General features: G+C 32.6%; 2 protein-coding genes, 2 long non-coding RNA genes and 1 pseudogene across 11 annotated transcripts; 1 reads left to right on the top strand and 4 right to left on the bottom strand.

The window, feature by feature from the left end:
* Window positions 1–25,252: 25,252 nt before the first annotated feature.
* Window positions 25,253–26,479, bottom strand: LOC136227663 (F-box/kelch-repeat protein At3g06240-like). Its single transcript, XM_066016388.1, has one exon. It carries the CDS (start codon window positions 26,438–26,440, stop codon window positions 25,442–25,444), a length of 999 nt encoding a protein of 332 aa, XP_065872460.1. The 5' UTR covers window positions 26,441–26,479; the 3' UTR covers window positions 25,253–25,441.
* Window positions 26,480–30,492: 4,013 nt separating this feature from the next.
* LOC136226158 (uncharacterized) lies at window positions 30,493–31,145 on the bottom strand. Its single transcript, XR_010687620.1, has 3 exons — window positions 31,059–31,145; window positions 30,644–30,739; window positions 30,493–30,555 (listed from the first exon to the last, which is right to left on the bottom strand). It is a non-coding gene; the product is annotated as an uncharacterized lncRNA (long non-coding RNA).
* Window positions 31,146–50,761: 19,616 nt separating this feature from the next.
* On the top strand, window positions 50,762–53,206 carry LOC136227710 (F-box/kelch-repeat protein At3g06240-like). Of its 4 annotated transcripts, XM_066016453.1 has the most exons (3): window positions 50,762–51,344; window positions 51,450–51,940; window positions 52,858–53,206. In XM_066016453.1, the coding sequence occupies exons 1-3, from the start codon at window positions 50,839–50,841 to the stop codon at window positions 52,956–52,958; spliced, it is 1,098 nt and encodes a 365-aa protein (XP_065872525.1). In that variant the 5' UTR covers window positions 50,762–50,838; the 3' UTR covers window positions 52,959–53,206. The 4 variants fall into 4 exon arrangements, with proteins under 4 accessions (XP_065872525.1, XP_065872522.1, XP_065872524.1 ...); XM_066016450.1 differs by having other exon boundaries at window positions 50,770–51,940; XM_066016452.1 differs by having other exon boundaries at window positions 50,773–51,940; window positions 52,863–53,206.
* A 113-nt stretch (window positions 53,207–53,319) lies between these two features.
* LOC136227711 (F-box/kelch-repeat protein At3g06240-like) lies at window positions 53,320–57,106 on the bottom strand (annotated as a pseudogene).
* A 2,425-nt stretch (window positions 57,107–59,531) lies between these two features.
* Window positions 59,532–71,582, bottom strand: LOC136227709 (uncharacterized). Of its 5 annotated transcripts, none has more exons than XR_010688193.1 (5): window positions 71,438–71,582; window positions 69,687–69,782; window positions 68,321–68,389; window positions 61,947–61,976; window positions 60,609–61,627 (listed from the first exon to the last, which is right to left on the bottom strand). It is a non-coding gene; the product is annotated as an uncharacterized lncRNA (long non-coding RNA). The 5 variants fall into 5 exon arrangements; XR_010688192.1 differs by having other exon boundaries at window positions 60,609–61,624; XR_010688190.1 differs by lacking the exons at window positions 60,609–61,627; window positions 61,947–61,976 and adding an exon at window positions 59,532–60,135.
* Between the last annotated feature and the right edge of the window lie 507 nt (window positions 71,583–72,089).

Genomic DNA, 72,089 nt, shown 5'->3' with positions numbered 1-72,089 from the left:
TTCAATTAAGCAAAAATTTAACGACCTTGAATTAGAGCAAATGGTTTCATGTGGACAGATAAGAATCCTAACGCTTGATGCATTAGACCGTCTTTCTTAACAGTCTACAAAAGTCTATAAAAAGGTAATATTTAATATTATTTTCTTTTAATAAAGTTCTAGTTAGACACTAAATTGTTAGTCTCAATTTTATATATATTGATAATTAAAAATAAATTAGTATTAAGAAGAGTCCTAGTAGTGTCACGAGTCTAACTGAAACTTCGGTCGTAGTTAACGATATCAGTTTAGTTTACACGTCACAATTTCGGTGAAAAACGAGAATAGTCGGATAAAAGTGCTTGGTGTAAATTTTAGTTTTAAGTTGTTCGGTTATTATTTAAGTGACTTTAAGTTGTGGAGGTAAATAAGTTATAAATTAGAAGGATTAATGCCGATATTTGTGAAATAAAGTCTAATCATTTGAATATAAAATTAGTAGGATAAATTTTAATATAAAGTTAGGATGGATATACTCTTAATAGTTTAACGTGGTTTAACGAGTCTAATAGTAATTCGGTTTACAATTTTTGTTTCAGTGACCGGAATTAGTCCGATAAGAATATTTACTTTTAAATGATATAATATTTTGAGCTATTTAACTCTTGAAGTTGGATTAAATTATGAATCGGTTATTTTATACGAGTTTTTAATAATTTTATTTATATTAAAAGAATATTTAATTTTAAAGGATTTTGGTATTTTGTTTATAAACTATTTTGAATAATTGTGATTGTTTGCGAATGCAAATGATTTGGTTTTGTAGTTATGGAATTATTTGGAAATTTGATTTTGAAAAGAGATTTGAGGACATCATGATCTTATGAGTTCTATATATCCATCTAGAGTAATCCGGACGGTTGGTTTTGATATTTGAAGACCATGTTCAGTGAGGAACATGGCCTGTGTACACAGTGTAAAGACCTAGTCGGGTATTGGCAGCGAAGTGTTGGGTAAGACCAATACGGGATTAGGCAAGGTTAAAGAGACGTCTCGACTATATGTGATTTATGAGATTTATGGGTTGATACTTAAGGGGAGAAACTCTAGAATGGATATAAGGTTTTATGTTTTCGGATATGAGTTGATTTTAAGGGTTTTACGTTTAATTGATTACGAGTTGATTTTGATAAAAGGTTTGTTTGGCTGCGGATTGGTTTGATAAAACGTTTGTTTAGTTATGAATTGGTTTGGTAAAACGTTGGTTTGATAAAATGTTTATTCGATTTGACTCATTTTGATAAAATGATATATATAAATATATATGATTATATAGTAATAAAGTGAATTATATAATTAAATCATTAGCGTGTCAATCAACGAGTTGATAAGTTAATCGAACTATTCAAAAACTGGTAGAACTACGTGGCTTTGATTCCCGATTTAAAGATTAAAGACGTTCGGGATACGTAGGAAGCTCGATAGAATTATCGAGTTCAAGCCAAATAATTAAATAAATTTTAGGTAGTACTAATAAATTTTTATCTGTTAGAAAATTTAAATTAAGAATTTAACGAGTTAAAACTGATGAGTCGAATTCGAAGATCGTTATCTTATTTTTCCTTCATACCCGATGCCGTTTTGGGTCGGGTGTGACAAGGCGTATCTTAGAAGAATATCAAGGGCGAGTCCTGAAGCTTACTTCCTCACCAAGGGTTAAAGTTTTACTTCCTTGTGAAGGAAGCGAGCCTGGAACCTGACAGTCCTTTTCTGTGTCGTTGAATACTATTTGTCTATATATATTATATATATTACCCTTTATGTTTTTTGTTTATTTGTAACCCTAGTAAGAGCAATTATGTCCACTAGCTTTCTTTAGGGGAAGTATTTAAACCCTCATCTTTGTAAGAATGAACAACTTTTGTCAATCAACCAAAATTTCGCTTTGAGGGTAAGGTTTTCATACATATATATTGGGATTAACTCCTTATAGTTTAGCTAGAAAAGAAACTCTTTGCTGATTTACGATTAAAATCAGCAGGTTCGTCTTTAATCTATATCCATTTTTAAGAAAAACAATTTTTCATTTACCAATTTTTTTCTAGATAAAAAATTAGAAAAGCTGCTTTTAGGTCCGAAAAAATAACGCAAACTCATCTTAAGAACATTTCCAATTAAATATAATATAACACTCATTATACTCTCTGTCATGAAACCCGATTTAACCAAAAGCTCAAGCTGATAGTTAAGGCTCAATCATAGATCTTATATTAATCTCTCACACTCCTCGTTATACTGTCAAACCCGACCTAAAATAAGATCAGATAAGACGGTGAGACATTACCACTGACTTATTATAAAAATCAGTAGCAGCGTCTCTCAAATAAATAGAAAAATTAAACCAAAGGGAATTCAAGAATATAAACAACTAAATTATGGTTTATAGCTAAAATGACCAACATATGTTGTTTATAACCTAACTTCTTCATACGGAGTCCGATTAAGGCGATTCAAAAACCCCTAGAAACATAAGGCAAAAATAAATAACTTTCATTTGAGACTCCATAACAGATTCTCCCTATATCTGGTCGAAAAATGCATCACAAGGTTCAGATACGAATCTGAATTTTTTCCGCAGCACCTATATACACAATTCTCTATTATCTCTAGCTCAAAGTTATGACTTACTTATATCCCATATCACACTATTCCATAAGTTCTCAACTTCAGTTAATTATATATATATATATATATATATATATATATATATATATATATATATATATATATATAATACACACCAAATAACGTATCAAGGTTACAACAAGATTACTCCAACACAAAAGGCACTTAGAAGTGCATTCCTTAGCATTCTTTCTATACACTAATCACCAAACAAAATGACACCACAAAAAACAAGTTATATAAGTGTGTCCTTAAACATATACTATCAACATATATGTACATGAACAAGATGGATGCAATACCCTAGAGACGACTTGAATCTCGTAGCCGTAACCGAACCTCGCCCTAGGATCGAGTACCTTGCACTTCTTCGCCTAAAAAAATGTTAAAAACATTTGGAAAAAATGAGACAAACATCTCAATAAGAAACTATCAACTATAGAAACCAATTTTACTTAACATAGCTACATATATATACATTTATAAAAGATTTAATCAAAATCTTATAAAATATACTCAAACCTTAAGTTCATAATATAATCAAGGTACTAAACCAAAAACCAAAAAAAGCTTAAAATCTTGTATCCATTCTTGAGTTCATCCCTTTATATTTCAATCATAATTCACAACATACACGAGACGTCTCTTTAACATTGCCTATCCCATATGGTCTTATCTGATACTTCATTGCCATACCTGATAAGTCTTCAGATTGTGTACACATGAGAAATATGGTCTTTAGATTCGAAACCACCCAATCGGAGTACTCTTAATGGATGTTGCTGTTGGGGTTTGAACCCTAGCCTCCTCACTTACACTCCATACTCCTTACCATTGAGCCATTTGCTTTTCTTGTGTATTATGTTGTGCACTGCTTAATATATCAATGCCCCTGTAGTTTCTATTGTTTAATATTTGATGCATGCACTTATTAATGTTGATTAAATTTGCATAATAATAAATTATTAATAGAAAAAAAAAAGAAATTTGCATAATAATGAATTATTAATAGAAAGAAAATGTCCATAATAATGAATTATTAATAGAAAAAAATCCAAAAACATGCTCAAATTTCTTATTTATTTAATTCCTTTATATTTTTGTAATTTATGTTATATAGGAAAATATATTTTTTAAAACATACGTTAGAACATATATTTTAACTTTTAAAACACGAACTATGAAGTTTAGAACGTACGACATATTTTTTAGAACATACGTTATGTTTTTTAGAACATGTGTTATGTTTTTTCGAACATGAATTATAAATTATATTATAGAACAAATGAAAAACGATCCAGATATCTACTGATTTTTTAGAACATTATACTTAATTTTTAGAACACAAACTATATATTTTTTTAAAACATACGTTATAACATATATTTTAACTTTTAAAACACGAACTATGAAGTTAGAACGTACGACATATTTTTTAGAACATACGTTATGTTTTTTAGAACACGTGTTATGTTTTTTCGAACATGAGTTATAAATTATATTATAGAACAAGTGAAAAAACGATCCAGATATCTACTGCTTTTTTTAGAAAATTATACTTAATTTTTGGAACACAAACTATAAACTTTAGAAAATATGTTATGTTTTTTAGAACATACGTTATGTTATTTAGAATGTGAGTTTTTTTTTGAACAAAAAAATGGCCCATATATTTACTATTTTTTTAAAACATTATCTTAATTTTTAGAACACAAATTATAAAGTTTAGAACATATTTAATAATATTTAGAACATCGTCCTTAACAATTTAAAACATAAATTACAAAAATATAGAGGAATTAAATAAATAAGAAATTAGAGCATGTTCTTGGTTTTTTTTCTATTAATAATTAATTATTATGCACATTTGTTTTTTTCTAATAATTATATTATGTGAATTTAATCAATATTAATAAGTGCATGCATCAAATATTAAACAATAGAAGCTACAAGGGCATTTGTATATTAGTCAGCGCGCAGCAGAATACACAAAAGAAACAAATGGCTTAGTGGTAAGCAGTGTGGAGTGTAAGTGAGGAGGCCAGGGTTTGAACCCTAGCAGCAACATTATAGCGTTTTTTAATTAATTTTTACACTCAAAACTACGTAGTTTTGAGTGGTTCTCACCTAAAGAGTGTTCTCATCTAAGGGAGGGTTCTCACTTTATCCCTCCCCTATATATGGAAATCAAAAACATATATGTATATATGTATATACTTCACTTGTTCATAATCAAGCTCACAATTTTTCCATTCTCCAAAATATCAATCCTTTATACCATCAATTAATAAAAATTCCCAAGTTAATAAACCAAACAAAACCTCAAATCAAAGTAAAATCTGAAATTCACATATAAGCATAGTCAATAGCTTCATTTGAACTATAATTTCACAATAAAAAGCAAGATTGTGAAAAACCCAAATTTTACAAAATTCCTGTATAAACCCTAAGATATCAATTTCTAAAAATTCTTTGATTATACATATATCTATATACATAAAACTCAAAATATAGTTGATAGTTACTTACATTCGTCACTAATTGAAGAAAACACACCCAAACACCTTCGATTCTCCTCTAAATTATGTCTACGACGTTTTCCCTCCAAACACTTCCGAAACACAAAAACTCTTCGGTTAGAACGTAGTTCTATGAGTAAGGATGCTATGGTTTAAATTTTGAGTAATTCGGTTGGGCGAAACTCCGTAAACCGAAGAAACGGTGGAGATGCGGTTAAGAGAAGATGAAGGTGCAGAAGAAAAAGAAAAGAAAAGAAAAGCAAGAAGATGGATCGCACCTCCGGGAAGATTTGGGAATTTATATCCCAAATTTGGAAAATATCCAGTTTGGTCCTCCATCTTTATATAATCTTTTAAAAATTATCCTAAACTTTTAATTTACACATAAAACCATAAAATTAACCCTAAACTTTTCCTATAGCACCAAATAAATATTACACACCCAATAATTATAATATATACTAATATCAAGATATAAATTCTAGAAATTTAGACATGGATGTTACATATACTCTTCCATTAAAGAGAGAATGCATGTATTAATCTTCTGATATACGTTAAATTATATAATTTGTCTCTCTTTTTGGTGCGATTTGCATATTTTACCGCAAATGGAGCAAAAATTTAATATTTACTTTAAAAAAATAAATTAAAGTAATGTATTGTTGAATAGTATAGTACAATAAGTATTTTTTTTTAAGAATTAATTATTTTGATATATAAATAGTTTTAGCATGTTTTTCAAAAAAATTACATTCATTTGAGTGGTATTATTGATGTTGAAAATATATATTATTATAAAATTAATAAAAATATATGATTCAATACTGGTTCTATGTTTGACCGTTTGTAGAGTTTAACTATTGAAAAAACCTATCATTAAAAGTATAATTTTAATGAATGGAAATAAAAACCGGTCATTATTAATTATAAAAAACTTAACTTTACTAAATTTTTTAACATTACGCTCCTTATAAGTGCTAAATATTTTGGGCGGGTTCCCGCCAAAACAAAACCCACTTGACCCTAATAAAGAAATAAAAAATACTTTTTAGTGTTAAAAGAAAAAAGAAAATAAAATATTGCTGTCCATCTCTCTGCTATACGAAACTCTCTCTCTCTCGCCTCTCTCTTTGATTAGTTCCGGAAGGAAATCATTCCCTTACTCGAATTAGCTCTAGAAACCATCTTCGTCCACCTCTATTGTCACACTCTCGTCAATTGGACGAACCCCACAATCGACTGGAACAAGAATTGGTAAGCTCCCTTGTGCATGAGATTGTTGCCCTTTGTACTCTTCTCCTCAAAATCGGAGTTTCTCTAGTTCTCAAATTAAACAAAAGTTGAGCTATTTTATTGTTTATTTGTATAAATGTCATTATTAGATATATACTTATGCCTTTATTTGCAGGTCTACTGGAAAACCTAATTTGTGCGATTGTGTTTTTCTTATGCTTTCTTTCTTTTTTTGTTCGACTTGGTTAGGTTTGTGTTAACAATATGTTTTTTTTAATAATTTTGCAGATATGATCTTTCAATTGCGACTTAGAATTAATTACTTGAACCATGTTATGGAGTCAAAGAGAAACATCGTTATATGGGTGGGTTTCTTTGAAGTCTATTTTACATTGTAAAACTTTCAGGAATTTCAATTATACAGATAGCCATTAGGACTCGATTTCAATCCTCTATGTGTATTGGAATGAGTCTAATGATGAACTGAACTTTCGGAATGATGAGAATTGAAAAGAATTAATAATTTTCCCTGGAATGAATATCAATTCCCTAGATCTGATTGGATATACTTTAATTGATGTAGTGAAATGTATTTTAATTTGGTTCCGAGGAGCAAGATAGTAATTTTAAGCACTTTTGACTCTTGTAACTTGGATTTTATTTAACTCATTATGATAATTCTTAATATTTTTCTAGTCATTGTTTATATTGGATGTATGCGGAAAGTATATTTTTGATGGCTTGGTGATGTTTTGCTTACTTATGCTCTTTCTTTCTCTTTTGTCGATGTGTAATTGCAAAAAGACCATCAATCTTTGACGATTGACTGTTGAAACATATGTGTTAATCACTTTTAGAAAGAATGATATTACGATATTGAGTGGAGGTCTTGTGGATCTGCAAACCCTTCAAAACATGTAAATGGCTGATGGAAATTTCTCTCAGGATAGAGTTGTTCATTCCATTGTTGTCTTTGATGCCTTGAAGGAAAAACTTATGGGAGCTACAAAAGAGCTTCAAGATGTTTTAACTACTAGAACAGAGGTTAGTCTTACAAATAGTTGTCATTACTGTACGTGCTTAGCGTATTATAACTATTTACTGTGGGTCTATATATGGTATGCCTTCAGAATTTAAAGGCTCATCAGAACGGGAACATATATCTTCCTCAAATGCTTCAATGGAGAACCCTTTTGCACTTCAAGCAAAAGCCATAACTGAACCGCCCCCTTGGTCAGGTTCAGGAGATGCATTTGGTCATTCACAGCCATCTGTGTAAGTTAAAGTCCCTGAAAACTTGTATGATAATACTTCTTGTCTATAAGCTGTCAATGAGATGCAGAAGTTAACCTTAATACATCCAAATGTTGGGATGCCTATTTTATATATTTATTTCCATTTTTTTCTTTATGCTCCATGAAACTTGAGTATACATGTCATTTAAATAATAGAGCTCTCAGTTGATTTGATGTAGTTTTCAAGTGGTTCTAAGGAATTTGACTTCTATGCACGTGTAATATTGTGCACAATTATGAGAAGGAGGATCAGTAACCAGATGGTGATGGAACATCAGTGCTCTAGGTCTACAAAGTTATTGCTGCATATGCAGATGAGTTGACAAACTTCCGAGAACATGGCCATGCTGGTGAAATATGGTAACCATTCATTTATTTTTACATTTCAAACAAAGAAATTCTTCATAACATTGCTTATTATAATCTTTCTAAGGAAATTTATCTAGTTGAATAGTCAGAGTATAATTGATTTTGCAAGTTGCTTTTCTATTATGAGTCATATCCTGTATTAGTTGCTTATAGAATCCTATACTGTATTAGTGGCTAATTTCTTCTATACTCATTTAATTGATATTATGTTTTCTTATTGCCCCAACACTCACATATGTAGATTATAAATGGTCGACCTCTTTCTCTTCTCTTTCGCCTATTTCTCTTCGTTCTTTTCTTGACCTTCATCTCCGGCAATCTAAACTCTGATTCACCTCCCTCTCTAACCTCCATTTCTAATGGCATGTTGATAGTTCTGCTCTACCCCTTCTATGATTCTGTTTTCCCAAAGCATTTATCTGAACCCTATCTTCTTATCACCAGAACAGAGCAATCTTCCCGGTGTCCCTCAAAATGTTACTACTTTTGCCGTATTCAGTGCAACTAAAGATTCTGAATTTGTTTTTCTTCCTTGTACAAAAAATAATATTTCCCTGTGCAGTAAGACATGTTGCTGCTACCAATCAAGTCTTGTTCCATGATTATCTTAATTTAATTTGTACATAATATAGACTGGATATCACTATTAGAATGATGATTTCAAAAAAAATCGGTTCATATTTTTGCACTATATATAGCCATAACCCACAAGCTATCTTGTTCAATTAGAATGTGCTAACACAATTTTACTCTTAAACAAAATGAAACTTGAAAACCATTTACTTAAATGTTCTAGCTCTTAAACTATTGTTATGTTTCTGTAATGACCTTTTCACTGATTCAGTTCGCTTCAACTACCATTATGATTCAACCTTTCCTTTTACTTTTGGTATATAGTTCAATATGGTTAAGGTGTTGAGTATCATAAGGAGGTCAATAATGGAAAGTAAAAGAATGTAGTACTTGATGGATAGAAAATTTGAGCTTGAGTTCAATGTTCTTACTTATTGAAGTTCGGATGTGTTGTACATTTGTCGTATGGAACATTTCATGAGTTATACAGTGTGAATTAAATAAACATCTGACAAGTAATTTGTGGTTGTATGATAAGATTGTGATGGGAAGCTTCATGACAAATGGTTACTAAGTTACACAAAAGAAAACAACAACGACAACACAATGTGAAGAATCAAACTCGTGATGGAGATGAATCAAACTCAAAACCAGATGAACAAAAAGTTTTATTGTCTTAGTCTCCATTATTACCACATCAGAACTATGATCAAAGGCCATCTCCAGACCTTAATGTCTCTGTCCTTAATGAAGAAGAAGAGAAGGTACACCAATTGCTTCGGGATAAAACAGGTATGAGACCATTCAGAATCGACATAACTTTGGATATATTAACATTTGAATAGTTCGGAATCAGTTGTTCCTGGGTCATGGAACATCCCACTCTTTTGCGTGATTGAAAAATGGCTTTGTTTTTAGAATTTTTTGTTCTAGTTTGCTTTGCTACTTTCTAATCATCCACTCTCATTGCAAATTTTCAGGAATATCAGATTGGCAGGAAGTAGATGAACTTATTTTAAAATTGTAAAAAGGAGTGTATTTATATTCCTTTTACATATATAACATAAGAGATCCACCTGTTTGTATGATTACAGGATACCTGAAACTGAAGGGAATAGTGTATTGAGTGATGAGGAGCCATCATTGGAGATCAGGAGGTCGTGTCTTGAATGGTGCAGCGAGTACATTGGTGCATGTGGCTCCAATGCTGATTCTAACGAACGTAAGAACTAATATTTGCCTTTACCTTTGATAAACAAGTATTCGATTATTATACATCCTTAATTTATTTCTGAAACTTGATTGGCTTATGAAAAACCACCCAACTAAAATAGATTGCATTGTTTCTCTGTTATGTGGGTGCTTATTAAGTGTCATGAAGAGCAATAAGATTATCTTCTAGTATTTCTATTATGATTCTATCACTAATTATGAACGTAAGACAAACTTTAGATTTTCCAAAAATGTGGACGAACGAACTATAGGTTAAGAATTATATATATTTTGAATCAGCTATATACAAGTAGGAATTAAGCATGACAAGTAACTAGAATCGTGTCGGATTGTTTGCATTTTGAATAATAGATAATCAGGAGAAGAAAGTCACATCTAATTATGTTATTCTAAGTATAATGAAATGCTGTTGTTGACAGGTTTATCAGCATATGGAGATTTACAAGGGAATCTAGCGTCTGCTTGGTTCTCTTTCTTTTTGGTGCTGTAGTTGCTATAATATGGTCTGTAATGTAAGTCATATGATCTCAGAATTAAGGTTCTCTTCTTGATTTTCCCTCAGACTTGTTCTGCTCAGATTTTATTTAGTTGGCCTGTACTTATATGATCTGAGATGTTAAGGTCTTCTGTCTCTATTATTCAATCTAACATTTATTCTGTGGGCTTTAACGGAACAAAATTTCCTTTTTACTGGAGTCTAAGTTCCATAATGGTCTTTACTGAATTCCACTAATTATGTCCCATTCACTTGCTGCTGCAATCCCTACCTTTCTCATATGATGATTTTCATGTTTTTGAACCCTAGTGAGAAACTTGGTGGGAATGAATTGTTTTGGGGAAAAAGACCATTTGCACAGCATTAGAATCTTTCATATTTCTCGAGACAAAAGAACATTGTCAATAAGTAATTAATCATGTCCAATTTTGCATTTCAAATACTTCCTGTTCTTACTTCATCTCCATTTTGTCTTTATGTTTCATATGTTCCTCACATTATTCTTACGACATCAATAAATTTTGTTCAATGTCACTCTTGAATATTCTCTAATTAAGTTTACTTCCTTGTGAATGTTTGAAGTTTGCTGGTGACCTTGCACTTTTCATTGTCTACTGTGTAGTATTATAATTTGTTGTGCTCATCTAAAGTTCATTTTATTATATTTCCACTTTAGTTTGTCGAAATGATCAACTTCTGTTCTACTATCCATTCTGTTTCTGTATGGTCCTCATATTAGTTTCTAATTTCTTGTGCATATGCTAAAAGTTAAGATTGATTATTTGTGTATTCAAAATCTAATGAGCTTAACTTTTTGGTTCAATTGATTTTATATCATTGTAATATTCATACTTAATCGAACATAATATTTCGATCTATATAAAAAACATGATTTGAATTACAGGTTGCAGTATATCTAGGAAATGTCCTGACATTATATATGTCCAAGCCATAGGGCTTCATTTTCAACAGAATTTAGTGCGATTTAAGATATTTTAATTTATTTGAGATTTGAATATATATAATTTAGAGCAGCTCCCTTCAATCCAAACAAATCACTATAAATATTAATAATGAGAGATTTTTAATCATTGTAAATATTTCTAATGAGTGGAGTTTATAATCATTATAAATACTTTTAGTAAGCATATTTGTAATCATTATAAATACTTTTAATGAATGTATTTTTAATCATTATATATGGTTTTTAATAAGGGTAAATATCCACTTATTGTAAGTTAATAATGAGCGGAATTATTCCGCTCATTAATACTTTTAGTAAGAAATGTTTCTTAAAGGGAAAAATTCCGCTCATTAAAGAGCCTTTAATGAGTGGAATTAGACTTTTAATGATGGGATTTCCTATCATTAAATCCTCTTTTTCTTGTAGTGAACGAAATTTGTTGAATAGGTCCCACAATGGTATGTATCATTGATGTGGTATATATATTGAGTCACTACAAAAAAAATAGACCTATACCAACACCTTTTTAGTGACATTTTAAAAAAGTGTTGAATGGGCTATCAACTAAAAAAGCCCATAGATAATATAAATTAAATAATGGGTTGAATTTATACTCTAAAACTCTAAAACTATATCGCACAGCCCATCTTCTCACATAAAAGAATACCTAGAAGCGTAAATGTTTATCTTACTCTTCTTCTCAGCCGTCTCAGCCGTCTCCACCATCTCTTCTTCTTAGCCATCTTGATCTCATCGATTCCACCTTTCCTAAGGTTATTCTTCAATTCTCTCTTACATTTCTATTATCCTTCAGTAACCTTAGATTTCTCTTATTCTTCAATGTCTGAAATAGCGATCGGGATCAAATCCATCTGAGAAACCAATAAAGTTTATAGATCAAATTTTAAAGATGGTGAAGTGAGAAACAACATGGAGTTGCAGAGGAGAAGGCAGGGAATGCATTCTTAGTTTAGATTTGGACTTGTAACAGTAAGTTAAGTTAAGGTTATCTACTCTTCTTATTTATTTAAATTAATCTTAGTTGTTGGACTTTCTTGTCTATAAAATGGATGCTCGTGGATTTTGTTCTTCCTTCTCATTTCCTTAATTAATCAGTCCAAACTTAATTAATTATTGTTAATAGAAATTAAAGATGGGTAGAGATGCCATATTATTAATTATGATATCAGTAATTTTTATTAGGCAATATGATTTCAAATAGATAACTCTAACCTGCATATTGCGTATATATATATTCTGTTTTCATGTCTGTTTTCATGTTTGTTCTTTGTTATTCTTATGGGAACTGGTATGTTGATGTTCTTTACCTCCTAAAGTTACTCATGTAAATGTCTAACAAGGTAAGTTTGGATTTGAAATAGTTAAAAATCATGGATATATTGTGCTTGATTGAACAAGTCTGCTAGTTGATGGCTGTCAGTAAATAAATAACATGGGCTTGTAATTTCTCTCAAACTAAAGACCAATGTAATGTGTTTGGTGCACTTGTTAACCACATGGTTGGGTGTAATGTGCAAGGCAGCTTGTGCAACATGATATATACAAAAATCGTGTAACAGATTAAAAAAATCTCATTAGATTTCACAAACTGAGGTTGTCATGTTGTGTATTCTGCTTATTGCATCAGTGAAGTCTTTAATGTCTGGTTCATTATTAGTTGGGAAAAAGATTCCTCCATAAATCTCAATCTGCATTAGTGACTGATTTTTACATATAAATAATTTGAATTCATGCCTCCTTATCCTAGCCACTATGGATAATTTTAGTAATGCATTAATTGCTATTATAAAACCTCCCAAGTAGAGGGGTAGGATATATATTTTAACTTCTCTAGCTGTTGTTATGTCTTTGAGTGATAGTCAAATCTCTGTTTTCTTCGGGTTTAGTTCTAGTATACTGTATAATACTAATTCAATGTTTTATTTTATTCTAGTTAGAGCCTAATAAGTTTTTTCAAATGCTTTTTTTATAGTTTTGTATTTTTATAGTCCACCAAAAACTTTATATAGTTAATTTCAGGTATACATTAAATAGATGATAGTGAAAATATATAATTAGGCGCCTATCATATTGAAGGTACAAAATCCACTATTTTGGCAGAGACAGAGTGAGTGAGGTCGAAGAAGGAGAAATTGGACAAAAAGAGAAAGGTAGCTACAAAGGTATTTCATCTTACTATTGCCTTGATTTTTAAAATATACCAGTTTTGATCAACATGTTCATTGATATATATTGCTTTGTGGATTGGTGTGATCTGTTCTTTAGATTGTTTGCTTGTAGAATAGTATTTGGCTTCAAAGTATGTAGAGTTGATTGATTGATGATGTGATTTGAGAATTTGGAGGCATTATGAATAGAAATACATGCCTGCATAGGTGTCTGAGTTTTTTTAAAAAGATTGGTCTAATCCAATTGGATCAATAACTAGTTTATTAGCTGATTGTGAGATAACTTGGGTGAATGTCATAGGACCTAGACTATATCATTTCCAATGTTTATAGATGATTGGAATTGCTCTAAAATTCAGAACCAGCGATCTGATATCTACATGTACTGAGGGATGGTGCAGTTCTTTTTTAATAAAATCAATTTAAGCAAAATGAGAGTTGTTTAAGCAATAATTATCATAATCCTAAATTTTAATTTTGGTAAACACAGATAATATTGTAATTAAGAGTATAGAGTAGTTCATGGTAAGTTGAAGAGGTGGAAGTTTGCATAAATTAATTGTGAATACAAACATAATAAATAAATGGGAACTTAATTGCACAACCACCACCACCACCTCTAAAAGTCAACTATCTATTCTACAAGAATTTGTGTTATGTTCTGATCTGTACAATTTGCATAAATTAATTGACAAAAAAATGACAGGGAAAGATTCCTAGATACTGGACCATTTTTATTATTATTATTTATTACAAAAATAAATAAATAGAGATAATGTGTGTGTTTGATTTATTATTAACAAGTGATTATATAATCCACAAGTGGAGTATGAAGTAACGAGATTCGTAATTAGATAAAGTGTTCCGATAATAATAATTAAAAGTTAGCATAACTTTCGAATGTTAGAGATAAAATTGGTTTAACTTAAAAAGATTACGTTATAAGTCTCTTAGTTATAGTGCTAGGGGGATTTTTGTAGTGGTATTATGAAATTGTGGGCAGTGGATTAGCATGATAGAGCTGTGAAGAAGTTAAAAGAAAAACGGTCCCAACCCAAAGGGCAATGAGCATAATATTAAATTTAGAGAGAGCAGATTTCGTGGACCCAAAAAGGAGAGAGGTCCATTCGTTTATGTACATTAAAGAATTATAGGTGTATGTTCGTTTTCAACTTTATTATAATTCTACATATATTTTGATTTTGAGAAAGATTATGATTGTTTTTGCTCATATTCAATTTCATGGTACTCAATTTTATATTTATTTAACAGATTTTGTTTATTGGAGTCGAGAGAGAGGTCATTAAACTAAGTTAAAAAAATCAAACTTCAAAAATAAAAGGTTCAGCAAAATATAAAATAATTCAGAAAGAAAAAATCCATTTAGCATGCAGTTGTTGATACATATCATAACTTTATTTTTCTATTTTGCTTTGTAATTTAGGACTTGCTTAATTGGTTGTTATCTAGACTTTCTATAAATGGATAGAAGGTGGATGAGTCAACGTAGATGTAGTCGTGAATATAGAAGCGGTGTTGACGAATTTATTGAACTTGCATTGCATAATGCTTCTGATGATGGGAGAATCATTTGTCCTTGTGTGAATTGTAGTAATCGGTCCCTTCAAACATTCACTGTGGTCAGAGAACATTTGGTGTGTGATGGTTTTCTAAAAGGAGAAGAGTTCAATGGTCAAGCTCTTTTACCTTTTCAAACCCTGTACATAACTCCAATGTTGAACACGTCCTACCATGTAATATCCAAAGGACTCCCCAACTTCCCAACAATATGGAAATGTTGTTACGTGATGCCTTAGGTGTTGTAGATCAAGTGAATGAAGAGGGGTTAGACATGAGTGGTTCAAGCGATGAAGCAGAAGATGAACAAGCTAATGCCACGGTTGGGGGAAATGATGGAGGAACTTCAGAAGTGGAGAAAAATGAATTGCAGACATTATTGGAGAATATGGGTCAAGAACTATATCCAGGATGCACAAAATTTTCTAAACTGACTTTCATATTACATTTATATCATCTAAAATGTCTAAATGGATGGACAAATAAATCTTTTACTATGTTGTTGGAGCTGTTGGTTGATGCATTTCCTGTACTGTTGCCTAAGTCTTATTATGATTCTAAGAAAATAATTAGTGCTTTGGGACTTGATTATGAAAAGATTCATTCTTGTCCAAATCATTACATGTTATTTCGGGGTGATAGAGAAAATGAAGAATCATGCCATATTTGTGGATCTTCACGGTGGGATGCGAATAAGGGAAAGAAAAAGAAACCAGCAAAAATATTGCGTTACTTCCCTTTAATACCTAGGTTGCAGAGATTGTTTGTTTCAACAAAAACATCTAATGTTATGAAGTGGCATGAAGAATGTCGCAAAAAGGATGGTTCTCGGTATCCCGCAAGTAAGGAAAACTCTTCCTAATTGTTTATTATTATTATTAGGATTAGAAATAAGTAATAATATGACATTTTATTATACAGTGAATTCATAGATTTGGAAAAAAAAACGTCGACGACATTCTCGACTTGATGATAAGCAGATAGAGAATATAATTAATGAAAAGTTTAATGAATGGTTTCAAAATAAGGTAATTTGTACGTAACTTTTTTTGGGCTAGTTGTTTGATACATTATCTGGAGCTAATTGCACTAAACTCGCTGAAATTATAGGTTTTAAGTATGAATGACAATGGAACAATTTCAGAAGATGTTAAAGCACTTGGTAGGGGTCCAAATAAAGTTGCTAAAAGTTGCTCTGGTTTCATTAGAAAAGGAATTAGATTCCATACATCATCTCGTGAAGAGCAAAGAGTGACGCAAAACAATGGTGTGGTCAATACGTCTGAAGGAGGAGGCATCTTGTATTACGGAAGAATAAGAGAAATCATTGAATTGAATTATTATAGTAGCTTCAAAGTGGTTTTATTTAAATGTGATTGGTTTGATGTTCATCATAACATAGGCCTCAAACAAGATGAATTTGGTTTTACTATAGTTAATTTTTCTCGTTTAATTCATACTGGTCAAAAGTGGGATGATGACCCGTATGTGTTTTCCTCACAAGTCGAGCAAGTATATTATGTTTCGGATCCCACAAACCTTAATTGGAATGTAGTTAGGAGAGTGACTCCAAGGGATGTGTTTGATATGGGTAGTGAGGGAGAGATAGATGCTTGTACTGGGATGTTTGATATTACAGGTCATTGTGAGAGTGAGGATGAATACCCTGGTTGGGTGCGAACTGATGTACTTGATGAAAATTAATTGAATTAATTTTGCTTGATACTCAATTGATTTCATTGATTTTACTTGATGAAAGTTGTGTATGCTTTACTAGATATTTAATTGATTTTATTAGATATTAGATTAATCTTATTTATATCTTTCAATAGTGTATACTAACGATATTTTTCAACATAAAGGATGTCTAGTAGATCCAAATCATTAAGGTGTTTAAGAATTGTGTCACCTGATGTTGAAGTTGAGCCACAAGAAGAAAATGGCCTTAATCAGCAACCACAACAAGCAAGTAAGTTTTTCTTTTATTTGATACCTTGATACTATACTCGAATTTATTTGAAAATGTTATGTTGAAGATTTATTTGTACTAGAGCTAATGTTGTGTTTGGAACCTAAGTGATGGTGAAAAGATTTTTATTGAGGTAGATAAGTGGGGAGTCCCTTGTTCAAAAGAGAGGGCTACATTATCATCATTTCTAGGAACGATTGCAACAAATGGAGCTCTTGCACCTTTGAATATTCCTAAATGGAATGATAAAGAGTTTGAGCCATTTCATCGAAGAATGTTAAATGTTGTTCAGGTACTTTTTGACGTTTCTTTCTTTTTATGTTATTTTCACTTATTTACGATTGTAAAAATTAACATATATTTTTTGTTTATATGTCCTCGAATAGGAACGTTTCATGTTTCCTCCTGAAACAAACAAATGGGTTTTACAGTCCATTAACAAGAAATGGAGGAGCTATAAAAGTGAATTGAAATCACAGTACTATGATACAACCAAAACAAGGGAAGAGATAGAGGCAAATGCACCAGAAAATGTTATTTTGAGCCAATGGCTTACACTAGTCAAATCTTGGTTTAGTGAGAAAAATCAGGTTATGTGTTATCATATATATCTTTTATTTTACACAGTTAATTTTTTTCTTTCATTTTTGTTTAGTACATACCATCCTAATTATTTTTATTTTGTCTCTCTAGAAAATGAGCCAAATGAATGCAATTAGTGCTAAACAGAATAAAAATGTTCATACATGTGGAAGAAAGAGTTTTGGAAGACTTCAAAAAGAGATGGTAGTAGTTTTTATAATTAGTACTTAATTTCTTAATTTAATTAGTGCTTAATTTCTAAAATTGCTATTTAATTTGATTGGTGCTTAATTTCTATGGTTTTGTAGGAGAAAGAATTGGGTTACTCTCCGGATAGGCTTTCATTTTATGATGCTACACATAAGAGAAAAGATGGCACTTATGTGGATGAAACTGCTAAGGAGTTGATGGTAATTTCAGTTATTTGAATTGCAAAAATATAAATGTTGTAATAATTGAATATTATTAGTATATTGAACTCTTTCATCTTTTAAATGTGTAGGAAAAAGCATTTTCTCTCCAAAGTGAAAGAAGTGAAGTTTCTAATTCTAATATGAAAGAAATCAACGAACTCATATTTCAAGAAGTAATGGGAAAAGAGCATAATGGTCGGGTAAGAGGTTTGGGCTTAGGACCAACTCCAAGTAGCTTTTTTGGTGTTCGGGCTTACAATATTGGAAAAAGATGGAAGGAGACTTCAAGACAAGCAAATAGTGAAGTGGAATCACTAAAAGAGCAAGTTCAAATGATGTCAAACAAATATGATGAGTTGTCCCAACAAATGCTTGCCATGGCCGAGTTGATATCCAATACTGTTCCTCGACAATAATAATGACATGATCAAGTATGTTTCTTTTCATATACTCATAATATAGTTGATTTGAATATATATTATTGTGGATTGTTGTTTGATGCATTTTTACTACTATTTTGCATTCATGAGTTAGCTGGTTTGGTGCTTTAGAATAAATAGTGATTTAATAGTCATTTAGTGACATGTTTTCTCTTGGGCCAAATGTGCCAAAAAAATTTATTTCCTCATAAACATAAACCATATATATTGTATGTCTTGTGGCAGCCAGCAATAACTTTCTTGCATTAGTGGTTTTTCAATAATTAATCATCATCATTTATATAATTACTTAGAATAATTTTGAGAATGCATGGAGAATAATTTGTACAGAAAATGCACATGGCCCATGAGTTGTTTTTTCTCTTTTTTTAAGGACTTTTTAAGTGTGTATTTATACCAGGCATGCCAAATTATTCTCTTGCTAATTGTGTTCATTTTCTTTTTCCAGATCCTTTTGATGCTACATTCCATAAAAGCCATATGTTATGCTCCATTGTTTAGAGACATGGTAATATTTGACTTTTTTGTTAATGGTTCTGATGTCCAAAACTAATTTGCAAACAGAAAAACTTTCAATAGTTTCTTCTAGTTATGGTATAAAGAAGAATAATGAGTATAGGTATGACCTTGTACTCTTGTTTGTCCTCGTTTCATGTCTGCTATATGCTTTATCTTTTACTTCTCTCTCTTACTATTTTGGGCAGCATACAAATTGAAGTTGCGGAATGATTGTTGAGCCACTGTTGCAGTTCGTGTGTCACTTTGAGCAGTCCACTCTCTTGAACAAACTATGATTGTTTTCTAGTAGTATTTTTTTAACATGTATTTCTGATTAGTCATGTGGTTGTTAATTTTTGACAATATTAAGATGAGTGCATAATTGTTGATTGTACTTCTTAAATAGATTGTTCAATGACAATATATGGTCATGTTTGGTATTAGTGTCAATGTAATGAAATACATTCTCAAAATTCATTTTTTTCTCATTGACCAGAAATTTATTTTCGTCGGTAAAAAATGTACAGCAGCAAATCGTTCATAAAAAATATTTAGCGACAGAAACCATTCGTCGGTAAAATTATGAAGTTTTGAATTACTGACGAATTGCTGACAAAATTTCCGTCGCTAACGCATTCCTTTTAATGTTCGAAAATCAGTTTTAGCGACGGTTTAAACCGCATTTAGAAAAATGTCGCCGTAAAAAACCTTACCCCGGCGCCTGAAAAAAACCGTCGGTAATGTAGCAACAGTGGCAATCACAACACTTTTGCGACCGTTCCAAAAACTGTCGGTAAAAGATATACTGATGGTTAAAACCGTCGGTACAGGAAAGAAAAACCGTCGGTAAATACCTTTTTTTTGTAGTGAGTGGTTGTATAGTATATGGATTGATGATGCTTTAAGCTTAACATTTACCGAATAACATTGTTCAAAAAGAATGTCGTTTAGATGTTGAAAATTGAGAATCCGGACTGATTTCCTCTGATTAGTCCCTTTAGGTGTTCTTTTAGCCCCTATATGATTTTTAACCATTTAGGATCCATCTAGGCATCGCTCAAGTGACAATGAATAAAAGTATTTTTTATTATTAATTTTTGTTTGCTTTTTTATAATTCATTTTTTAATATTGTGCATGGTTATCTGTGAATTGTGTTTATTATTTTCTTGATATTTTGATTTAATTGTATTCTCCACTTATTTTATGGAATGATTTATGATTTTAAGGACATTGTTTCATAGCTTTTGGTGAATTATATTACTTATGAACACTGTATCTTATTTGTTTGAGTTGTTTCAAATGATATTTTTGTTAAAATATTGATGTTTGCACTGTTTTAATTAAAATGTTTATCATAAAATATGGAGATTGTGGTGGAAATGCAGTCCGTAGTCTTAGGAATTGCAATAATTGAAATCGTAGGAGATGGAAATGGTTGAGAACCGGATGGGAGAAGAATAATAATGAGACAAAGAGATGAAATAAAAAGCACAAAATAGTCATGTCTACTATTTGATTTAATTTTTCCACATTACTTATGTCTAATGGTATTAATAGTTTTGGCTGTTTTTGTTAACGGTTGGAAGCATGCAGTATCTATATATAAATTTTTAAACCACAATTTATGATTGAAAATGGATGGATCCATAAAGTTTATTCTTATACTTTTCCTTTTTTTACATTATAAATAAAATATGATTTTATAAACTAATTTAAAAAATTTAAAATCCAATTCATAAATTCTAAAACTTAAAAATTATCTTAAACCCTAATTATAAACTCTAACCTTAAAATATATTAAAAATAATACTTTATTTAGTTTAACATAATTTAATTTATTACTTATCATAATTATAAATAATTTTTTAAGTTTAATCTTTTTTATTTCCCTTTTTAGTTTTTAATAAAATCAGCTTATCACTTTCTAAAACACTAACATGGCTTTTGGTATTCTACGGGGATATGGATAGAGATAAAGGTTTGGACATGAATATGGATAAAAGATTGGGATAAGGATAAAAATAAGGTAGGAGAGTTTATTATCACATATTTGATATGTAGGATAGAGATGATGATAAAATGATTCATTTTACTATATTACCTCTATCCAAATTTATATAGAAACTATATAGTATTGTAGACTGGAATTAATTAATTTTTTTTGTTACAATAAATTTAATTAATTTTATACGATATTGATACTACAATAATATATGAACAATCTTTAACAATTTTTAAAAGTTTAAAGATTAAAATTAACTTGAGAAATATTTGGAATATCCTACTAAATTTTCAAAACACAACAAATGGAATAAATAATAAAATTTGAGGGATAAATTAGACTTTTTCATCTAAATAAGTTATCCCCATGTCTTATACCACTCATCTCTAGGTATAACTTGTTGGATGTGATTAACCAAAAAACAAATCGAACACAGAAAAACATATGAATAATAAAACTAAAAATTAAAAGGAAAAACTTAGACAAATCTGAGGCATGTATTAGCAGTTTTCTTAAGACGATGTTGTCGCTATTGACGATCGTCTCCCAGGAAACAACATATTATGCAAGCGAACTCAAACCGTGTGTAGAGTCATTATCACCGGAGTAGGAAAACAAGACACTATGAACAGACAGAGAGCATAAACATCGAGAGAATATTTACTTTTTGTCAACAACTTTTTAACTATTTGTGAATTTGACAATCCATTTCTATATAAATAGAACTCGAAAGGATATGTTTTTCCACGAACGAATACGATACACAGATAGACATGACTGTTCACGTACGAACACGACTATTCATGAAAGGATGTGTTTGTTGGTATTTAAATTAATATATAATTTTATTCAAAATTTTCCAACAATCATCCACATGAATAAAGTTAGAAACGAGACGATTACGACGTGGTGATAACTTTCTACAGGAGATATCTGCATAGGATAGGTAGCTAATGTGCCTTGAACCTTCACTTGTGAAAGTATATTTACTATAATGGTTGACTAGTAGACGTGATGTCTTTGAACTATTCTGTCGTTTGTGTAAACGATGATATACCCCACACAGATATCAACATAACACGCCATGGTTCTCATGGTTATATTCGTTATGGTCACGAACATCGCCTGGTTCTACGAGAGTTTATGGAACTAGGCCCCACTAGTCTCCATCGAAGTGACCCCACTTCACTCTAACATAGGTGATTTATTTGCTCAGCATTTCTGACGCACAATGTATCATTAAAAGCATATAGTTTAACCTTTTTCCATTTGTGTCACTGTTTACATCTAGGAATGGACTTGGGTTTAACCCCCACAGTGCACGCGCAAGGTTTATTTTGAACCTAAATCTTGGGATCCCCAGTCAACTAGGTAGGGTCTTCTAATGGGCTTTAATCCCATTGCCTTCGATGATTTTTAAATTTGATCTCGGTTTAACCTTTAGGTTAGCGGATCCACTGTGTTATCCTTTGATTCTACAAAATAAATTAGAATGACAATCATTGAGATCAATTGACTAATGGTGTTATCACACGGAAGCTTTTCTACTCGATTTCATCATTCGGAATCTTTCTATACCGCATATTCACCAATTGATATGATATTTTTCTTCGATTTCATCATTGTGGAGTACTTATTTTAAGGTGATTTGATTTCTACATTTTTAGTGACTTTCATAAATTAAATCTAGCCAATTAATGTTCATCTACCAGCGTCTAACTCGACTAGATAACATCACTACTCAGATTTGTCAATTTATCACATTTCACATTTCTAATGTAAATCAACCCTTACGCGCGCGCGAGAATATCAAATATGGAATTTTTCATATCATCATCATCTCTAAAAGAAAACATATTTTCTTTTATCACCGAGTCTTTAAAATTCATACCAATGAATTTTTCTGGACTTTTAGTGTGGCTTACACGTTGCCAGTGGAACAAGTAGGCCTAAAGCCTCTGAAGTGACCGTGTTCTTAAAACCGGATCCATATTCAATTAACACATGTCAAAAGGCAATATATCTGCTTAAACAAACAGAAACAAGACAGTACTTAACAACTTTTTCTTCTTGAAATTCCAAATAAACAATGTAGTATTGGAAAATTATAATCTATTTGAACAAATAGATACATACCAAATAATTAACAACAAAAATATAAATTATATATTTTTATGTTATCTAATTTGTTCCGGTATAATTTTTCAATTATAATCTGTTCGTCGGGACAATCCATCAACATGTTACGTCTTTTTAGAAAAATTATATTTTGTTAATTTGAAAAACAAACGAATTAGCAACAATAATAATAACATTATAAATTATAAAGTTATTATTAAAACTGAAAAAACTTAATAATATTATCACTTGAAACACCAATGGAATTTAAGTCTACTTTAGCACTAGTTACAATGTACATTTTGGCCACTCAGATCATCATTTTCACCTAGGATCTCCAAAAGCAATTGGATGCTTCCGAACAGGACCTTAGTTAACAATAAGGGATAAAAATAAAATAATCCCTAAATAATCTACACTGCCTGTAGCTATCTACAAAGATATTAAATTATGTGATCAGAATTAGAAACAGCACAAACTAAGAACTCGACTGGAAAAGATTCAATGGACATAACTCAGTCTGAACACCTTGAATTTAGGCAGTAGGTAATGTCCTTATTAATCTATCTGTGCTCTCATTGACATCTGTATATTTCTATGTATTTCTTTGGAAGAACACAAAATGTTGGAAATGATTGATTAACCAAAAAAACAAATCAAACACACAAAAACATATGAATAATAAAACTAAAAATTAAAAGGAAAGAGTTAGACAAATCTCAAACATGTATTAGCAGTTTCCTTAGACGATATGGTCGCTATTGATGATTGTCTCCCAAGATACAACAGATTAGGCAAGCGAACTAAAACCGTGTGTATAGACTGTACACGGACAGACACGACTGTTCACGTACGAACACCAATATTCATGAAATGAGGTGTTTGTTGGTATTTAAATTAATATATAATTTTATTCAAAATTTTCCAACATAACTTTAGTGGGATAAGAGGCTTATCCCTCCATTGTCTCACTCTCCTATCGCCCAAACAAACATAGAGTAACTTATCTCGTTTTTTTTTATTATTTCTATCCACCTCCTATATCCCTTCTAACAAACACCCCATAAATGGACTTCCCTTTAGTTTTAAGAAAAAATGGATTAAAGGAAATTACATGAAACATCCATTATGTTCATGTTAATTGTTTACAATTACAGTTGGTGTTAACTATTGATGTAAGTTAATAGATATTAGTTGTTTCTTTAGCTAAGAACCTATGTTTCAGAATTTTACATAACACGTTTTTTTATCATGTTTAGAATTAAAAGAGAAAAAGTAGCTCCGAAAAAATAGAAGCAAACAAAAACTTAATCCAATTCATGCTCAGTTGGGGTTTAGGACAATACATATATCTTATAATAATCTTTAACACACCCTCACACACAAATGCCTCTTGGGCTTGCAGCGTGCACAACACAGGCCCATCCCGCCATGTGTTTTAATTCCATCCTAACACTCGACCGTTTGGTCCTAAAGGCTCTGATACCTTGTCATGAAAATATTAAACTAAAAGCTCGAACTGATAGTTAAGGCTCAATCATATATCTTATATTAATCTCTAATAGAAACTATTAAAGAATGCTAAAGTCATATAACATTCAAAATTATCAACACAACAATGTGTGAGATTGATGAACCAAAACACTCAAATCAACAAATTGAAAGTAACACTCAAGTCATACCAATTGGAGCATTAAAATCCTAGTGACATTAAAATAAGTGAAATTTGCATATAAATTCCTCCAGATCAACGAGTGCATTTTATACTGAAACAATGAATAATCAAGTATACTTACTAGGACCATAATAGTACAAATTCACACTGGGATCACCCATAAGTATAGATCATAAAGCAATCATATAGTTTTGCAAAGGGAAATAACAATGAGTTTTGTTTCATATAGGATGCTAAGACATTCAATGGGATAACCGAAAAATCGTATGCACTAATTAAAAATTAAACCATATCCTGGCAATTTTACTTCAAGAAATGTAATCAGATTAGATAGAGAGGCACCTGAAAAGGACTGAGCTGGCTGTGTGGCAACCACAAATTTCAGGCAAAAATGCAAAGGGATAGATAGAGCAACCAATTTCAATCATGACAATATAACAAAACTACAGAGAAACACAACAAAGCCTAGTCTCGAGTTGTTGAACATTTGTCTAACAGTTAAAAATGAGAAAATCACAAAACTAGTAACAAGTTTGAGTACTCAAGCCATCATATTGTCTTACAAAAGCTCAACCGTGATCACTTCTTCGGAGGTTCAACAAATTTCACCCAAATCCAATCAGTTCATCATCCTTTTGGATCGAAACATTTGGGTGAAATTAGGGACTCTTTGTACATAAATGCATCTACATAACGTCTCATTCTTGACTTATCATCCCCATGCATTCTGCCTTGCAAATCAGATTTTACAAATCCATCAACTGTGCAAAATATTACTTCGCCAAGCCTAGAAATTCCAACCGGTTTTGCATATTCATAAGGCAGAGATGTAGTCAATTTAGCCCAAGAATTTGAGTTACCGTATTCCTTCATCACCCAAATAGACTTGCGCCAAGATACACATAGCAAGCCTTGGTAGTCGAACAACGGAACCCAAGAAGAATTATAGTAGCCAAAATCATTAATTTCTTCAGGCAGATCTAGAACCAATATTTTCTCCCTTGCTAAATCAAAAGCAGTAATCTGTGCACCAACATACCAGTAGAGAGCTCCATCTGAATGCACAGCAGTAACCGCTGATGCATATTTGAAAGCAGTCATTCCGCATGAATATTCAAGTGTCTTCCATGAATTTGTTTTCAACGAAAAAATTCCAAGGTGGGAATCCCAAGCTCCAATAATCTTGTAATCATCCAAAATTGAATCATGACCGAAGCCAAATAGCCTACAACCAGCAGATGGAAAGGGTACGGATATTCTTTTACACTCATCAGTGCATGGATTCCATATAAAGCAGCAGTCCTCTGTTTTACAGGAGGCTACACAAATCAATCCATTGGCTGATCCTATGAGTCGACATGGCGTGTCTATTTCAACAGGAAATTTGATTATGCGTGATTCATAAGTATAGACATCAGAAGATTTAAATATATCTCCATAAGCAGGACATTGGTAGAAAATAAGATTCTTGGATTCAGATGATTGTTTCAAATGAAATTTCGCGAATGTATGATTTTCAGAAATTAAAGAGTACCACGTTTTGGAGGCTGATTTGAATCTGAGAATTGATTTCGCTGGAAGTCTTGAAAGTATATCCTCTGTAACTTCTTGGGGAACACCTGCCATTGTTGTCGAAACACAGCAAAAACCCTACCCAGTCTTTCGTTTTAGTGAAAGGGAAAGAGAAGCCAACGGCTAGGTAGTAATTTCCAGATTAATAAATAGGTTTTTTTTTTTTTAAATAATAATAATATTCCATCCGGTTTTGTTTTAGTTAACCTTTGTAGTTATTTGAGTCAAAAAATACTCAATACATTCCACTCGAAAAAAAAGAGATGTATTAAGGTGTAAAAATACCTCCTAACTTTTTGGGTCAGGAGCAATTTTACCCCTAACGTTTAAATGGTGCGATTTTACCTCTAACGTTGAAAGCCAAGAGCAATTTTACCCTAACGTCTAAAACGGTACAATTTTATTTCTAATGTTGATAAATTGGGTCACTTTGAGAAATAATTCATCAAACCGTCTTCTCGGTCATGGATGTGAAAAAAATAAAAAAAATAAAATGTCTTTTGTACGAATTGGATAAAAAAAATTCAAAAAATTAACCGAATTTATAGATATTTATCTCCAATTCTATTATTAAATTATAAAAAACATGAAATCCTTTTTTTAGAACGAATTGATATGCAATTGGTGCAGAATAAGGAACAAAAATATTTGTGTTTTATAATAGGGGTAAAATCGATCCAAATTATCAATGTTAGGGGTAAAATTGCTTTTGGCTACCAACATTAAGGGTAAAATTACACCATTTTGAACGTTATGGTAAAATTGCTCCAAACCCAAAACGTATTTTTACACCTACTTCTTTCTATTTTATATTTTTTACTATATAATTATAATCTCTCCAATATTAAATAACTAATTTATTAATTTTTATATAACTAAAATTTAATAGCCTAAAATTTATACATTAAAAACTAATGAAATAAAAAAATTCAAAAGTTACTTTTTTTAACTTTAGTAAATGAAATTATTAAAAAATGTATGATTTTTTTGAAAAAATTAATAAAAATTTGTAATAATATTTAAGGTTGGTTTGAATATATTATGTTAATAAATATAAACAAAAAATATTTAAGAAAATAAATAATAGAATGTGTTTTATAATTAATGTCCATAAATATAAATTTTGGTGTATATATGCAAGTTTTATTTCAACTATTTTGATTAAATTGAAAACTAAAATATAAATTTGTTTTATTTATATAATTAAAGCCAATTCAACAATATCTGTTTGCACCATAATTAATTTTTTTAGCTTTTAATTATTTTTACTATATTAATTGACCCAACTTACATCTAAATAGATTTTCCAATAGTGAATACCGGGGGAAAGCTGTTTTCTAAGATGAACCTCAAGGGGAACCTAAGGTAAATCAAAGGAACATCAGAAGGCCAGTTAATATTTTAATGTATATTTTTGTGAGCCAATTAGAATGCAGGAAAGTTAGAAAGCGTCAATTTCATCGTGGAATCAAAGTGGAGCGGTTACTCAATGTGGTGGAGAACGTGGATTAGTGGAAAGAAGCAGGAAGTTACCTCCAACATCTATAAAAGGGAGGAATCACGATGAAACAACCCCGATTCAACAACTCAAAAACTCAACAGACACAAGCAAAAACTCTAGCAATTTATCTCTAGACTTCAACACTTTTACAATTCTCAATTGTTTCTTTAGTTTCAATTTCCAGATCCAATGTCCATTTATTTGCCCGTACAATTTTTATTTTATTTGTTGTTCAACCATTTCTGTAAGGTCGGTATCGTTTTGATAATCGAATATTTGGAATTTTACGGTCTCTTTATTCCATTCAATCGTTTGATAATTAGAAGTTATTTAGGCGCACTCAATTTTATTCCATAGTTCGAGAATACTATAATTCTCTGGCACGCCCGCATTTTTTCCACGAAAGAGCCAAACACTATCATATGGAAAACTAAATCAAAAGACTAGCGAGTTGATTAATATAAAATTTAAGATCGTTATAATAATATGATAAACCTATTAGTATATTAAGTAAAAACCTGTAGACTTTATAATTATTTATCTTGTTTTTTTTAACCAGATTGTGATTTTTTTAGAATTCGTTTTTCTTTTTTGAAAAAATACATTTATTTATAGTTATTTTTTTACAAGATTTATTTATAGTTATTTTATTGTCACAAATAAGACCTAATAAAAATGGTTCAAAATTTAAGTATAAAAACTCATGCAAAAATTAAAGTTAACTGGAGTGGTTTTAGTATTTTAGAAAGTTCAACTCTCATATAAAATTTAATTAATTATTAACTGATAAAAGAACAAATAAAAATCAAACTTTTGGAGCAATTGAATGAGAACGAAGCAATTAGTAGATATAATATTGTAGGATAAAGCACAAATTGAGCCTACGGTTTATTGATGAAGAACTGATTTAGCATCCATGTATAAAAACTGTAAGTTTAAGCTAGTTTAGTGTTGTTTTGGTCAAAAGTTCAGCTTTTCTTATAAGTCTCTAAAGCTATTTTCTCCTGAAATTACAAATTATAGCTTTTCATAAAAGCAGCTTTTACAGTTTTTCAATCTTTAAGGAAAGTGAGGCTCGTTTGGTTCGTGGAATAAAATGAGAATAGATTAGTTATTCCGACCTGTAGTTTAATTTTTTTTTTTTTATAGAATAGTTGTTCCATCCATGGACTCCTTATTCCTTATTTTCATGGAATAGTTATTCTTCAATTTAAGAAATAACTATTTCAAAAATTGTGTTTTTGTAATTTATAAAATTACCCTCCATTACATCCTCAATCTTCTCACTATTCAATTTCTCAAATCCTATAAATTTTGACGAATCTATAATTTATATCATTAAAAAACATGAAAATGAGAAAAAATGGAGAAAATATTAAAAAAATGTAAAAATACGAAACAAATGAAATACGAAAAATATGAAATACGAAAAAATGTGAAGAACATGGAAACGTGACAAAACACGAGAATATTAAAAAAACGTGAAAAACATGAACAAACGCGAAAAACACTGAAACGAAAAAAAACACACGAAAAAACATAAAACAGAAATAACGCGAAAAAGAGACAAAACATGAAATATATAAAAACGTGAAAAGTACGAAAAACACAAAAATTTGAAGAAATACAAAAAACACGATGACGTGAAAAATGCTAAAACACAAAAACGTGAGAATACGTGAAAAACGGAACAAACAAAACAAAAAGCGAAAACGTAAAAAATACAAAACATGAAAAAATTCGAAAAACATGAAAAACGTGAATAATACGATAAAGTAACAAATGCGAAAATACACAAACGTGAATAAAACAAAAAAGGTAAAAAGAGAAAAATAAAATGTGAAAACGCGACAAAATGAAAAAATGCAAAAAAAAACACAATAACGTGAATAACATGAAAATGAGACAAAACGCAAAATATGAAAATATGAACAAACGCGAAAATAAGAAAACTTGAAAAACAAGAAAAAACGTAAAAACAAAATTCCAAAGATAGAAAAATATGAAAAAACGTTATAAATGCATTTTTCACATTTTTGTGTTTTTAACATTAAAAATGTTTTTCATATTTTTCATTTTTTTCACTTTTTGTGTTTTCACATTTTGGTGTTTTTACTATAACAAAGTTCACCATCCTCACGTAATTCATCTTCGGAAGCGTTCTCTCTCTCTTCAACCTCATCCTCGAATTCGCCTTCATAGTAATCATGTTCCTCCTTTCTTTCCAATGTTTTGAAAACCGGACCGGACGTTGAACCGGTGAGACAACTGGTTCAAGGTTCAATAGGTTCAACCGATTCAACCGGACTGGTTCAACCGGATAACCTAAATATATATATATATATATATATAATAAAATCCTGTTTTATTGAACATAAAATTAAAATTTTTATACCTATAAATAAACAGTTCTTAAGTTAACATACTAATTAAAGATTAAAAATTCACACATCAATAACCAATCATTAATTTAACACATTAATTAAAAATTCACACATCTAAAATCAAACTCATAGTTTAACACAATACTTAAGATTAAAATTAAATTAATTAACACCAATCATTGCTTTCATCCAATCTTCATCATCAACATCATTCATTCCTCTTAAACCATCATCAATAAGTTCATCGTCCTCATCCGGTTTCTCCAACTCATCTTCTTCATTCTCTAAATAAATAAAAATAAAATAAGGTTTACTAGTAACTTGTATATAAATAAAAAAGATTTGAAATGCATTAAATTTTTAAAAGCAAACCTTCAATAGCAACGGAGGAAGATTCTTCACTAACTCTTGGATATTCCTCAATCATATTCTCCAATTCATCAATGTCAAGTTCCCCTTCTTGTACTTCTTCCACCGTCCAAAACTCGGTCTTATCAATTGACTCGTAATCAACAGGATCATACAAGTTCTTATTCAATTTGTGAGTATAATGATTTTTCTGATTTTACTTAATTTAAAAAATGAAGCAGGCATTGCATTGCAATATTCAAACCAATTTACTATCACACAACAAACCAGAAGAAGATAATCTGCCGATTTACAAACTGAACCCATAGAACAAACTAAACTCACTTCTTTAAATGTAAAACTAATTACCTAAACTGAATAAAAGAAATGGAATATGATCAACTCATTGCAAAACAAAAAAAAAAATTGAATCGCATACCTTCTAATAGACGACAAGAGCCTGGGCGATCAGATTGATGGAATCGCTGAGTTGAGAGATTCTACCATGGAACGCACGAGGTTCAACAATTAGGACGCAGTGCAGAAATGGAAGAACGCAGCGCAGAAACGAGGCTGTGGGAGAAGAAAAAGAAGAATTAGGGTTCAACGATTTTTGGGGGAAATGTGGAAGAACGCAGCGCAGAAGAAAAGAGGCTGTTAAGTTTCTTTATTTGTTTAATTTAATTTTTATTTCAGTAATTAAATTGTTTCAGTAATACTAATCTTTTAAATTCAAAAAATGGTAAAAAAACCGGGGTTAATCCGGTTCACCGGTTCAACACCGGTTCGCGGTTCAACCCCGATTTGATGTGGTTTGATACCTTTAAACCTGTATAGGTAAAACCGGACGGGATACTGGACTGGTTCACGGTTCGACCGGTTCGACCGGCCGGTCCGGTCTGGGTTTTAAAACATTGTTTCTTTCTAGCTCATTCTCGGATTGGTTCTCATCTTCATCAATCTCCTCTTCTAACTCTTCTTCGTCATGATTGCATTCAAATTCATTTCCCTCTTCGTCCACGATCCATCTTTTCTCATGACCTCTCGTTTCCTCCCGCTTCTCCCTATAGTTCAAGCCAATTAACTCACGTGCCAAGCCACCCGACTCACAAGACATGATACAACCCGACATGGTCGAACCACCTTCAAGGCAAATATCATCAATGTCTTCATGCATACATATGTATGCTTAAAAGGCATTTCATCAAACATTTGGGGAGCATCAATTGCTACATAGTTTTTCACAATTTCTTCACCTACAAAAACTCCTTCATCCACACACATATTCACATTGTCATTCACAACATAATTATCAATTATCCCAAAATGAGAATTTAAATCCACTTCAACATCATAACCCACATCACAAACATTCAATTCCTCATTAGAAATACATTCACTCATAATATCCATATGAGAATTTGAAAATGTTGGGTTTACCTCTTCCTTGTATAATGGAGGAAACATTTGGGTTGAACTTTGAGGATGCAAAATAATGGCTTCATCATCCTTTTTCTGTTGGGCTCGATGTTGTCGCCTTCTACTATTTCGGGTTCCCCTTTGGAGTCTTTCCATCTCTTCTTGCTCCAAGTTCTCTCTTGTCTTTCTCAACATCTCGACATACTCAAGCTCTATCTCCTTTGTCTTGGCTTCAACACGCTCTTTGATGGCTTGTAGTTCACTCGGTGTAATCATTGTCGAAAGAAGTCTCCGTTTAGGAAAACGATCGGCTTTGATACCAAATGATATGGATCGGTCTCGGAACGTGTTATTTTAATCCTAAACTAACAAAGAAGTTCTTCACAAGCTAAACTTGTAGGAGTTAATCTTGGGTTTTTACGGACTAAACTGTAGGAATAATGAAATCCCCCATGGTTGAAGGTTGAAAACCTTAACACAAAGCTTCAAAGAAGGTATAATTTTTAATTTGATAAAAGATGACATTACAAAGAGAAAGATATGTATTTATAACATCCCAAACCTAATTGGTTAATTACATAAAAGGGTAATAACCTATAACTAAATATATATATATAATACTTAAAAGGATAAAATGGTAAAGATAAGGGATAAGGATGGGTTGGTCATTGTTTAATGGGGCAAAAGGGAGAAAAACAAGGACCAAAAAGGAAATTAGGCATAACAAGGAACGGAATTCGGAGCTGCTGAAATTCAACTTGACACGGCATGTCAAGTTGTTAAAATTGGACAAAAGGTTCTTCGTCCAGCTGACACGCCGTGTCAGCTGGAATTTCAGCTCCTCCCCCATTCCGTTAGGCTGTCTTGCTAGCATCGAGGCAGTCGGCGATCTTTCTCGGACCCTTGTTGGAGATGTCCTCATCATTTTGTCGGTGAAATGGATTCATTAGTACATCAACTTTTGCTAAAGGTATGTGCGAATCAACCTATTTCCAATCCAATGGTTATTGGATATAAAAACCAATATCAAATCCAATCAATCAACGAATTCATGGATTGGTAGTAAATAATCTATCCAACCCATGAATACTCCATAAAGTTCGATTGGATTGGCTTTGGTTTGCATTGCACTACAAGAAAACAGCGAGTTAGCAACCGAATTTTCGGTCGCTAATGTTGTTTAGCAACCGGAATCTAGCATTTAGCAACCGAATCACTTCGGTCGCTAAGTAGCGTGTTGGTAACATCACCAACCTGTTATTTTCATTATCGGTTGCTCATTTAGCAACCGAATAGTCGGCTGCAAAATGCGGTTGTAAATTCTGTGACTTGTTTTTGCGACCGAATCTGGTTGCTAACTGGCAAAGAAGCACCATGCACCACATATCGGTTACCGTCGAATTTCAACAGAATTTCCGTCGGTAAAATTTTGGATACTTTTTCTCATCAAATTTTCTTACGGACTGCACTAATATATACAGACAGTATGATCAGCAGCAATATATGCACACAGACACACATTATATCCCCCAGCCTCACCCTCACCTGGTCTCATCTTACTACCCAATTTATCAAATACATCAGACACCAAATAACCAAACCATGGATCAATACCTAGTTTATGTAATGCATGTTCCAACAAACCCAACAATGATTGAAGATGACATTACCAATCAAATTTAAGATTATTTATAATTACAATTACAAGCAAACTTCACAATAAATTGAACATATTTAATTAATAATTCATGAAACGAAAAATATACATTCATAAATAATATTCAAAGATTAAGTCAATATATATATATATATATATATATATATATATAAACATTGAAGCCATTAAGGCATAAGTCTCAAGTGTTGTTCTTATCTCAAGAATTACAGTATTAACACCTAATTAGATTCATCAGCAGAACTTTAAATGACAATGATCTTAAATTTCTAGGATACCGGTAGAACGCTCTTAATTCATCAATAGAGTGAACAATTTACTCAATTGTCTGTTCAATTTTAACTTGGGTAAGATGTTCATAAGTTTCCTACAATAAACAGAACAAATCGAAATGACAATCACGTTGCAACTCCAATAAAACAAGTTCGTATCATCCATTTAATTTGAAAATTAAAATAGCACAAATGCACAAGCAAGGAGACAGAACATGTGTTAATGATTTTTTATGCCAGCAGCCAAGAATCGAAAGGACACAATATTAGGAAACAGGACATGCAACAACTTTCATAATCATAGGCAAATGTAAACTACAAATTCTGTATGGAATAATAGACATAAAAGTTATGACACAACATGATTTATGAAGACAACCCAGCTTGGAAATAAGGAGTTCAAATCTAAAGAAACACAGTACGAACAACAAGCATTAAATACATAGCATAGTTAAAAAAACAGCAGGACAGTAACAAAAACAGGACATCAGAGCATGAATAGCGGAGACAGCAGAGCATGAACAACGGGACAGTCTCAAAATAGCGGACTCAGCATTTGATAACCAATTTTTAAGGAACATGGCTTAAAGTCAACTACAATACATGCTTCAATATAGTAAATTCGCAAGAGGAAACTCTTTACCTTGCATATAGGTATTAACCCACAAACTCCAACGATTTTAGTCCTGAATCTGATCGAAACTGAAAACTGAATAGAAACAGATCAACAAACTCCAGCAATCCACTTTTTGTACAACGATTAAGTTCTCCCTGAATCTGTAGAGAAGAAATTATACATGAAAAGGGATTAGAAGAAGAAAACAAATGAAAAAAGGAAACGAAAAATCGGAAATAAGAGGAGCAGGACAAGAATGTAAAAATTAAACATACATTTGAAAAGAGAATTCTTCACAAAAATTATAAAAATATCCATGGCAAGTTGTAACAGCACAAGAATGTAAATTAGTACAAATTAAAAGTTAACTTTTGGTGAATGAAATTATCAACAGAATGTGAAGTTATAATAACACAATGCCTATTGAAGTTATAATAACTCAAATATATCTTAAATGTCTATCAGATATCAAGATATTATAAACAAAATAAAGAGATAAAATAATACCAAAAATAAGAGTTCATTCCCATCTCAACAGCAATAAGAACTCTAAAATCATCTTTTGAGATATATCTTAAGACGTCCAAAACCAATTTCATGTTTCCTTATCTTATAACTGTTGAAAAAACCCAAGAAAAATAATCAAATCAGGGAATCAATTAACAAGCAAAATGTCAAACTGCACTAGCTACAGCAAGATGTCAGACAAGACAAGTGCTGCAGAGATCATTTAAACTCATATTGAATCAACAGAGAAGTTTCTCCTAATGTAGGGACCTTCCAAATTAACATGTAACGAAACAGAACTTATGGGCAGCGGGTGGTTTACAATATATGATTAGACTCTATAATCAATATGTATGAGGACAAAATAAATCCAACACAAGAACCAGTGACAAATTCAGAGGGACTTGACTGAATCCAAAGGGATTTGAGTAGCCACTAATTACTATAAGTACTGGAAAATTTCATAAGACAGACTAATAGTGAATCCAGAATCCATTACTGATAAGAAGTATATATAGATATCAAAACCAGCTATCAATAAAGGAATACTGGAATTGGACCAAAATAAGCACCAAAATGATGAAAGCAGCCACACCCACAGGAGATCCAGCAGAGGACCGTAGTGGATCCGGCCTTTCCGTTCCCGGGGAGCTAAAATACTTCAGCAGAAATGCAACATGTTAAGTTCCGATCTGGCAAGCTAAAGTTAGCTAGGACAACAATGCAGGGGATTAAAGAAATATGGTTGTTTAGTTAATTTGTACTTCACTTTTAGATCATCCACATTCACATTATGCATGTATAAATAAGATGTGTAACAAGTTTATCATTGTACAATTATTTTCCTTTCTCTAGAAACTCTCAATTTCCACAAAAATGTGGTATGCTCTGTTAAAATAATAGTAATAATAAGTAATAAACTTAATTTTTGATTTAAAAAAAATAATAACAATAAAAAAATAAAAAAGAAAACAAAAGCATGTGAAAAGAAAGAATTAAATAGTTGTTTTTCAAAGTCAAAATATGGGTGTGAAATATGGATGTCAAAGTCTATGTATGGGTTTGGTATGGGTTATGTTTGGATTTGTCAAGAAATAATGTATTAGACTTCTTATATAAAGAGGTCTCATTTTTTGAGAAGGTAGTGTATCCGAAAAATATAGTCCAAGTCCTTAGTTGTTTTTTATACCATGTATTTTGTACCTTGACTCTTTATTTTGTATCCTATAAACTAATTAGTCCCTCAAAATTATATATTTAGTCCTCGACAATTTTCAGTTTTTAGTTCTTCAACTCTATCAAAGTGGTATCAGAGACACGTTACGAGAGTCAGTCTTCCGCAAAAATAATTTTATTGTCTCAAAACTGAGTGTTTCAAAGACCCTATAAAAATGTCAGATGGTCTCAAACTTCCTTATCAATACCCTCAGCTCACCAAAACCAATTATTCAAGTTGGTGTATTCGAATGAAGGCGTTACTCGGATGTCAAGATGTCTGGGATATTATCGAAAAAGGCTACGTAGTCCCGACCAACGAGGCAACGTTGACACATGCAGAAAAAGATACTCTGCAGAAAAATCGCAAAAGCGATCAAAAGGCGCTTACTCTCATCCATCAAGGTTTGGATGAATTAATGTTCGAGAAAGTGGCCGAAGCTACCACCGCGAAACAAGCGTGGGAAATCTTACGAGTTTCTCTTCAAGGGGAGGAGAAAGTTAAAAAGGTTCGTTTGCAGATGCTGAGAGGAGAATTTGAGACGATGAGGATGAAAGAGACGGAGGCCATCAGTGATTACTCATCCCGAGTAAAATCTGTCGTAAATCAGATGCGGCAGTATGGAGAAAAAATTGAAGAGTCCAGAATTGTTGAAAAAATTATGAGATCACTACTTCCAAAATTTGATTACGTAGTGGTGGCTATGGAGGAGTCCAGAGACATCAACGAAATGTCCGTTGATGAAGTTGTAGGGTCATTACAAGCACGTGAGGAGCGGTTTGAGAAACGAAAAGAAGATTCCGCAGAACAAGTCTTAGCAACGAAGACTGTGTTTAAAAATGGCGAAAGTAGTCATTTCGGCAGAGGACGCGGAAGAGGTCGAGGAGGAAATGGTAGAGGACGAGGACGTGGAAGAAATCAAGGCAGAAATGAAAACGACAACAACAACAATGACAGAAGCACTCAATTCACTAGAGGCAGAGGAAAAGGCCGAGGACGCGGTCAAGGAAGAGGAAACTGGAGACCGAATGAAGGACGTGACAAGTCCAATATTCAGTGTTATAATTGCTCCAAGCATGGTCACTACGCGGTAGAATGTTGGAGTCCGCCTAAGGAGGTAGAGGAGACTGCCAATAATATTCAAGATGAGGAAGTAACTGGCACTGTGTTACTTACCTACGAAGGTGAAGAAAATCGCGAAAATAATATATGGTATCTTGACAATGCGGCAAGTAACCATATGTGTGGTGACAAGAAGATGTTCGTGGAGCTCTATGAATCCGTTCGCGGTAATGTTGTATTTGGAGATTCCTCCAAGGTTCCTATTACAGGCAAAGGAACAATTCTTATTCGGCTCAAAAACGGCGCTCACCAGTTTATTGATAATGTTTATTATGTTCCTAGCATGAAAAGCAATATTTTGAGTTTGGGACAGTTATTGGAGAAAAATTATGAAGTTCACATGGTGGACCGGAAACTACTCCTGTTGAATGAGAAAAAGGAGCTGATTGCACGAGTACCTATGGCGAGAAACAGAATGTTCACAATTAACATTCAGACGGACGTGGCCAAATGTTTGAAAGCTTGTGTGCAAAGTTCCCCCTGGCTTTGGCATTTACGGTACGGACATCTTAATTTTGGAGGACTGAAGCAGTTGGGACAGAAGCAGATGGTAAACGGATTGCCTCACATTGACCAGCCTCATCAACTGTGTGAAGGATGTCTTGTTGGAAAACAATTCAGAACCAGTTTTCCAAAGGAGTCCATGTCAAGAGTAAAGGCGCCGCTTGAGCTAGTTCACACAGACGTGTGTGGACCGATCACTCCACAGTCCCTGGGTAAAAATAAATATTTTCTACTTTTCATTGATGATTATAGTAGAAAAACTTGGGTATATTTTTTGAAGGAAAAAACAGAAGTTTTTGAGGCATTTAAAAAATTCAAAGTCCAAGTGGAGAAAGAAAGTGGCCATTTTATTAAAGCACTCAGATCAGACAGAGGCGGTGAATACATGTCCATCTCTTTCAAGCAATTTTGTGAAAAGCATGGAATCCGTCATTTCCTTTCAGTTCCCAGATCACCTCAGCAAAATGGCGTAGTAGAAAGAAAGAACAAAACGGTGCTCAACATGGTGAGGAGCATGTTAAAAAGCAAAAATTTACCGAAGGAGTTATGGGCCGAAGCAGTAGACTGTGCTGTCTACCTGTTGAACAGATCGCCAACTGTCAGTGTTTGGGATCAAACTCCACAAGAAGCATGGAGTGGAATAAAACCTGGTATTTCTCATTTGCGTGTTTTTGGCAGTGTTGCTCATGTCCATGTACCGGATGAAGAACGCAAGAAGCTAAATGATAAAAGCAAGAAATATTTGTTTGTGGGCTATTCAGAACATTCCAAAGGGTACAAAATGTTCGATCCTCAAACTCAGAAAATCGTCATCAGTAGAGATGTCACTATTGATGAAGAAGTAGTTTAGGACTGGACCGGTGAAAAAGAAAACAACTACAGTTTTTATCCTTTCATGGATGAAGACAATGATCAGGAAGAACCAGCCACAGTCGCAGCCACAACACCAGTAACCAGTTCGACATCAGCAAGCTCATCCAGTTCGAGTTCGTCCTCGAGTGATGGATACAGTTCAGATGAACATCCGCCCGGAAAGCCAAAAAAAATCATACCTATTAAAGATCTCTATGATGTAACAAGAAATCTCGATGATGAATTAACTCTTTATTGTCATTTTGTTAATGATGAACCAACAGATCCAGAAGAAGCAATGAAGGATGAAAAATGGAGACAAGCCATGGAAGAGGAGATTCATTCAATCGAGAAAAATAAAACATGGGAGCTGACATCACTTCTGGCCGGTCAAAAACCCATTGGAGTAAAATGGGTGTTCAAAGCAAAGAAAGATGCAAACGGTGAAATTGTCCGACACAAAGCAAGATTGGTGGCGAAAGGGTTCAGTCAACGACCCGAAATTGACTACAATGAAGTTTTTGCTCCTGTTGCCAGAATGGAGAGTATCAGACTGGTAATTTCTGTAGCTGCTCAACACGGGTGGAGAATCCATCAAATGGACGTGAAATCTGCATTTCTCAACGGATATCTGGAAGAGAAAATTTATATCCAGCAACCACCTGGGTATGTTGTGAAAGGTCAAGAAAATAAAGTGCTAAAATTGAAAAAGGCACTTTACGGTCTCAAGCAAGCACCACGAGCCTGGAACAGTCGCATTGACAAATATTTTCAAGAAAATGGCTTTGTCAAATGCCCACATAAATATGCCCTGTATGCAAAGGTGAAAAATGGAGATATGTTACTTGTATGTTTGTATGTGGATGATCTCATTTTTACAGGGAACAATCCTAAGATGTTTGAGGAGTTCAAGAAGACAATGACTCGTGAGTTCGAGATGACTGACATTGGTCTAATGTTATATTATCTTGGCATTGAAGTGAAGCAGAATGACGACGGAATTTTTATTTCTCAAAGTGGTTTTGCAAAGGAGATCTTAAAGAAGTTTAAGATGGAAAATTGTAATTCCGTCAGCACGCCAGTCGAATGTGGAATCAAGTTGACAAAAGATGAAGGTGGAGACAGAGTCAACCCGACATTATTCCGAAGCTTGGTCGGAAGTCTCAGATATTTGACGTGTACGAGACCGGATATTCTTTATGCAGTCGGCTTAGTAAGTCGATACATGGAAGCCCCAACGGTGTCACATTGGAATGCAGCAAAAAGAATTATCCGTTACATGAAAGGTACAACTAATTTGGGATTACTTTATTCAAAAATTGACGATTTCAAATTAGTTGGATACTGTGATAGTGATTGGGCCGGTGACAAGGATTACCGAAAAAGTACAACTGGTTTTGTATTTTTTCTGGGTGATACTGCATTTACATAGAGTTCGAAGAAGCAGGCAATTGTGACGTTGTCAACCTGTGAAGCTGAATATGTTGCTGCAACCTCATGTGTCTGTCATACGGTTTGGCTCCGAAAATTGCTAGAAGAATTTCAGATGACTCAAAATGATCCAACGGATATTTTTATCGATAACAAGTCTGCACTGGCATTAGCGAAAAATCCAGTGTTTCATGATCAGAGTAAACACATTGATACGAGGTACCATTTTATTCGGGATTGCATTAAGCAAAAAGAAGTGACACTAAAGTACGTGAAAACTCAAGATCAAATTGCAGATATTTTCATGAAGCCGCTGAAGCACGATGTGTTCAGTCATTTGAGAACTCTATTGGGAGTCACGGAAAATTAAGTTTAAGGGAGCATGTTAAAATAATAGTAATAATAAGTAATAAACTTAATTTTTGATTTAAAAAAAATAATAACAATAAAAAAATAAAAAATAAAACAAAAGCATGTGAAAAGAAAGAATTAAATAGTTGTTTTTCAAAATCAAAATATGGGTGTGAAATATAGGTGTCAAAGTCTATGTATGGGTTTGGTATGGGTTATGTTTGGATTTGTCAAGAAATAATGTATTAGACTTCTTATATAAAGAGGTCTCATTTTTTGAGATGGTAGTGTATCCGAAGAATATAGTCCTAAGTCCTTAGTTGTTTTTTATACCATGTATTTTGTACCTTGACTCTTTATTTTGTATCCTATAAACTAATTAGTCCCTCAAAATTATATATTTAGTCCTCCACAATTTTCAGTTTTTAGTTCTTCAACTCTAACGTGCTCTTCATTAACAAGGTATGATTTATCATGCAAACTCTGTCTTTCAGATAAAGTGGAACCTCATTGTTAATTATGCAATTTGCCTACATGATGTCAATTGCTTGAATCCTTTCCATGTTGATGCCATTTCTCTTCAACTTATTCATCTTCTATCTTGTATACTATCATATTATTTGATGTATTTTTTATAGCAAACCAGAGTTCAAATTTCTACCCTTGATTCATAATCCCAGCAAGTATTTACATGCACATAATGAACTTAATAACACATTTCATAAAACAAACATCTTGACCATTCCCAAAGAACCAATTAATCAAATAAATTATTAAGGATCATTTATTTTCAATCAGTGAGTGTAATACCTTGATAGTTGCAACCAGTGAGGCCAGCAAGTGTGGATTTGGTCTGAAAACTCCAAGCTATGCAAAGAGGTGAGGACAAAGACCGATTAACCCAATTATACATCCTAAAACACCTAAACAAGGCACAACTACAGAGTTTAATAGGTAACATTGGTCAAAATTCAGAACATATAACAAAAATGATAGGATATTAGAAGGAAAAAATAAAAAATCAAAGGATAGAAAAGTTACCACTGACCAAAAGTTTATTCCAACGTGCTTCATAACACCAAAACCTATTTGAATAGACCAGCCATGACTAGTAGCCGGATTAAAGGGTGTAATTTGGAAAGAAAGGATTGAAGGGAGAGAGATAGAGGGGAGTTAGAGAGAGAAAGGATTTACACAAAAATGAAAGAGAGAGAAAAGGGAAGATGGAGAGTGTTTTTTTTTTATTTAGGAATGAGGTTAATTTTGTAATTACAACATGTGTGTCCCTTTTTATAAATGGATAAGAAAAAAAAATGATGAGTTGGCGTTTTGACTTTGGATTGACGGGTCATTTTCACCGGCCATACACCAAATTGGGAGGTCACCTATAAGTTCGTACACATTAGCGAGACAAATTGAAGGTTGTACACCAAAATGTGAAATTAGGTAAAAGTTGTACACCATCGATGAAATTTACCCTTCAAATTAGTGAGAGAGAGGAAAGGGAACGGAAAATCTTAGGGAGGTTGTGGGAATGGGATTAGAGGTTTTAGGGGTAAACCCAAAACTAAAATAGGGTAAAAGAAATGATTGAATTAATAAAACAAACACCAACAAAAGAAATGAACCCTCATCATTTACTTACCATTTTCTGGAACCCCCAAAACAAATGCCCCCATAAATGAATAGATTGTTGTGCTGAATGAATTAGATCTTAATTTATGTGAAACTGTTTATTGTATCAGTCTTAGGTTGATGGGTTTCATGAACCAAATATGAGTAACAGTTTATGTTTACTCATCTTATATTTGCCACATTGGTGTTATAGTTTATGTCACCTTAAAACTTTGATGCTGGAGGAACAATTAAAATGATGATTTGCTTGATTGTGATCCTTTATAGAAAATGAAGCACATTTAGAGAAATTTGCAATATATGCTTGAAGAATTTGATGCAAAGAATGATCATCATCTGATGGCTTGATGAGTGCATTGAGTCATCTTTTTTTATGCCAACTTTAATGTTTTATTTCCATACTCAGATTTACCTTGATGTTTTTGATAATTTTAATAGTGTAGTTTCACACAGTAATTGATGCACTTTTACACAGTAATTCTGTCTCAGCAAAAAAAAAAGTCAGCATAATGACATATAGGGATGAAGAAGAATGACACGCAGAAGATGGCTTTTTAACTGGACAATATAATTGGCAAGTATTGCAATTGGATGTTGAATCTGTTCTTTTGAGAATTTTCTGCATCATTTCTGGATTTGTGTTAAAGCACTTTTTTTTTTTTTTGGTTTTCTTACATCTACATATGGGATTAGAGCTTAAATTTGTGGTATATAGTTTCTGTATTAGGAATTAAAATCACTCCATATCAAAGTTAGCTCTGTTTCATGTACTTGCGTTTCTTCTTCTCCATAGCGATTTCTGAGTTTCTTTCAATATTGATAAACCATGGAAAAAAGGATGCATAAAATTAAATGGGTAGAGATCCTCTAGAGTTGAAATCCTCTAGCGTTGGTGGAGTTATATACATCTCAATCATTAATTACAAAATGAATGGATGATATTTGATTGATCAATAAATGACTAATTAAATATTAAAATTTATCAATTAAATCTTATCCATTAATGTTGCAATTAATGGCTGAGGTTACAATTCCACCAACTCTAGAGGCTTTTCAACTCTAGAGGATCCCTACCCAAATTAAATTGGGGATCCCTGTTGTTTTTGGCCCCTCACGACAAACTGGTAAGATTTTGTCTTTAAGGTTTACAAATTTACAAGTAACATTTTACTCCAATCTAATGAAATTTGTACGGATTGGTTTGGACGTTATTTAATTGTTACATCGAACTATGTATTGATAAATAGTGATAAACTAAGGTAATTTCGTGCATTTTTTAAGCAGTTTTTAGACTTAACACATATGTTGTCCTCTATACTTGTTCTAAAACTTCAACTGTTATTTGAACTTTCAAATGATCCTTTATTTTTGTCCAATATAATTTCATGGATGTAGAAAATGGAAGACATGTTTCGTCACATATGCTCGCCACGTATCAAAAAGAAAATGCTAATTAAGAATTTTTTAAACTTCACGGGGCAATTATAGTTTTGGAGCTATTGAATATAATTTGGACAAGAATTTGAAATTATTGAATACTATTAGACAAGAATATGAGGTTGTTGAATGCAATTTGATAAAAAAAAATAAAGACTTATTATGCGATTAGATAAGAATAGAGAGTAAGAAAGTTCAGAGAGACAGGTAAAGTTTTGGGAAAAATACTAGAGGCAATAGATGCGAAAAGTACCGTGGACAATAGATCCATTAAGCTCAGTTTTTATGATTAACTTATATGAAAGATTTAATTATTGATATTTTAACAAATTTTTAACTCTAGATATTTTTTTTTAGATATAATTAATATTTGAAATGTATAAAATAATGGTCACGTGATAACTACATACTATATATGTTATGTGACACCCAATAAAATAAAAATATATTTTCTTTTTTTGCAATGTGATACTTCAAACAGTTCAAGTAAATCAAACATATAATTTTTCTTTCTTTTCCTATCAAGCGGCTTGCCATGACAAATGTAATAATTGGGTCACTTTCCATGTGCCTACTATGTAAATATTTCTAAGGTTAAGCCATTGTTTGGTTCTCGATCTTCAAAATTTTACCATTTTATTCTTGATTTATTAGGGTGCTGTCATTTACTGTTCCCAATTACAGCCTCTATTGGACAATTTTACTTTTTTTCATATAAATTTCTCAAAACCTCTCATTCTTTTTTTTATAATCTCTCAACTCTGTAATTTCTCTCAAAATCACCTTTTGGAACGAAAATCATATCGTGAATCAGGCCGAGCAAAGGAAAATGACTGATTATTAGCATGGTACTTTTTTTTACGTAAAGTTCAAAGCTTTTACGTAAAACTCTATTTTTCACAAGGTTTGTGGATTTTTTTCTCCTAAAATAATAAGGCTACGTAAATTTAGTCAAACTTTACGTAAATTATGTCAAAAAATAAAAGATTTATGTAAAATTCAAAAGTTTTATGTAATACTCTATTTTTCACAAGGATTGTGTATTTTTTCTCCTAAAATAACAAGGTTACGTAAATTTAGTCATGAATTTTTCTCCTAAAATAACACGATTACGTAAATTTACTCCAACTTTATGTAAATTATGTCTAAAAATATAAGATTTATGTAAAGTTCAAAGTTTTTACGTAAAACTCTATTTTTCACAAGGTTTTGTGGATTTTTTTCTCCTAAAATAATAAGGTTATATAAATTTAGTCCAACTTTACGTAAATTATGTCAAAAAATAAAAGATTTACGTAAAATTCAACAGTTTTATGTAATACTCTATATTTCACAAGGATTGTGTATTTTTTTCTCATAAAATAACAAGGTTACGTAAATTTAGTCCAACTTTACGTAAATTATGTCTAAAAATAAAAGATTTATGTAAAGTTCAAAAGTTTTACATAAAACTCTATTTTGCACAAGGTTTGTGGATTTTTTTCTCCTAAAATAATAAGGTTGCGTAAATTTAGTCCAACTTTACGTAAATTATGTCAAAAAATAAAAGATTTACGTAAAATTCAAAAGTTTCATGTAATACTCTATTTTTCACAAGGATTGTGTATTTTTTTTTCTCCTAAAATAACAAGGTTACGTAAATTTAGTCCAACTTTACGTAAATTATGTCTAAAAATAAAAGATTTACGTAAAGTTCAAAAGTTTTACGTAAAACTCTATTTTGCACAAAGTTTGTGGATTTTTTCTCCTAAAATAATAAGGTTATGTAAATTTAGTCCAACTTTACGTAAATTATGTCTAAAAATAAAGGATTTACGTAAAATTCAAAGATTTTACGTAAAACTCATTTTTTTCACAACGTTTGTGGATTTTTTCTTATAAATTAAAAATTTTATATAAATTTAGCACAACTTTCCGTAAATTATGTCTAAAATAAAAGGTTTACGTAAAGTTTAAAGGTTTTACATAATTGATTTTTTTCACAAAGTGTGTGGAGTTTTTTTATAAAATAACAAGTTTACGTAAATCTAGTCCAACTTTGTGTAAATTATGTCTACAAAGAAAAGATTTACGCATAGTTCAAAATTTTTACGTAAAACTTATGTTTTTACAAAGTTATTTATTTTTTTTGTAAGTATACAAGTTTACATAAATTTAATCCAGGTTTACGTAAATTTAGCCAAACTTTACGTAAATTATGTCTAAAAATAAAAAATTTATGTAAGTTCAAAAATATTACGTAAAACTATATTTTCATGAAGTTTTTGCATTTTTTCTTATACAATAGTAGATTTACGTAAATTTATTCTAACTTTATATAATTTATCTGTAAAAATAAAAGATTAGAGTAAAGTTTAAAGGTTTTACATAAAACTCGTCTTTTTTGCAAAATTATTGATTTTTTTTTTTGTAAAACTATAAGTTTACGTAAATTTACTTCAATTTTACGTAAATTTAGCCCAATTTTACGTAAATTATGTCTAAAAATAAAAAATTTACGTAAAGTTCAAAAGTTTTACATAAAACTCTATTTTTCACAAAGCTTGTTGATGTTTTCTTATAAAATAACAAGTTTACATAAATTTAGTCTAAGTTTACATAAATTATTCGTAAAAATAAAAGATTAAGTTAAATTTGGATGGTTCTAAATAAAATTCGTCTTTTTTGCTAAGTCATTGATTTTTTTAAATATAAGTCTACATTAATTTAGTCCAATTTTATATAAATTTAGCTCAAATTTACGTAAATTATATCTAAAAATAAAATATTTATGTAAAGTTTAAAAGTTTTACGTAAAACTCTATTTTTAACAAAGTTTGTGGATTTTTTCTTATAAAATAAAATGTTTACGTAAATTTAGCACAACTTTACAAAAATTATATCTAAAATAAAATGTTTATGTAAAGTTCAAAGGTTTTGCGTAAAACTCTATTTTTCACAAAGTTTGTGGATTTTGTCTTATAAAATAACAAGTTTATGTAAATTTTGTCTACCTTTACATAAATTATTTGTAAAAATAAAACACTAATGTAAAGTTTAAAAGTTTTATGTAAATTTAACTCAACTTTACGTAAATTATGTCTAAAATATAAATTTACGTAAATTCAAAGGTTTTACGTAAAACTCTTTTTTTCGTAAACATTTTGGATTTGCGTTTTTTAAATAACATGTTTACGTAAATTTAGTCCAACTTTACGTAAATTATCTCTAAAAATAAAAAATTTACATAAAGTTCAAAGGTTTAACGTAAAACTCATTTTTTTTTGTAAAGTTATTTTTCTATTGTAATAATATAACTTTGTGTAAATTTAGTCAAACTTTACGTAAAACTCTACTTTTTAAAAAAAAAAAAACAACTTTATATAAATTATGTCTAAAATTTTTAATTCACTTGAAAATTTTATCTAACGTGTTTCATCAATTTTTTTTTTTATCTAACGTGTCGTGCATATGTATATTTTAATGATTGTGATTGTTATTACCTGAACAAACCATTAACATTCTATAGCAGAAGCCTCCATTAATTCTGACTCTTAATTTGACATTTTTGTTAGATGGAAAGACAACATACTACAAAAAAAACAGAGGCTTTACCGACGGAATATATCTGATTTAAAAACGGTTTTATCTGTGACTATAGTTCCTACCAACGCTTTTCAAAACTGTCAATACAACAGGCGTTGCTAAACTAGAGACGGTTATTATCAGGCGTCAAGGTAAGCTTTTGTAGGGACAACTAGTTTGCGAGGTTTTGCGACAGTTTTCTGTACAGTTTTGCGACAGTTTTCTGTACGGTTTTGCGACGGGATTTTACAGAGGTTTGATGGTTTTCTGACAATTTTAAGACAGTTTTTGACGGTTTCATGACGGTATTACAAAATTTTTAAGAAAAGGTAATGGCGGTTTGAACCGTCTCTAGGTCATTTTTTTCGAAATAAAAGCATTATGTTTTATTTTATATATAATATTTGATTGTTTTTTATAATAAAATATATAATTACAATATTTTTAATAAATCTCTATCAACTAAATTTTAATCCAAAAATTAAGAATATACTTTCATATATTATATATTATCTTATTGTCTAATTAAATCAATTTAACTTCTTACAAAAATACATCTAAAATTATTAAATAAGAACTAAAACTTATGAAATGATTTAGTGCCAATATACCAAATCCATACAAGGCAGCACCATAGTTGAAAAAAGTCTTTCACATTCATATTTCCATCTTAAATTTTATAAACAAAAGCAAAAGAGTCTTTCACATCCCTCAAATTCAGGGGATATGTTATGTTCTGCAACAATTATCCTTAAGAGTCTGAATCATGGTCTAATGCTTGGATTTGGAGGTGCTGCCCAGATTGACTGCCCAGCAACATTGAGTCAGGGTTCACATTGTGTCAAAGTGTCCGTGTGGTGCAAAATTTCTTCCCTCCTGTGATCATATACAATGAACAATAGTTTCAGTGACCACCCAGAGATTCAATTAAATAACACATCTAAAAAAAGAGGACTAAATAGTTGAAGAAAAGTTTAGCTACTACCCTGAACTTGAAGCAGAAATTACCAAAATTTCAAATTCTAACATCCAGCATTTCTGACCAGTAAAAGCTCGGCCACGAAATACGACATTAAATACTTCCCCAAGATTAAATACACAATTACAATTCAAAAAGTAATTTTGGCAACACAAAAACCAATTAAATAAAACTCATGTGCCTCAACTTATTAGATTGAATTACAACCAATTTATAAGATAGACAAATGTCTATCTTAAGATCAAAATCTTATTTGTAAAATGAAATGAGGAATTGTAACTTAATGTCTGATAATAAAATAATTAAAATAAGCCAGGAACTTTACTGATACAAATTTTTTTTTTGAGTCAAATGCACTTGCTCAAGAAGCATCAGCAACATAAATTCAGTTTTACAAATGTATCTTATATTTAAGGCTTAAGAGCTACTTAAATTTCTAGACAATTTAAAGAAATACAAATACTCATTTTCATAGCATTTGAGTCGATCCCTAACTGACGACCGTAGCAAAACATCTGTTTTAACATTTGCATCATTTTGATAATTAAATATAAACCAGTATTGTAACTTTCTTGCAAAAAATGTCATATACTAGCTGAAACTAATAATTATATAAAACCTATAACTTCCCAGAGAGAAAAATGCTAATGATATTTGGGAAATGTCCTATTATTCATGACTTCATTTCCTAATGTTTTCTTTCCTAGAACTATAAAAGTAAATGAACAGAACAACTATCAAGAAAAAGAGACCTGTCATAAAACATAAGCATTTGGAAAAACAAAGAATTAAACATTTAACCTCTTCTGGAACAGAGTATAATCCATCCTATGGGAAGAGATATCATAATCATGGTCGTCCTATTACGATTATATTATGATCATTAAAATGATTAACTCCAATATATTCTGTCCAAGCAAAATGAATATAATTGATGATCAGTTTAGCTCAAAGGGAGCTGAGGTAATCTTTTATCAAAGTTAAAATGGGGTTGCCAAAAGAAGCTTCCTCTAAATTCTGGAAGATGATTCCGTCCATTCGTGCTTGAGCACCATCAGAAAGCGTCAAGTCTTGTTTTATGTAGCACATGCCCAAGTTGATAAAAAAAAAGGTAAATCCTATGAAAAATTATCAATTTTCTCCTTGTTTTATAGTTTCATAACATTCCTCAGCAACCAACAAAGCGTGGAGAATTTAGAAACCTGATTCAAATTCAAATACTAAAGCAACTAAAACAAAGAACTTTGATACTGACATAAGAAAATTACAAAGCCTTTCTAAAAGCAAACTTATTGATAAGAATCCAGCCAGTACAATTGACAGAGGCCTTGCGTCCCGGAAGCATAGTCAAAATCTGAGCAGTCTGCTCCCAGAATTCAGTTCCTATTGAGAGCTATGGCAATAAGTTCCAATGTTAAACTACATTGGTATCCTTTTTCAATCTCTAACTGTGAATGGCACCGCACCAATGTACATCACTCTATAAGAAAGCCCCTGGGAATATATCTTGCCTGACTATAAACATATTATTCAAGTATGAATGGAATCTTTTCTTTCTACATTACAAGAGAAAGAATTATATAAGCATAAGAAGATAGAGGCATCTGTATAAGAAGATATGACAAGTAAAACAAGAAGAAGAATTTCATTTGCTTCCATTCATGTTATTATGGTTCAACTATAAACAAACAAAATCAGTACTGTTAAGATGTAGCTGCAGTCAAATGAGTATGTAAGATGTAGTCATATCAAATTGCCTAGGATATAGCTTAGTTCAACCATTGCCTGTGGAATTAAATACATTTGGCTGCTAAAACAACACAATAGATTGAATCAATTTCATTTAGCAAGGTTGCAAGCTGTGATGTCTAAAGTTAATGTTGCAATCTTTACTATATCAGCTCTAGCAGCATGTATTCTGGCAGCAAGGTTGGCAATTCGAATTTTCAAATGCAAATTGTACTTCAGTGAAGTGCTCAAATTGACAAAAAGATTGGAAACTCGAGAACTTACCTGACAAGCGGACCCTTAGGATTCAACTACATCACTATTCAAACTACTCTTAATTAATACTTTAAAAAAATATTAAAGACGAAATTTAACTGTAACGTTTTCGGTGAAGTGTAGATTCAATTTTAGTCATAGGTCACCAAAAATTTGAAAAGGCTGTTATATAGTTGTTACATTGGACTCTCTAAATATCAATTATGTCTAAAACATTTAATGTGTTATTAACACAATTTCAAAAACATGTTAAAATGCAAACAACTAAGGCTCATACATGATAAAAAAATTTCAAACTGTCTAATATATTTACTGTGTTACTAATAAAGTTAGAAATAATCAACAAAAATTTATCGATAAACTTGTTTGGAATGCTTGATGTAACAGTCTAACCAACTTTTTTATAATTTTGGTAATATAGATCAAAAATTAATCTTTTTTTAAAATATTAGGATTAAATTTGAACTATTTAATACGTTAGAGCTAAATACGCACCTCACCAAAAACATTAGAGCTAAATTAGGTCTTATTGAAAACAAAGAAAACTACCGCCGCCCTTCACATATTATAAATACCTTGTTTTTATCTCTCTGATTATCGTTCTCAACTTAAAAAAAACAAACCAGAAGTTGAGAATGTTGGATTATTTAGCACTGCCAGATGAAGTGGTAGTAGAGACGATATTGTGGAGGCTGCCGATAAAGTCGATTATGCAGTGCAGATGCGTCTGTAAATCATGGTATTCTCTTATCACAAGTCCCAAGTTCATTTCAAGCCACCTTCATAAAACCCTAACCAAAAATTCCCAAAGTTTTCTGTATGAACGGGATATTTTAGATAAAACTGGAAGTTACTTATTGCATTTTTACAATGAAGATTACTTCCGTTCCATGTTATTTCGCCTTCCTTGTAATCCCAAATGCTGGATTAATATCATCGGGTCTGTCAACGGTTTGATCTGTTTCTGTATTTATGAATGGAGCGGTAGTCTCGTTGTTAACTTCGTCCTCTGTAACCCTTCAATTGGGCATTTTCTGTCAGTTCCTCCATCTTTCTCATCGTTGAGAGGTTGGAATGTTAAGGGCTTCGGATTTGATGAGAGGACCCAGGATTACAAAATCTTATTTATCAGCTCGTGTTGGTATGGTTTTATTTACTCACTTAATTCGAATTGTTGGAGTAGAATTGTTTCTGTCCCCAAGAATTGGGATAAGCAGTGTAATACAATCGTTTTTGTAAATGGTAGGTTTCATTGGTTTGCCTGTGGTCATGATGGTAATATTAGGTTGAATATGATTATGGTGTTTGATGTGAAGGGTGAGGCTTTTGACCACATTCCATTGCCGGAATGTTTGGCAACTTCTGGACTGCATAGATTCGGTATTAGGGAACAGGATCGATTCGATATTAAGGAATTTGGGGAATCATCAATTGCCCTTATTCGCCTAACTGTTGAAGCTGAAGGCTTTGTGACTCATATATGGATGATGAAAGAATATGGTTTAGTGGAATCATGGATGAAGTTAACAGTAAGGACTCCACGAGCGTCCATGATGCGGTTCAGAGAAGAAGTGATTGGGTTCATAAATAAGGATGAAGTGTTGATCAGATCTGCAACTGGATGGATTACTTCACAGAAGATTAACAACAACAACAACAAATTAGAATTAGAGGAGGCTAAGAAAATGTTGATGTTGTTGCTCCGACTCATAAAAAGCGGATTAAAATTGTCAAGCGGTAATTCTCAATCTTAATTATATTTATTGTTATTTCAGGATGCTATTGATTTACTATTATGTTCATTGCATAAAGCTGGATTGATTTTTCCTTTGATTAGTAATATGTTGTCTTAGTTAGCTATAAAAGTATGTTGTTCTATGTTGATTGTGTTATATTTATGTAATGCAAAAGAGTATTTGCATCTGTGCTGGTTTCTTCATTCCTCTGTTTCTCTTTCCGTATTGCATTCAAATTTGCGTTTTGTGTCCGGATAGCAAATACTTACTTATTTATGGGAGATTATGTGCACGAACCGTAGCTAGTATTCTGTTGCGGCATGTACATTTCATTTCTGCTATTTGTTAACATGTGTGGCACGTACAACCCTTAAAGGTGCAAAATACAAAGAGATTATAAGTTATACTGTTAACTAGTATTGTATTAGATCTTAATACACAGAATTAAATGATGAATAGATTGTTGTGCTGAATGTATTAGATGTTAATTTATGTGAAACTGTTGTTAAAATTACATATATAAAGGTATTCATTGTTTAGCGGTAAACTTTGTTTGAGTATTGTATCAGTCTTAGGTTGATGGGTTTCATGAACCAAATATGAGTAACAGTCTTATATTTGCCACATTGGTGTTCTAGTTTTTAAGGTAAAAGAGTGAACCATTTGTGTTTAGGTCACCTTAAAACTTTGATGCTGGAGGAACTATTAAAATGATGATTTGCTTGATTGTGATCCTTTATAGAAAATGAAGCACATCTAGAAAAATTTGCAATATATGCTTCAAGAATTTTATGGAAAGAATGATCCTCATCTCATGGCTTGATGAGTGCATTGAGTCATCTTTTTTTTTTTATGCCAACTTTAATGTTTTATTTCCATACACAGATTTTACCTTGATGTTTTATTTAATTTTAATAGTGCAGTTTCACACAGTAATTGATGCATTTTTACACAGTAATTCTGTCTCAGCAAAAAAAAAAGTCAGAAGCAGAATGACATACAGGGATGAAGAAGAATGACAAATGGCACAATATTATTCAAGCAGAAGATGACTTCTTAACTGGACAATGTAATTGGCAAGTATTGCAATTGGATGGTAAATCTGCTCTTTTGAGATTTTTCTGCATCATTTCTGGATTTGTGTTAAAGCACATCTTTTGTGGTTTTCTTACATATACATATGGCATTAGAGCTTAAATGTGTGGTATATAGTTTCTGTATTAGGAATTAAAATCAGACCATATCAATGTAAGCTCGGTTTCATGTACATGCGTTTTTTCTTCTCCATAGCCTGCAATTGTTATGATTCAACTCTGAGTTTCTTTCAATATTGGTAAACTGCGGAAAAAAGGAGAAAATTATAAAACTGGAGGCTCAAACTTCAACTGCTATCAGTGTAATTTGATTTGAGTTTTATGTTAAAAACTTAATTTCACTTAATGGTTGAAATAAAAAAACGAGAAAATTATAAAACTGGAAGCTTATTTACATATTTAGAACAATTACCCAACACAATACATATGCTCAATAAACTTCCTCGAGTTTCATTTAAAGACCTCTTGCAAGCAACTGAAGGCGTCGTCGGAGAAGGTACTTTTAGCTCAGTATATAAAGGAAATCTAAATCTCGAAGCTGAAAGATTAGTAGCCGTGAAGGTACTCAAACTTCAACAACATGGAGCTTCCAAGAGCTTTCTTGCTGAATGCAAAGCATTGTGCAATATCTGACACTTGAACCTAGTGAAGCTCTTAACATACTGCTCCACCATTGATTATAAAGGCAATGACTTCAAAACTTTGGTTGATGATTTTATGGAGATTGGGAGCTTGGAAAAGTGGCTTCATCCATGTGAAGATGGCAGTAATGAATCAAGAAGTTTAAGCCTTGCCCAAAGGCTTCGTGTTCCAATGATGTTTCATCTGCATTACATTATGTTCAAGCTATGGAGATGTGGTTATATCAACATCACAAGCTATGGAGGATGATGGTAACGAGATTCGAGAAATTAGAGACAAGATGGAGCAGATGTGATAAAATATATTGCATCAATCCTGGAAATTGCATGCTCAACAGAAATTGCATGAATTTTTCAATAAATATCAGCTCAAACATGCATCAGACATTTAATAATGATCGAGGTCTACAAAGAATTAATAGTTATAGAAGTTTTACCTGGTTGATGCCAAGAACAGTATCAATATAGCCTTCTCTGGGAAAACAGGATCCTCATACCTAATAATAGAAAAGGATTCAAGACTATTATAAGAAATTCTGAAGAAATTTAGTTGTGAATTTAATTCACTATGAAATTTAGTTGCAATGAACCGGTCATATGAACCGGTCATTCATTTAACAATACCAGTAAAATTAGGAAAAATAAAACTAATCACTCTCCATATTTTCTATGTGCTGTCACAAACAACTTAAGCAAAATTTCAGAAATTTATAATATATGTCAACATGTGTTCGCAATATTTCAATCCCTCTTTCAATCATCGCGAAGGAGAAGCACCAACCAAAGGTCTGTTCAGCAACATAAGTGCAGTTTCCCTTGATGGAAACAAAAACCTATACCGAGAAGGACACACAAAGCCCGCCACTGGCATTATCCTTATATGAAATGAACCAAGGCACTCAAATCAACAAATTGAAAATAACAGTTGTTTGCCATAACATAGTCATACCAATTGGAGCATTAAATCCACGAAGCATATAAACAATTGACTTAGCATCTAATCGTGTTCGAGTACTTTTACCAAAACTTTCAACTGAGGCAAATCAAATACCTAAAAGGATAAAGATGATATCACGTTTCTTGGCTCAAAAAATAGAAACTAATCCAAATGACTTTACAATCTATATTAATGATGTTGAAAGAGGAAAAAGATTCCGATTAAGGCTTTGCTTGGAATGAATGAATTGCTCAATTTTGAGGACCTCATTTGCAATTCCAAAATTTACTGCTTGAAATGAGGAAATAAATAAATAAATAATAGAATTTCAATTCCACAAAACTGTGTGAAGCTAATCAACAAGATAGGTGGAATTTGAAAATGTATTCCACAAGATCAATTAATGTATTTATACAGTAAGAATGAATAATCAAGTACACTTTACTCAGAGAACATAATAATGGAAAGAATGTTTAACTTTTTGCATCAAATAAACATACATATCACACTTGTATCAGCTATAAACTCAGAGAAATTCAAACCAGCATTCAGAGAAGAGCTGTTTCGCTTTAAGAGCATCGTCAATAGAGGGTGCTTAAAAGAGTGCTAGATGACGTGGTATTAGGATACTTATTTTGAGTGGCAACTGATGACAGAAAATTCAAAGCAAGAAAGAAATCTGGAAAAGCGATACCTGTACTGCCTGCATAATCTATTTATGCCACAAAAACAACAACAGAAAAGCCTTATCCCGAATTGATTCGGGGTCGTCTAACATGAACTAAAATTTTGGATGCAACACGAGAACTTCTCAAGAGTTCACCTATGTTAGTACTATTCTGACCCTAGCACGTTTAACTACGGAGTATTAGTGCTGGTATGATCATACACTTTTGGTTAATGTCCATAAGATGTGGCTAAGTTTTACGCTAGCCGCTCCAAACCTAAATAAGTGCTCCCCACCGAAGATGACACAAAAGCTCAATTGACGCTCAATTCACCAAGTAGTTCCATTTAGGATGCCCACACATTCAATGGGATAACCGAAAAATCTTATGCACTAATTAAAATTAAACCATATCCTGGCAACTTTAGTTCAAGAAAGAAAGAAGAACACGTATGTACTAATTAAAATTTTAACAGAAAAAACCAAAACGAATGTAATCAGCTTAGATAGAGAGTCACCTGAATGTGTGGCAACCACTTTCAGGCACAAAGGGGATAGATAGAACAACCAATTTGAAGCCTGACAATATAACAAAACTACACAGCAATAGAACAAAGCCTGAAGTTGTTGAACATTTGTCTAACAGTTGCAAAGCATTGAATTCATAATTGATGTTACAAATAGTAGCAACTTTGAACACTTCTTCATAAGTTAAACATAACAACAATAACAATGACAACCCAAACCCCTAACCCAATCAATTTATCATCTTTCTGGATCGAAACATTTGGGTGAAATTAGCGACTCTTTGTATACAAATGCATCTGCATAATGTCTCATCTGTGACTTATCATCCCCACACACCTTGCCTTGGATATCAGATTTTACCAATCCACCATTTGTGCAAAATACAACTTCCCCAACCCTAGAAATTCCAATAGGTTTCGCATATTCCTCAGGCAGAGATGTACTCAATTTAGCCCAAGATTTGGAGTTCCCGTATTCCTTCATCACCCAAATAGACTTGCGACCAGATGCGCACAATGAGCCTTGGTAGTCGAACAACGGAACCCAACAAGACTTATAGCCTCCGACAAAATTAATTCCTTCCGGAAGATCTAAAAAAGAAATTTTCTCCTTTGCTAAATCAAAAATAGTGATCTGTGGACCAACACACCAATGAAGAGCTCCATTTGAATGGAAAGCATTCTTTGTCATTGGTAAAGAATATTGAAGTATCTTCCATGAATTTGTTTTCAAGGAGAAAATCTGAAGGTGGGAATCCCAATCTCCAACAATTTTGTAATCATCAGAAATTGAATCATAACCAAAACCAAATAGCCTTATAACCAGCAATTTGAATGGGTACATATATTCTTTTAGACTCACCAGTGCATGGATTCCATATAAAGCAGCAGTGCCCTTCGTACCAAGGGGCTACACAAATCAATCCGTTGGCTGACCCTATGAGTCGACACGGGGTCGCTATTTCAAGGGGAAAATTGATTCTTCTTGATTCGTAACTATCCACATCTGAATATTGAAATATAGCTCCATCCAAAGGGATTTGGAAGAAAAGAAGATCCTTAGATGCAGAAGATTGTTTTAAATGAAATTTGGCAAATTTATGATTTGCAGAAATTAAAGAGTACCACTTCTTGGATGCCGATTTGAATCTGAGAAGTGATTTCACTGGCAGTCTTGAAAGTATTTCTTCTATCACTTCTTGGGGAAGAGCTGCCATTGTTTTGCAAGCACAACAAAAACTCTAAAACAGTCTTTCGTTTGAATGAAAGGGAAAGAGAAATATACCAATAAGAATAATTTGAGAGTTAAATGCATCATTGACTTAGCCTTTGTTTGGAAGTTAATGGAGGGGAGAGTTAGGAGGTAATGAAAAGGGAGGGGAAGTGATGGAACGAAAAGTTAACAATTAACCTTATTTGGGAGTTTATAGGATGTAAATGAGGTTAAATGTTTAATCTTGTTTGGGAGTTTAAATATGGAGGGGAAGGAATGTTAAATTTACTCTGTAGAGACAAAAAAATTTTAAAAAGTTTACGTTACTTCCATTAACCCCCAATTTGGAGGTTAGAGTTTGGAGGTTAGAGGAAGTAAACATTTAACCCCATTAACCTCCATTTACTCTCAAAAAATAACTCCCAAATAAGGTTAACTCAATACTTAACCTTCCATTACTCCTATTTACTTCCATTAACCTCCTCTCAAACAAGGGCAACTATAACTTCAATTTGTGTCAATAAAATCACGCAACTTTTTGAGTTTTGTCTCAATTAGGTCACTTCGTCAATTTTAGCGCATATGACAACAACATGTCATTATTTTTTATGAAACATTAGAAACATTAGTCGGGTGGCGTATATGTGGATGTCATGTGTCACTTCGGTTAGAAACATTAGTTGTCTCATATTGATGTATCACTTATGTCATTATTCCGATATTTTTTAATCACAGAAATCGTCATAGTGACCTAATTGAAACAAAATTCAAAGTTGAGTGATTCTATTGAGACAAATTGAAGTTAAGTGACCATTTTGAAATAACCATGTAAGTTCAGTGACAAATAATAATAATAATATTTGTTAACGGCAAAAAAATACCTCCAATGTTTAGGCAGGACCGGTCTTGAGAATTTAAGTGCCCTGGGAAAATAAGTAATAAGAGCTCATTTTTTAGTAATTAAAGTGTAAAGGTTGTACATGTTTTTTTTTTTTTGTCAATGAGCTTTTAGAAAGAATTAGGTCCTCCTATATTAAAAAAAATTAACTTTCATATATACATAAAAAAAAAGGGCCCCCTCCAACCCTAGACCCTATGTCGACGCATCTTGGGCCTAGACCCAGGGTCGGCCCTATGTTTAGGTTGAGAGTCAATTTTACCCTTAACATTAACAATTTCAGACATCATTTTAGAATAGAGATATTTTATTGGTTTAATACATCACCAACCTGAATTTGTCCATAATAGTAGATTGACTCACTTTACAAGTGTCTGACCAGCTCCTTGAACTTAATTATTCCACATCACCGACTCTTTGAACTTGTCAATAAAAGTAGGTTAGATCTCTGAATTTTATAAGTTTCTCACCAACTCTCTAAACTTGCTTATTCGGTAACAAGTAAATACGAAAACAATAATATTAACTCTCAATCCTCATCAATTTAATCTCTCAAACCTGCAACAGTAACTCTTAAAATAGGTTGAAAGGTATGAGAAGAGAAAAAATTACCTCTCAAATAGACGAAGATGTATTTTTAGAATTTAGGTTTAATAGGTTTTTGTATTCAGTTGTTATGGAGTTGGTGGGACACTTATAAAGTTCAAAGAGCTAATATACTTTTATAGACAAGTTTAGAGAGCTAATGTTACAAAATAATCAAGTTCAGTGAGCTGGTGAAACATTTGTAAAGTTTAGAGAGTCAATTTACTATTATGGGCAAGTTTAAGGAGCCGGTAATGTATTAGACCTATTTTATTTTTTATTCTGCACCAATTGCATGTATTTTTGTTCTAAAAAATGATTTTATATTTTTTTATAATTTAATAATAGAATTAGAGATTAATATTTTTAAATTCCACAAAATATTTGCATTTTTTTATGAAACCAGTACAAAATAAAATATGTTTTTATATTTTTTCCACTTCTAATCATATTTTTGTGATATTTTGCTAATTAGTGATAAAGTGAAATGTATATGATAGAATTCATAACGCACATGTGAAATGTATATGATAGAATTCATAATCGAGAATACAGTTTGATGAATTATTTTTCAATTTGACCTAACTTATCAATGTTAGGGTAAAATTGTTCTTGGATACCAACGTTAAGGGTAAATTTATATTATTTTAGACGTTAGGAGTAAAATTTCTCTTAATTGTAAACGTTAGGGCATTTTTGCATCTTATCCCTTTCGAAATTTTACCAAACACTTTCGATTTCACTTTTAGTATTGTAAAGCAAAAAGCGTTCCGAAAAATGAAAACAAACAGACACTAAATTAGTTTTGTTTGGGAGTTTACAGATTAACGAGGGTAGGGTTAAAAGAGAGTGGAATGGAAATGAAAATTAAATTAATTTTGTTTAAGTTTATAAAATATAAATTAAATTAAAAGTTTAACTCGTTTGCGAATTTAAATATGAAGGGATTGAAAAGTTAAAATTTATTCTATTAAAATAAATTTCTTTTTATGAAATTTCCTTTACTTTCATTACCTCCAATTTAGAAGTTAAAAGTTTAACTTTCATTTATTCTAAAAAAAAAAACTCACAAAAAAAAAAAGAAATTAATGTCATATCCCGATTCATTGCCTCTTCTATCATTCTGATGTCGAACATGATCATAACTTGTTCGTCGGCTGTGTTTACGCCCACAAATGTTAGAATTACATGAGGGTTGATATTGAGATGTTTAGTTCCGATAGTGATTCTGTTTTGCAGATCTGTGCTAATCAGACCAAGTAGACCATCACTGACGTTGTTATTACGTTGCGGTCTATCTGAGGTCAACAGAACCAACTGGTATGGGAGGACAAGTTGTTGATGCCGACACAAGCACTACAGGCATCGCTACGATTTATAGCAGATTGGCAGACGAACCAAGGGTCGGGGCAGCAAACGAAATGATGTCTAGGTTCAGTGGTTCAAATCAGACAGCGATCACGTCAAATGCAACATAGATGGTGCGTTATTCCTAGATGAGACGTCGTGTGGTATGGGTGAGGAATTTGTCCATTCGACCATCGAGCTTCGCTTGTTTCCAGACTTTCTTAGCTTCTAGGCACTGGAACAGCAAATGAATTTCGTCTTCTATAAGAAGATTGCAGCTCTGGCACCTGCGATCATAACTTAAACCTCTATTAGCAAGCTTTGCAAAGCATGGCAGAATTCCTTTTAAGGTTTAATGTTTTCTATAGGAAATGGCAGATAGCTTGAGGTAGTTTTTTTTAATATGTTACTGAATTTTACAAAAGAAAAGAAAACGAATATTATTCAGAGGTCAAGAATAACTTTATCAATATAATATAAATGTAAAAATACAATTTTTTCACCAAAACTCCAAAATAGAGCTTTTTAAGACACATTTAAGGCTCTCAAAAGCAATAAGGATAAATGAGCCAAAAATGACAAGCTTAAGCTTGAACTCAATATTTTGTTTTAAGTTGCTCACAAGTCTCGTTAATTCCGTTCATAAATCTCGTTCGCTAATAACTTATTAATTATGTTCATTAATTATATATTAATTTGAAATTTATTTAACACAAAACGAGATAGTTTTTAAAGTCTACAAAACTAAAATTTACGCAAAACTACGCTGTTTTACATTCCTCTCTTTGTAGAAATACTATCATTAAAAAAATAATCGAACCAACATTGCTCATGAGCGTGTTCATGAACATTATAATCGAGTTTGTTCGTGAACCTATAAGTGAACTGGCTCACGAACTTCCAAGCCAAGTTTCACCTATTCAAACTCAACTTGTCTACAAATCGAACCGAACACGATCGAGCTTTTATTGAACCGTCCATGAACAGTTTGACTCATTTACATCTTTAAAGTTGTTGTTTAAACTTTTTTTACCAAACACTCACTAAAAGTAGGAATATCAACGAATAAATTACCCATGGATAATGTCATGTGCCCGTTAAGAATCAAAAATTAAATTAAATAAATTATAAATTTAATGAAACATAAATAAAATAAATATTTCACAAATTTAACAAACAAATTCAAAATTCAAACATTCCATTTGTTTGCTAGAAAACATTGTATAGAAACATTTTCTCTTTATTTTCTCGTGTTTGTTTGCTTAGAAAAATAAATCAACGAAATTTTTTAGATTAGTCAACAAAAAAGTATATGAAAGGAAGTGAGAAAAATATTTTACCCTTTTCAAAACAGTAAAATATATTCGTACACTTTGGAACTTTACTCCATTCATTCTTACCTTTTTGAAAACAATATTGGTTCATCACTTCTTCCCATTTTATAGTGTTGTAAAACACCGTAAAATATTTTATTTTCCAATACAAACGGATCCTTAAAATTCTAAATAACTCATATTAGCAAGAAATCATAAGACACTCAAAATAAATAGTTCATCTTATTATTCTTTATTTTTCCCTCCACTTTTCATCTACATACATGGCGGTACCGGGAGAATTCATATTCTCGTCCCATACTTATTGCAGTTATTTCCTTTTAAAATTTCATTCTCATCCCAAACCCTTGTATACAAGATTCGAAAAGTCCCATTAGAGTCGATAATACCAGATACCCACGAACTTGTACCCAGTGCTATCCTAACTAAAAGCAACTAAAACCTGCTTTGAAAAGGAGAACCAAACACCTTATAAGATAAAAATATGAAACTTGCAAACAGCAACTCATAAAAAAATATGGCTTTCAATCCTTCATCTCATTTTCTTACTTTCTATAACCAAAAAGTGTTTCCAAGTCCTGTAAAAATGTTAGGAAAAACCTATAGTTTTGTCCACTAAAAGACTAAAAGTATTATAAATTAGTTATTGGAAAAAACCAACCCATATAACAAGTTAATGTTAATTTAATACAAGCGTGGTGTGTGCTCTCTTGCATATAAAAATGGTATCAAATGGAGAAATCATCATTTCCATAGATACATACCAAAGTAATTCTGAACCAAAACAGCGAACTCTGTAAAAATGTCAAAAGTTAACCACTAAATGTCAAAAGGTAACCCATATAACAAGTTAATGCTAATTTTATACTAATTTAATAGAAGTATGGTATCTGCTCTTGTATATAAAAATGGTATCAAATGAAGAAATCATCAGAAACCTCAGATAAAAATAAGAAATGAAACTTGCAAACAAAAACTCACCAACATCAATTTTACTTTCAACCCTTCATCTTATTTTCTTACTTTCTATAACCAAAACATTTTTTCCAAACCCCGTCAATTGTCTCAGCAATGAGACAGACCGACTCGCACTTTTGCAATTCAAGTCGAACATTGCCATTGACCCCTTTAGTGTTCTAAGCTCCTGGAATGACTCTGAAAACTTATGCAAATGGCAAGGAGTTACTTGTGGTCGCAAACATAACAGAGTTACCTCTCTGAAATAGGAGGGGAAGAGCTTGACGGGAACCTTATCGCCTTCTATAAAGAATCTCACCTTCTTAAGGTCTCTTCATCTTCCTAACAACAGGTTCCATGGAGAAATTCCTACTGAAGTTGGCCATTTGTTCCGACTGAGATATCTCAACCTGTCACAGAATACATTCCAAGGAGGAATCCCAGTTGAAATCAGCAACTGTTCAAATCTCAGGATCATGTCTTTGGATACCAACAACTTAACAGGAAAAATTCCTGCTGAGTTAGGCTCTTTACAAAAGCTTGTGGCACTCCGTTTTCATAAAAATAGACTCACTCGAGAGATCCCGCATTCCCTTGGAAACTTGTCCTTTCTCCAAGAATTGTCTTTAGCAGGTAATCATCTGGAGGGAAATATTCCGAATCATCTGGGAAGACTGACAAGCCTAGTTTATTTTCAAGTTGCTGCGAATGAACTGACAGGTACAATCCCTTCTGCGCTTTATAATCTTTCATCTGTCAGTTTCTTTTACGTTGGAGTAAATGGATTGAAAGGCAGTATCCCGACGAATATAGGACTCACTCTTCCTAAACTGCAAGGATTTGCTATTGGTCAAAATGAAATCCATGGAACTATTCCAACTTCATTTACCAATGCTTCTCAGCTTCAACAACTTGACATCTCTTCCAATAAATTGACTGGCCAAGTTCCAAAAAGTCTAGGATATCTGAAGAATCTCAGGATGCTAAATATAGACAGCAATTTTCTGGGCAATAGCACAAGTAGAGATTTGGATTTTATGATATCTTTGTCAAACTGCAGCAATCTAGAAGAACTATATATTGACACAAACAATTTTGGTGGCATATTATCTCCCACAATAGGAAATTTTTCCACCAATCTTGATAATTTATCTATTGGAGGCAATCAAATATCTGGAAAAATTCCCCAAGAAATTGGGAATCTTGTCAATTTGTATATGTTAGGCTTGGAGTATAACTACTTATCTGGTACAATCCCACATTCTTTCGGGAAACTTGTAAAGCTGCAATTCTTGACCTTAACCACTAACATGCTTTCTGGAGAAATCCCAACTTCCTTTGGCAACATAACGCAACTATATCTACTTGATTTGAGTTATAACAATGTAGGAGGGAATATAAGCACTTCAAGTGTTTGGAATTGTGCAAATTTGCAAGTTCTAACTCTAGCATATAATCACCTAGTTGGCAGCATAACCAAACAGATCATTGCACAATCCTTGCTGTACACAAGTCTTGATGTATCAGGAAACGTATTGACAGGTCCTTTGCCTATTGAAATAGGCAATATGAGAAGTATCAGAGAGTTTTATGCCATAGATAACAAATTGTCTGGGAACATTCCTACCACCATAGGGGGTTGTTCGAGCCTAGAAATGTTCTACTTGCAAAACAACTCACTTCAGGGATCTATTCCTTCATCCATTGTTTCCTTGAGAGGTCTCCAGCAATTAGACCTTTCTGGAAATAACTTGTCTGGAGCAATTCCAGAAGGCATAGATAAGCTTTTGTTTTTGGACTATTTCAATGTCTCTTTTAATAATCTTGAAGGTGAAGTACCAACTAAAGGTGTGTTCAGCAATATAAGTAATGTTGCATTTCATGGAAACAAAAACCTTTGCGGAGGTCTACCAGATCTGCAGCTTCCAGCATGCCCTCGTGTCAAGCAAAAGAAACACACAAAGTTGGGTACTGGCATTGTCCTTGTAGCAACCATTGGTCCAGGAGTGATTCTAATCATGATAGCATCTGTATGGGTTTTCTATCAGAAAAAGTTAAGAAAAAATCCAGCTTCGGCCCCTAATATGCTCAGTAAGCTTCCTCGAGTTTCATTTAAAGACCTTTTGCAAGCAACTGAAGGATTCTCCTTAGAAAACATCATTGGAGAAGGTACTTTTAGCTCAGTATATAAAGGAAACCTAAATCTTGAAGGTGAAAGGTTAGTAGCCGTGAAGGTACTCAAACTTCAACAGCATGGAGCTTCCAAGAGCTTTCTTGCTGAATGCAAAGCATTGTGCAATATCCGAAACCGGAACCTAGTGAAGCTATTGACGTACTGCTCCAGCATTGATTATAAAGGCAATGACTTCAAAGCTTTGGTTTATGATTTTATGGAGAATGGGAGTTTGGAAAAGTGGCTTCATCCATGTGAAGATGGCAGTAATGAATCAAGAAGTTTAAGCCTTGCCCAAAGGCTTCGTGTTGCAATTGATGTTTCATCTGCATTACATTATCTTCAAGATAATTGTGAAACGCCAACCGTTCATTGCGACTTGAAACCAAGCAACATCCTTTTTGACAGTGATATGACAGCTCACATTGGTGATTTCGGATTAGCTAGGCTCCTTTCAAGCAATTTGTCACAAGGACAAAGCAGCTCGACTGGGATAAAAGGAACCATTGGCTACGTGGCTCCAGGTATAGTTTCCTTAATTATTTATCACACGAGTTTGCACTATGTTTGATATTTACAGAGTACGAACCTTAACATATCAAAGTTTAATTGTTATTATTTATTTCAGAGTATGGAGTAGGCAGCCAAGCAACAACATATGGAGATGTATACAGCTTTGGGATTATTTTGCTGGAGATTTTCACAGGGCTGAGGCCAACTGATGGAACATTTACAGATGGATTAACTCTCCACAACTTTGTCAAAGCCAGGCTCCCTGGAGAAGTGTTGCAGATTTTGGACCCTGTGCTTATAACAATGTAGGAGGGAATATAAGCACTTCAAGTGTTTGGAATTGTGCAAATTTGCAAGTTCTAACTCTTGCATATAATCACCTAGTTGGCAGCATAACCAAACAGATCATTGCACACTCCTTGCTGTACACAAGTCTTGATGTATCAGGAAACGTATTGACAGGTCCTTTTGCCTATTGAAATAGGCAATATGAGAAGTATCAGAGAGTTTTATGCCATAGATAACAAATTGTCTGGGAACATTCCTACCACCATAGGGGGTTGTTCGAGCCTAGAAATGTTCTACTTGCAAAACAACTCACTTCAGGGATCTATTCCTTCATCCATTGTTTCCTTGAGAGGTCTCCAGGAATTAGACCTTTCTGGAAATAACTTGTCTGGAGCAATTCCAGAAGGCATAGATAAGCTTTTGTTTTTGGACCATTTCAATGTCTCTTTTAATAATCTTGAAGGTGAAGTACCAACTAAAGGTGTGTTCAGCAATATAAGTAATGTTGCATTTCATGGAAACAAAAACCTTTGCGGAGGTCTACCAGATCTGCAGCTTCCAGCATGCCCTCGCGTCAAGCAAAAGAAACACAAAAAGTTGGGTACTGGCATTGTCCTTGTAGCAACCATTGGTCCATGAGTGATTCTAATCATGATAGCATCTGTATGGGTTTTCTATCAGAAAAAGTTAAGAAAAAATCCAGCTTCGGCCCCTAATATGCTCAGTAAGCTTCCTCGAGTTTCATTTAAAGACCTTTTGCAAGCAACTGAAGGATTCTCCTTAGAAAACATCATTGGAGAAGGTACTTTTAGCTCAGTATATAAAGGAAATCTAAATCTTGAAGGTGAAAGGTTAGTAGCCGTGAAGGTACTCAAACTTCAACAGCATGGAGCTTCCAAGAGCTTTCTTGCTGAATGCAAAGCATTGTGCAATATCCGACACCGGAACCTAGTGAAGCTATTGACGTACTGCTCCAGCATTGATTATAAAGGCAATGACTTCAAAGCTTTGGTTTATGATTTTATGGAGAATGGGAGTTTGGAAAAGTGGCTTCATCCATGTGAAGATGGCAGTAATGAATCAAGAAGTTTAAGCCTTGCCCAAAGGCTTCGTGTTGCAATTGATGTTTCATCTGCATTACATTATCTTCAAGATAATTGTGAAACGCCAACCGTTCATTGCGACTTGAAACCAAGCAACATCCTTTTTGACAGTGATATGACAGCTCACATTGGTGATTTCGGATTAGCTAGGCTCCTTTCAAGCAATTTGTCACAAGGACAAAGCAGCTCGACTGGGATAAAAGGAACCATTGGCTACATGGCTCCAGGTATAGTTTCCTTAATTATTTATCACACGAGTTTGCACTATGTTTGATATTTACAGAGTACGAACCTTAACATATCAAAGTTTAATTGTTATTATTTATTTCAGAGTATGGAGTAGGCAGCCAAGCAACAACATATGGAGATGTATACAGCTTTGGGATTATTTTGCTGGAGATTTTCACAGGGCTGAGGCCAACTGATGGAACATTTACAGATGGATTAACTCTCCACAACTTTGTCAAAGCCAGGCTCCCTGGAGAAGTGTTGCAGATTTTGGACCCTGTGCTTATCACAACTGGAGATTTGGTTATATCAACGTCACAAGCTATGGAGGATGATGGTATCGAGATTCGAGAAGATGATGTCAATGTTGGAAATTTGAGGATAAAATATATTGCATCAGTCCAGGAAATTGGAATTGCATGCTCAACAGAACTTCCAGGAGATCGAATGAATATGAGGGATGCGAACAGAAAATTAAATGTCATCACAGAGGCTTTCTTGCAAACAAGGACTGGTAGAGGAAGACATATCTTAGCCCATTAAGAGGAATGAGGTTTCTATGTTATTGAATTTATTATCTTAAGTTGAAAAAAGCAATTTCCTAATATTTGTTTTCCTAACCAATATAGGTTGTGTTATTCAAGTATCTGCAGGAGCAATCAAACCGAAAAGTTCTTTCGAAACTATTTCCTTCAGCTAATAATATTCAAGTTGTTCTAGTAGTTTTGCTCGAATTTATTTTAGTATAATGAAAAGTCTAATGTATAAATTAGTGACTCTTAGCTGCTCTGTAATTGTTCCATTATTGTCATAAATTTTTCCAGTTTGTGCAATCCATGATCCTACTTCTGTAAATTTTTTTCATTCATGCATTGCTAATCAAGAGGGCGAGCCTTGGCGCAACGGTAAACGTTGTTGTCGTGTGACCAAGAGGTCACGGGTTCGAGTCTTAGGAGCGGCCTCTTGCCAAAATAAATTGGCAGGGGAAGGCGTGCCCCCAGTACACCCTTGTGGTGAGACCCCTCCCCGGACCCTCGCTCAGCGGGGACGCGTAGTGCGACCGGGCCGCCCTTTTTTTTTTATGCATTGCTAATCAAACATACGCAAAAGCATGTGATAACATATTGTCTTAAGCCTAATTAATATGTATCTAAATTCTAAGAGAAATGGACCAATTGACAGATAAGTTATTTTGATAATTAGATAATATATTGTCTTAAGTAATTCCAACTCAAAGATATAAAGCATGTAATACTAATTAGCTAGCTAAAATTGGTACTTAAAACTCATTTTTTCTTTTCTCGGATTCTGTATTACTTTAATGATAGACTCTTTGCAAAAGCTGAAATTTGGCCTTTGCGTACATGGCCTAATTTCTCTTTTTTTGGCCTCTCATTACAAGATAAAATGGAGTTACCAACCGAAACCAAATTTCTATCGATCATCATCACGAAATTTGGTCAGTGAATGTAATCACCGACTGAATATGACTGACACAGTTGGTCAGCGATAAGGTTGATGAAACACCAACTGAAATTTGGCAGGTAACTTCACCGACCAACATCAACCAAATTTCGACTGTCATTGTAAATGAGTTCTTCAAGTTTTTTGAAATTACCGAACGGTTACCTACAACTTTGTGTCGATAATCCAAAGTAATAAAAGAAAATATTTGGGTTGAAGGGATCTCTCTATATATATACCACAACATAATGAACATTTGTAAACAAAAAAGTTATCAAATTTCACATAAATTACATATAAAAACCACAAACAAATAAAGCATTGATGTTTTAATAAATACAAGCTCAAACATGCAACAGACATTTAATAATGATTGAGGTATATAAAGAATTAATAGTTATAAAGGTTTTACCTGATTGATACCAAGAACAGCATCACTTAAATGTTAGAGCCTTCTCTGTGAAAAAGAGGATCCTGATACCTAATAATAGAAAAGGATTCAAGACTATTATAAGCAATTCTGAAGTAATTCATTTGTCAATTTAACTCACCATGAAAATGAGTTGCAATGAACTGGTAATTCATTTAATAGTACCAGTAAAATTAAAGAAAACTAATCACTCTTCAATATTTTCTATGTGCTGTCACAAACAAACAAACAACAACAACAACAAAGCCTTAGTCCCGAAATGATTCGGGGTCGGCTGCTGTCACAAACAACTTAACCAGAAATTCAGAATTATAATATATATATTTTGCTGAATGAGAAAAAAGTATATATATTATAATTCAGATGTGAGGACGGAAACATCACAAGTTATGGAGTATAATGACAATGAGATTGGACCAATTACTATCAATGTTGAAAATCTGAGAAGAGATGGAGCAGACACCATAAAATGTATTGCATCAGTCCTGGAAATTGGACTTGCATGCCCAGAATAATTTGCAAGAGACTGAATGAATATGAAGGATGCCAATAGAAAATTATATGTCGTCACGGAGGCTTTCCTGCGTACGAGTCATAGAGGAAGAAAAATTGTAGCCCACTAACAAGTATGTGGTTTCTTTATAATGAATTTATCCTCTTAATTATGTTGAAATAAGATCAATTTCCTAGTGTTTCATTTCTTCGTTACTTCAATCGACATATGGCTATATTATCATGAAAATTGGATTGAAATGAATACTGAATTTGACCATCTACTAACATATTAACACATTTAATGACCAAATTGGTAAATAAGTAGACTGGCCAACAATGCTTCAAAAATGAATTAGAAGTTGCACTAAAAATGTCGGAATAAATTACGAACTAAAATTATCTTTTTATTGACAGCCGTAGTTAACTAGTTGTTTGTAAACTAACTAACGCTAATTATGATTGGAGTTAGCTTGACAATTGTAGTTTTTATATGTTATAATCTTAAATTTGAAATAAATTGCAGAGGCATAGGTTTGGCATTCAAGTATCTGCACGAGCAATTAAACCAAAGTGTTGTTTGGAAAATATTTCCTTCATTAACATTTTTCTTCAGCTAATAATCTTCAAGTTGTTTTGGTAGCTTCTTTCTTTCTATTTGAGCATAAATAAAGATGATGAAAAGTCAGTATGTAATGAATCAGTGACTCTTAGCTGTGTTTCAAGTATAATTGTTCTGTTATTCTCATGTTATCTATCATTTTTCTTGTTTCTGCAATCACTGCTTGTAGTGACCAATTTCCAATTTGTGCTACATATCCAAAATCGTGGTTGTGTAAAATTGAGTGTTTCATACCTTCCTAACGAAACAAGGTGCAAGCAAACACTGAAGAAACCACCTTGAAAAGCACTCTATCACTTCCAGTTGGCCGTCTTAGCTTCCTCATTTGTGCTGCTCAAAATTGTTGCCAAAGATTAATAACTCTTTTGCACAAATTCTGAACGAGGTGATATATTCATTTCCCATAAAATTACTCTGAACAAGTTTAATTTAAAGGTGCAAACATTCAATTGAAAGTAAAAGTAGGATGAAATTATTGACTGAAGTTGGTCATAATTACTTACAAATAGCCAATACCTTAATGTACAACAACAACAACAACAACAACAACAGAGCCTTAGTCCCGAAATGATTCGGGGTCGGCTAACATGAACCATCATATAAAAACCGTGAAATCAAGTCGTGTCAGCGACACAAATTCGCTCCCTCCACTCCGTCCTATCCACTACCATATTTTCCTCAATTCCCAGTAAACTCATGTCACTCTCGATCACCCTCCTCCAAGTTTGCTTAGGTCTTCCCCTACCCCTCACCACTACATCCCTTTGCCACTCTTCGGTTCTCCTAACCGGCGCATCAAGCGCTCTACGTCTCACATGGCCAAACCACCTTAGTCGATTTTCTCTCATTTTATTCTCAATAGATGTGACCCCTACTTTTGTCCTAATTATTTCATTACGCACCCGATCCTTTCTCGTATGACCACACATCCATCTCAACATACGCATCTCCGCCACCGACATCTTATGGATGTGGCAGTGTTTCACTGCCCAACACTCCGTACCATATAACAATGCTGGTCTAATTGCCGTCCGGTAGAATTTTCCCTTCAATCTATTAGGCATGCCGGGGTCACAAAGGAAACCCGTAGCACTCTTCCACTTCGACCAACCAGCTTTAATCCTATGAGCAACATCTCCATCTACTTCTCCATCCGTTTGGATAATAGATCCTAAATACCGGAAGCAATCCGAGGCCTGAACAACTCTCCCATCTAGGGTGATTGTCCCTGCCTCCCTACTCCTATGGCCGCCAAACTTACACTCCAAATATTCTGTCTTACTTCGGCTCAACTTAAAGCCTCTAGATTCTAGAGTTTGTCTCCATAGTTCCAACTTCCTCTCCACTCCTTCTTTCGTCTCATCGACCAACACAATATCATCTGCAAACAACATGCACCATGGTATACCATCTTGAAGTGAACTTGTTAGTTCATCCATAACGATGGCAAAAAGAAATGGGCTTAGTGCGGAACCTTGATGCACTCCAATCCAATCGTAATAGGAAACTCTTCAGTCTTCCCAACACTAGTACGTATGATAAGAAAATTTGCTTTGACAATTCAAAATCAAAGTTCAAGTTTCAACTACTATATGTTAATATAACAAATTGTTGGGACCAAAACCAAAACGTTTGGAGTTGGGTTTGAGTAATTTGGGATGGGTTTTGATTTGTTGATTTTTCAGATATTCAGAGAAGCATTCATACATAATAAGAGCAATTAACCAGTTCATGTCTAATATTATTGCACTCTTCTTTGTCCAAACTTCGCTGTTATACATTATCCACCTCTTATGCCCCAAAATATAGAAATTACATAAACAATCTCTGACCCTAACCAGCAGACTCTTTGTTATCCTTAACTCATCAATTCAGAAATCGAAACGATCAGCAAAATCGGAATAAGAGAACTCAGCGTGCAGAAACAAAGAGGGTGTAGAGAAGAAATTAGAGGATAAATCTAAAGCAAGAAGGCACGAATTTACCTAAGAAATGTTTCTTTGAGGTGCGAATCAAAGAAATTAAAACTCCGATAGTTAGAAATCGAGACATATCTCCTTCCTTTCGGCAGCTTCATTGCATTCGGTGAATTGAATTGAGGAACATCTTCTCCATTCTCTTCCATTTACAGTCTCACATGCTTAATACAGTAACATGTACATATGAATGTGTAAATTACAGCCATGATCACTCAACTTTGTCATTATGATCAAGTGCAAAAACTAAGGCAAAACAATCTTTTATTTTATTTTTTTAACACATTGTATAATCTTCTATTTTCCATCACATTAAGGCTCGTTTGTTTCACCTGCTCTTGTTTGCTGTTTGCTGCTACGGGTTAGCTGTTTGATGTTTGGTGTTACGGATAGGTAGGAGATATTAGTTGATTTTTCTGTAAAAAGCCGTTGTTTCGGATTTTTACCAAACGTTTTTTGTCTTATGGTTAGACTTAAAAGGTAAAAGGCAGTTTCGAAAATTGAAAACAAACGGACACTAAACCTCTCATAACCATAAAAGTTAGTTTTGAATATAAAACTTGATTAAATATTATTCTTCAACTACATCGGAAATTTGTATTTTGAACAGTTCAAAACAGTTTTTAATATATAAATGATTATAGAAAAAACAGTAAAAACT

Source organism: Euphorbia lathyris, chromosome 4 (assembly GCF_963576675.1).
Source record: "Euphorbia lathyris chromosome 4, ddEupLath1.1, whole genome shotgun sequence".
Lineage (NCBI taxonomy): Eukaryota > Viridiplantae > Streptophyta > Magnoliopsida > Malpighiales > Euphorbiaceae > Euphorbia > Euphorbia lathyris.
The sequence above is the reverse complement of the archived record's forward strand: the minus strand, read 5'-3'. Positions and strand labels throughout refer to the sequence as shown.

Coding starts and splice junctions, on each gene's coding strand:
- LOC136227663 (XM_066016388.1), bottom strand. CDS start 26,440: ATGGCAGGTGTTCCCCAAGAAGTTACAGAGGATATACTTTCAAGACTT.
- LOC136227710 (XM_066016450.1), top strand. CDS start 50,839: ATGTTGGATTATTTAGCACTGCCAGATGAAGTGGTAGTAGAGACGATA. Junction 51,941..52,857: donor CGGATTAAAATTGTCAAGCG/GTAATTCTCAAT, acceptor TAATTTTAATAG/TGCAGTTTCACACAGTAATT.